General features: G+C 41.0%; 2 protein-coding genes across 2 annotated transcripts; one reads left to right on the top strand and one right to left on the bottom strand.

Moving 5' to 3' along the window:
• Positions 1–15,698: 15,698 nt before the first annotated feature.
• Positions 15,699–49,120, top strand: LOC125686137 (maestro heat-like repeat-containing protein family member 1). Its single transcript, XM_048929827.1, has 5 exons — positions 15,699–15,951; positions 16,207–16,326; positions 34,761–34,827; positions 35,043–35,120; positions 49,049–49,120. The coding sequence occupies exons 1-5, from the start codon at positions 15,790–15,792 to the stop codon at positions 49,057–49,059; spliced, it is 438 nt and encodes a 145-aa protein (XP_048785784.1). The 5' UTR covers positions 15,699–15,789; the 3' UTR covers positions 49,060–49,120.
• A 4,631-nt stretch (positions 49,121–53,751) lies between these two features.
• TASL (TLR adaptor interacting with endolysosomal SLC15A4) lies at positions 53,752–62,970 on the bottom strand. The gene is made up of 2 exons (XM_048929762.1): positions 62,811–62,970; positions 53,752–55,736 (listed from the first exon to the last, which is right to left on the bottom strand). The coding sequence occupies exon 2, from the start codon at positions 55,733–55,735 to the stop codon at positions 54,866–54,868; it is 870 nt and encodes a 289-aa protein (XP_048785719.1). The 5' UTR covers position 55,736; positions 62,811–62,970; the 3' UTR covers positions 53,752–54,865.
• Between the last annotated feature and the right edge of the window lie 7,619 nt (positions 62,971–70,589).

Here is a 70,589-nt window from a genome sequence, read left to right as displayed (position 1 = left end):
ATTTGTGCTCCCAGTTTCATTACATGAACTTGAAAATGTGAACCAGAGGTTTACTAACATATTAGGTAATCAGTGCTTTTAAGGAGTTATTTTCCTCTTTAGAAAACATGATACAAAATCACCTGCCTGTTTACCTTCATTACCCATCCAATCCACATTCATTTGAAGCATCTCAAAATATTTAATGCATTTGTTCTCAGAACGTTCTGTGAGGTGCAGAGTGCTATCCTCTTCATGCTGCAAGAGCCTAAGGTCATACAAGAGGTGTGTTTCAGGGCAAGCCATTCAATGAATCTCCATATTACAGGCTCACATAGTGCCTAAACATTTGTACCTGTATGATTTTCCACTGTCTCTTAGGATGAATAAAAATTGTGAAGCAGAACAAACAAGAAAGTTAGCTGTTTAACACAGTTACATATTGAGCTTTGGTATTTCCATTCGTTTATAGTTAATCTTGTAAGAAGTAGGAAATAATTAAAGCTGAAATGCTTAGCATAAGCAGGAGAATGGGCTGATAATCCATTAACCTTTTACTTCTTACTCACACTTTAAACCAAAGTAAGTGCTATTCTGAAAGGACTGTAAGGTCATAAAATACAAAAGGCATAAAAAGCGGGAAAAAAAAAGAAAAAAAAAAGGCAATCTAACGTGAATGCTATTTTACTTCCAGTACTGAGGCACTATGAAGCTGCTGTTAATCTGCCAAAAGGTGAGGGTGGACAGGCAAACATATACAACTATTGACATGAACACCAGTAGTCTATGTGTACTTCGGTTCAGCTTTCAGAATTGGATCGGAAGATACGGGATTCTGTATCTTCCAAGACACATATAACAAAATCATGTGTAGGATTCATATTATAATAATCAAGACACTAAAGAAACTCACGATCTAAATAGCCAAGTCTCTCCGTTAAAGCTTTTACTCACTGAAACATAAGACAAATACAAGCCACCAAATACGAATCTGGCTTTCAAGATGCAGTCTGGCTGATTTCAGTATGAGATACAGGTCTTCAGATAGCATGAGGCAGCTTTTCTCACCCACAAGCTCCATCCTTCCCAATACTAGTGCTGCATGCATTTCCAGCTGAATGCCTGTTTACATTTGAGTTTTTGGAAAAAATAGGGATTATTTATTATAATAAGAAACAATTTCGATTTTAAATGTACCCATCATTCATGAGTGTTGAGTTGTGGAAGAAGAAAAAAGCTTTAGGTCCATCTCTGCTATATCACTTTAGAAAAAGCGTGTAAAGTGCCAAGCAGAAAAGAAAAAGATAAAACGTAATTCATCACCATTTTTCCATCACCAGAGAAAGGCTGGACACAGTAAAAAAATTAGAAAGAACATTTTGTTATTATCTAACTATACACTTAGCCTCCCACCTGCCTCTACTGGCCTACATGGTAATCAAAGTGACAAAGAAAAAGATAGCACATTACAGTGCGTATCGCAAAGAAAAGAACATACGTCTATGAGGGTATAACAGTGCACCATGACCCGCAGCATGTTATCTCAAAAAAATGCATCCCACTCATCCAGTGACATCATAGGCGTTTTCATCACCTTTTAAAGTGTACACAGATCCTCTGAACTTTGACTTTTTGTGCTGCAAGGGAGAAGATTTAACTTGACAAACAGGCAAGCGTTAAGATGTGTCTGTCTCCTCCTTGGGTTTTCAGGTATTCTCTTGTTGTTGTTGCTGCTGCTGCTGTTGTTGCTGTTGTCACCATCTCTGGTTACACACTGAAGTCAGGGAAGCACTTCAGACACCTCTATCCCAGAATGCTGCAGAAGACCTTTAGATTCAGAACTAAAATAGTCTTTGCATTGAATTACATTAAATGTTTCAGACTATATCATGGCCCAGCATGTCAAATTCCATTGAAAAAAAAAAAAGCTAAAGTCAGAAGACATGCACGGGTACTGTAGTTTAATTCATCTCAATTTCCTAATACTCTACACAAAGTTAGATAAGCTATTTCATTTCTCAGGCACCCAAGAGTGTAAAAGAGCACATTACAATTTCCTAACTTGCCTGAATACCACACTTGCAAGTCCTGGTCCCACAAAACTGAGGTGATGTGAAATCATATACTGTTCCATTCCTTTATCTCCCTGATAGGAAAAGAAGTCATTCCCACCTCCCAGAACCCAATCCTGCTGCCAAAACCTCTCAAGAAATCTTCCCAGGCAAATGACTCCCAACAAAAAACAGAAAAAAAAGTAATAGCAAAATGCCAAAAATGCTTCAAATCAGCAGTGGTAAGAAAAATATTTCTGGGACAGGATGACCCAACTATTACCTTTCTTTATAACCACACAGATTAGGCTAAATTATGATTATTTGCATTGCTTATTGCTAGGCTGTGTAAACACTGAAGACTCCAAAACAATTATCATCCAAAAGAGTTTGCAGCCTAAGACCAAGTAATTTGTTTAAAAAAAAAAACAAAAACTAATGAAAAACACAAGATGGTGATTGGGTCAAATTTACACATCATGCTTCTAATTAATAATCCTCACAGAAAGTGTACCTCTCTTAGTTGTAAGGACTTGAAAGGTTTAAAACATCTTATGCTTAAACAACATATTCATCAAGGCTCTTTGATGTCTTAGAGATCATTTCAATTAAATTCTTCCTCGTTTTCTTGCCTTTATATTTTATTTTTTGGTAATATCACTAAGCAAAACTATTGGGACTGCCTAGAAATATTTTGGCTTTCTGAAAGACACAGATCATAACAAGATAGAAAGACGCAATAATCTTTTTTTTACTGAGGTCTAATTTAAGATTTCTCTTTCGTTTATTTCACAGAAATCTATTTATTTTCAGTAGAGAAAACACTTTATTCAAGATAAAGAGTCAACCACATGCAACAGAGCTATGAATTTACAATCCTAACAGAACGTTAATCCTATCTCTATGAATGATTTGCCTTATTTCCCCCACATTATAGAATCAGAAAAAATGTATTGTTGGATATTTTATCATTATTTATACGCCCAGGAGACCAACACCAAGATGCTAAGCACTTTCCAAATATGTATTCTGAGAAACTCCCTTTCTTGAGAAGCTTACAGATTAAGTAAGCAAGACAGATATGAGAAGGGATTCTGCCAATAAAGACTTCTATGCCCAGAACTTTGCAGAACTACCCATGTATTTAGTTATGGTATTCTTTGGTATGTAATCTAAACAGCAGCACTGACCTAAAGACAGGAATAAACGTGTTTAAACTTTATATTTGTGATTTCACTGGACACTTAATTAAATTTGTGTATGCATGTATGAAGGTGTGAAATCTAAAAAGAAGTATGCTGAAAGTCTTATAAAATAGTACATGTGAGACTTTTTTTTTTCTCTCCCTCTGGAAAGAGATGTCCAGAAATGTCTTTTCTAACAGAATTACAGAATTACTGCTTCTTCAATTCTTGGCCCAGGCATCACATCCTGACCCCTTTGGCTGCTTTGATACCAATCAGAAATTATTTCTTAGAACAATAAAATATGTGGGCCAGGAAAAGAAATACAACATCACTGAGGTTGTTAAATCTCTATCACTGCTGTTACAATTGTCCAATATTTAGAAAAATAAGGATAATAGCTTTGTTTTTAAATAATAATAATAATAATGATAACAAATATGTAATAATAATAATTAAATAATACAAATAGCTTTTTTTTTCTAGGAATCTATACTGGAGAATTTTTTAAATGCACTGCCCTCCAGTGTCATAGACAGTGGTGATTTTTTCTTTGGTTTGGGTTTTGAATTAAGATGTGATGGGAGGTCAGATCTCATCTCAGCCTCCTCATTCATCCTTAATCAGTTTATAAACCCAGAGATTTGGTTATCTCAGTTGAGATCTTATTGGGGTCCACACTGTTATTTGGAGCAGTGATCTTCACTGATAAAGACAAAGCGTGTTCTCTATGTTCAGCTGCAAATAAATCAGTACATTAGTCATCCTTCAAAAACTTTTCAGGGAGAAAACACTATTGTAAAAAACATTTTGCATTCAGAGCCATGTGCTAGGTGCAGAGTAATGGCTGATAAGCATGAACTTCAAATTAAACATCTCATTTTAATAATTTTGCACACTGTGGAATTATCCATTGGAATTCTAGCAGTACGCTCAAAATGCCTACTGGGTAGATGTGCATAATTTCAATAAGCTAGTGATATTGTAGAGGTTGAATTCTAAAGTTATGCATTCCTGGATATCCATACTTTACAACACTGCTGATAAATCAGACATGAAAGAGTCTGTGATTCCAATTAAAACTTGTTTCACAGAAATGTTTTATAGTTGCTGAAACCTGAAGATTGGTTAAGTGTAGCTATAACAAACCAGACAAATTGTGTTGTGAAATGTATGCAATAAGCTTAAAGAGATTGTAAGACCAAGTTGTTTGTTGTTCTATAACAGAAGTGAAGGAGGAAAGCAGGGCAACAGGTAGACATTTAGTATATACCGCCTCCTGCAAAACTGGATGCACACCAACATGCTGCCAAGACAAAAAAGGTTAGAAAACCCTCAAGAATATCTAATCAAGCATCAAAGGAAAACATCTGATACTGAAGAGCTCTTTTTTGTTCCTTCATAACTCTCTGGCAAACAGCTGGGGTGGAGACACGAGAGTGAAATGTCATGAAGATCAGTACACCATCAGGGAGTTTCTAAGATTTGCTGGTAGGTTCCCTGCTTACTTACACCACAAGATAGCAGCCAAAATAGCAGAAAGGCACCCTAATCTCCAGCTGAGTGGCTAGTTTTCACTTAAGTATTATTTTCAAATGAAAAAGTTACATTGATATTACTGTCCTTTTGTCATGCGGACAAAAGGACCAAACGCCTGTATTCAGTAGAATTTTAAGGATGCTAGTCCAGTGTTTTTCATAGAATTGCAGGATCCTGTGGGGTGGAAGGGACTGTTGGAGGCCATCTGGCCCAGCCCCCCACTCAAAGCAGATTTGATTAGAGCAGGTAGCTCAGGGCCATGTCGTTTCAGACTGAGTCTCTCTGATGACAGAGATTTCAGAACCTGCTTGGGTTCCTGATCCACTCTTACAATGAAGAAGCTTTTCCTTGCAGGCAGTTAGAATTCCCCTAGTTCCTGCTGCTTCCCATGCTTTTATTATCCACTTCCGTCTTTTCTGACCAGATAACTGATTACCAACTTCAGGACATTGTTTTTGCTTTTACCGACTTCATGAAGTTCTACAGCATGTCAGAGTTCATCTGAATTAACCTGCCCTTTCCTCTCCCATTGATTTTCCCCCCAGTTAGATGTCACAGAATCACAGAATCACAGAATATCTCATGTTGGAAGAGACCCAATTGAGGATTTTTGAGTCCAACTCCTGGCTCCACACAGGACCAAAAATTAAGACCATGTGTCTCAGAACATTGTCCAGATGCTTCTTGAGCTTTGGCAGCCTCAGTGAATATGCATTCATTTCATGAATACATGTTTCAGATAGTTAATAAAGCCATTGGATGGCATTGTCTCCTTTTTGAACCCCAACTACTAATTCGCTATCGATTGGACTTTGTGCTGCTGATAATTCTTTTTTTCAGCGCAGCAGTCCAGCCAATTTTCTACTCATCTCAACATCTAGTTTATAACTCACTCGTTTAAGTATAAGGATGACCATTTCAAAGGCCTTTGCCAAGACCCAGGAGAAAAACATTCACTTTTTATCCACAGCATCAGTCATTTCATCAAAGAAGGCAATCAGGTGGGTCATGCCCAATCTGCCCTAGTAAATCCATCTGACCCCCATAACCTTTCCTTCATGTAGCTGGAAATTCTGGTAGCTGGAAATGCTGATGAGCATGTTGTTCCATGGATCTTCCTTCCTGCTCACCATCATTCAAAGAGAAGCTTTATACTAAGGGATGCAGAGAGACCAAAAGCTGCTAAGTATCAGCGTCCAAAGTTCAGATCTCCAAAAATCCTCACTTTCATCTTAACTCTGTAAATATCTACCACTACTAGTTTCCATATTAAAAACACAGATGCCACTTCACGGCGAGCTGATAAAACCCCAGATTGCATGGTGCAAAGTAGGAAACAGAAAAGGCACTTCAACAAAAAAAGTCCCCTTTCAGACCCAGCTGAGCCTTTGGAAATTACCGAACAAAACAGTTCACTCCCTTTTACCTGGGAATTTGGACAGACTAGTTTTCGTTTTCTTCCTGAGCAAACCAAAGCTGAGTGTCACTCCTACCAGAGGCTTTTCTAACTTATTCTCAAAAGCCACCAATGACAGAATTCTTTCTAATACTCAGGATAACTTTCCTTCATGCTTCACAGTCACCCACGCTGTCTTTGTACCTTTTTTGCTACAATTTAAGTTTGCGATTTCTTGTCTTTTTCAGAATGGAGAATAATGCACCCACTCACCAATCATCAGCGATCTAAGAGCCACTTTGATCATCCTCTTACTCCAGAGTGCACACTCTGTTTTCAGCACAGTCCTGAGCCAGTACAGCCGCATTCATACTATGCAAAATAAAGAGGAATGATTAGTTGTTGTGCCTTAAAAACAAGAACACTGTTCATGCACCCTGATATATGGTTTGCCTTTGTCTCAAATAGAACAGAGAAAGAACAGAGGTATTTTCTCTCTTCCTGTACTTGTATATTCCTTTTTATTTGGGGGGTGACGGGGGCAGGATGGGCGGTGGGGAGAGGGAGAGAGGGAGGCATCTCATGTGTGTTTGTAGGGGATGGCACAGTGTTTGACTTAAAAGGTTAAGAATATGGTTCTTCAACAGTGATTTCAGCCTGGGGATCATAGCTCTATACTCATAGCCATGAATGACTCACCCAGATCTCTGCAATGGTAGGGCACACCACAATATTACTCTGTTTTGTGAATAAAATCTTCAAAGGGACTGGGAACTCAAAGATGCTGCTGTATTCGGTGCCCTTTATATAGATAAAGATTTCCTGAATAACAGTGACTGCACTCAGTTGCCAGCTCCTGTAGGGATAACACATTGTGGTGAAGTCCCTGTGTGAGATGTTTTAACTGCGTTCACTGAAACTTGACTTGCACAAAAAGAATCGCCAGAGGTGCATTTAAAGGAAAAATGCATAGACAAAATTTCTGGATCCTCTGACAGTCCCCTTTGAAAGAGTCATGTTTGACTCACTACGAATACTAGTAAAAAATGCCTGATTGTAATAAATACTAAGTGTGTTGGTTTTTTTGTTTGTTTGACCTCAAAGTGATACAGATTTTGAAGTGTTAGGAAGCAAGCAGCATTAAACACCATGACAGTTAAACACTTGTCTGCAATGGCCTCAGATGAGTGTCACCCAGCAAGGTTTTGTCAGGAGCGTCAGGATTTTTTGCTACTGTTAAGCTATTCTTGTGCACAATATGCACACAGTTGGAGAACCTTGCTATCCAAAAAAGCAGTATGACAGCACCTTTGTTAGCATTTTACAGTAAGGCTTCTTTTTAAATTGCTAGCTGGAAGAACAATTGTCCTAGCAACAGGCATGCCTGGATGTAGATGTGAACCACTTCAGCATGGCTGACTTTTTACTGAACATGGGGAGAGAAGGGCAGAGGCAGAAGATATGGCCTGACTGGATATGGTGGGAAGGACCACTGGGTACCCACATCAGTTTTGGTCACCACAATGTAAAGCCATAAAAGCATCACACAGCATCCAAAGAAGGTCCACAAAGATGCTGAAGGGTCTCGAGGGAAAGATGTATGGAGAGCAGATTAAGTCCTTTGGTTTGCTCAGCACAGAGCAGAGGAGCTGAGGGGAGGCCTGATGGCGGCTGCAGGCTCCTCACAGGGAGCGGAGGAGGAGTGCTGAGCTCTGCTCTGTGTGACAGTGACAGGGCCTGAGGGAACGGCATGGAGCTGCGTCAGGGGAGGGCAGCTGGGGGAAGGGAAAGGCTCTGCACCACAGGGTGGAGAACATGGAATGGGATGCACAGGGTTGTGGGCACGGCCATCAGTGCCAGAGTTCAAGGAGGAAGCTCTCAGACATAGGATGTGGATTTTCAGTGGTCTCAGGTGGAGTCAGAGGTTGGACTCAAGACCAGGCTGGATGTGGCTCTGGGCAGCCTGGTCTGGTGGTTGGCAACCCTGCACAAGCAGGAGGGGTTGAAGCTAGATTATGATTGTGGTCCTTTTCATCCCAGGCCATTCTATGATTCTATGATCCTTGTGGGTCCCTTGCAACTTGGGATATTCTATGGTTCTGTGATCATCTTCTATCCCTCCGTCTTTGGACTCATTATGTTTTCACACAGTAGAGAAGTGTAAAAGGTGGCATTCGCAGGTGTGGAGTACACTAGTTTGCTTATGGTTTGAAGGTGTTCAAGTGATTTTTTTCATCACTTTAAGTCCTGGCCCTATCTTTGAGCAATCCTGCTCAGAAGCAGGATGGTGGCCCCAGCTGAATAGTCAATGTACAAGCTCTGAACAAAGTGAGCTTTGTCATAGTAATGAGAAGTTCCAAGATTCATCCCATTTTATAGCAGTTTATCAGTGTTGCATAAGACTGCTAACATTTTTCAGGGAATCCTATCTATTTGGTACCTGCAAAGGAATCTTGTGAGTATTCATCTGATCATACTGGCACTGGAAAGAATATGAACAGTAACATTTGCTGCTTGAAAGTTGTTTGGGTCAGAAATGAGATGAAGGGTTTCCATGGTATCCTGTGCTTTTCCATGTATACAATGCAAGAAAAATATAATGTGAGATTTTGCTGTAAATTATGCTATAGTCCCATTAAGTAGGGCTACTACTTCTGTATTACATACCGATACTGTATAGTTAACATATTTTCTGTTTCTCAGATTACTATGACAGTCTAAAAAGTGGCCAGAATTACCAGCCAATTGGCATGCTGCTGATGTAAGTCCTCCAAATGTGCAGCTGCTGCCCTGGCATCCACAGTGATTTTAATAGCAATGGTGGCATGTATTAATTAAATCAGCAGGGAAACAGCAAGTTTATGACATGGCTTAAAGGAAATCTGAATGCACATCGTTAACACAGAGGAGAAAAGGTAGTGTACAGTGATGCTTCCTTTTAAACTGTTATTTAAACTGTTACTCTTGTAATTTGAGCACTCTGGCGTGTGGTGCTGTGAGTGGAAAAGTATTCTCAAGCTAATGCATCAATTTATTACCTTTAAATGGTTTTATTTACCTTCTTTTAAAGACATTTTCTCACGTGTCAGCATGGACAGACAACGTCTGCAAAGTCCTGCTCGCTTGCACCTCTGTTACCCTGTAAGGATGCTTTGCAGACACTCAGCCCCGGCTGCTCCACTGCCACAGGCTCACAGTGACTAAGAGGAGTGCATGAAGCAGGAGGCTGATTAATATTGACCGCAGGTAGCGCTCCCTGCCACGCCACCACCGCGGAGGCCTTGACAGTTCCCTGACCCTCATCCTCGCGCCGCTCCCCTCCCTCCGGCTGCCTCCCACTCTGCTACTTGAACAAAACATCACATCAGCATTGTTTACTGCAGGAACTCAGCCGAGGAAGTCATAACAAGACAATAGACATATAATCTGATAACCTTGTTAGCTCAGTGAAATCAGAGCTCCTAACAAGTAGAAGAGTTCAGTAAAGCAGAATAAAAGTATTACAATATTTGTTGTCAACGGCTTTTCAGCTCTGTCTTTGAAAACGTAGCATTTCTTGTGCTTTCATTTAAGATTAAAGCTAAGCTGAAGGCCACTAAACAAACTAGCATGAACAAGGTCAGACATGACTTAAAAAAAAAAAAGAAAAAAAAAAACACAACACAATGATAATCAGAGCAGGGAGACAGACTCCTTCATTGTGTTCAAATAGCAGCAAGTAAAACTATATAAAAAGGATGAGTTTACCATTCAAAAATCACTGTGTAGGAACAATCTGCAATACACTGTTTCATATTTTCTTAGGACCAAGCTGTGACTGTGCCAGAAGTTTGAAATGAAGGGCAACATGCATAAGTACCATTACATTAGCAGCTAAAGAGCAAATTGGTGACCCCAATCATGTCAGAGCAGCATCACTGCTACTTCTCCAGGCAAGGAGCCAGAATGTCCTAGATGATGTCCCCCTTCCCACAGCAGCATCCTTGCTCTGACCAGTGCCCCAGAGCAAGGGAAGAAGCCAGAAATCAGCACTTCTCACATGCTTGCTGCTCTGGGGCCACTTGTCCTGCTTGAGCATCTCTGTGTATGCGTGTACACTAACTTGTAAGCAACCAACCAGCCATAAGCCTGGCAAATGCTGGTTTTATTCAATATAATGTGATAATTGTTTTTGTTTCTGTTTTGTTTTGTTTTTGTGATGATCAGTAGCCATCATTAATAGAACTCTTTCTATTTTTCATTTTTCCATAACTATTAATTTCCTTTCCATCACCTAGCCAAATGGTGGCACATTTCATTTTAAAGTATCGTGGGTTAAAGTTCAATGAAGACCTGATAAATACTTCAACAGAAAGTTGTGTGCAGTACTAAATAATGTCTGGAATTCTAGAAAGGGAGAACGTATTATCTGTGGTATTGAATTTCTTTGCCTGGAGGAATAATTTATCACATGGGATGGGAGTGTCATTTTGATTGTACCAATTCCTAAATGCTGCAGAAGAATCATAATGTGAGATGCAGTTCATTAAACCAGGGATTTGGGTTTTTTTGTTGTTTGTTTGTTTTAATGAAAAGAAAATCAATGGAATTTGTAGCATTTGGTCTGGCTTTTGCAAGATAAGTAGAAAACAATTACCATATGTAAACAGTTGGAGAAAAGCTTGCAACCAAGATTCATCAGTCTTGCAGCATTTCTGAAAGTGTCAGTAGTGACTGAAAAGTAAGCTGTTTTGAGGAGAATATTTTAAGTGCAGAGCTCTTCTGCATATCAGGTCACTTGTCTATGTGCCAGAAAATAGATTTGAGGATCTAACTTTGGGCGATCACACTTGAAAGTACAATGGAAAATCAATCTTGAAGTAAATTGCTTCTCCATTTGTACAGTTGCATCTAATTTTCAGTGTGGGCACACTTTTCCTTGAATAAGCTGTCTTGTTTATCTGACAGCTCTTGTTTATTGATTTCCATGCCAGAAAAGAGTTGCAACTATACTGGTAGGTCTGTGCATAATTTCTGTCAGGACAATAGCAGAGTAAAGCTATGAATTTGGAATAAAGGAAGCTGTGTTTGTAAAACACAGTTTTGGCAGTGAAAGTGTGATTCTCTGGGAAGTCCTGCTGGCTGGAGTGCACTGGAGACTGCATTTCTTGCCACTTCAAACTCAAAACATAAGCTAGCAAAGAACATTTCTGTGCATAAGCAGAAGGACTGACTCCTCCATAGCTTAGAAAGGGCAGGGCATGAGGAACTCCCAAGGCAATGTCTTCAAACAAACTTATGTTTTACATGGCCTACATAGGTGGGGAAACATCCTGAAGGGTGCTGTAAAGGATGGAATGTTGGGCTTAACCTTCTCCGATCCTTTGGGGAAAGGATAAATACCTTTCTGGGAGCTCATTCAGAAGCATCTGTGACCTGCAGCAGGTGGAGGCCAAGGTTGGCCCCATTCCTTGGTGGCTGCTGGTAGGGGCTGCCCAGGGCTTTGTTCTCAGCTCAACCAGTCAAGGCTTGAGCAACCTGAGTCAATGCCCCAAGCATTCTGCTCTAAGCAGGAGTTCCAGTCAGACAGCCTCCTGGACTAAGATATTTCAGGACTGCGCAGTAAGTCAGTTCCAGAGAAAGAAAAATGGGAATCAGCTGCTTGCCTTCTTCCCCTTACCTCCACTATAAGTGGGCTAAAGTGATGTGCAAGCAATTGCTTAAGGCTCAGGAGATAATCCTGACCTATAAAAAGTGCTTACACAGTAAGTACTTTTCTTCACGTATTTCTTTCTCAGCCTCATAAGCAGGGCCTGAATGCTCTTCGTATCCTTAAAATTCTCAAAAGTTATCAGTAACATTTTAATCTTCTTATTTATGTCCAGTGGAGTACTGAGAATTGTGTATTCTCAGTAGTTGACTGGAGTAAACATCATTGAAGCCATATTTCAAACCTCAGCACTTGGGACTGCCAAGAAAAAAGATCTTAAGGGAGTGTCTTAATTTTATTTTATTTTTTAATGATCACAAAAGACTTTAAAAGCATCTTATAATAAATACCACTGCTACAGGTGTGATACTACTACACCAACTTCCACTTCATCTCATAACTCCAAATAGTGTGTTGCTATTCCAGACACCAGCAGGTTTTGCATTCTGATTTATATTGCTCTCCTTCTGTGTTAACAGCATGGCTGTGGCCCTGAGAGGCACCTAATTGTGCTGCATGGGTTAGATGTTAAGGGCAGCGTAAACAGGAATTGGTGCTGATTCCCATTTGCTGTGGCTTTCCACTGAGATGTGAACTTCTGACTTACTACAGAAGTGATGTTCTGTAGGTTAGTGGCATTGTAGGAGTCACAGTGCTCTAACAGTGTTTCACTGCTAGAGGGATACTGGAAATACACCTTTCCTGGAGGCAGAACTCCTCAGAGGACCTTGTGCTATAGTAAATAACGGGCATACTGCAGACGTCAGGCTTTATAACTGAAATATATGACATCAAGCTTCCGTTTCAAGCAATTCTTATAGCTACAGATGTGTTCTTGACTGTGCCATACCCGCTACGTAAAACTTTAGGTGCGCTGTTCTCCTTAATGATGGCAGCAAAGCACAATTCTTACAGAAAGGGTATTATTTACAAAAAAAAAAAAAAAAAAAACAAAAAAAAAAACAGGAGTTCTATGAATGAAAGCCCACACTATGCTGAAAATACACCTTCTATCTTTAAAATAATAAACATAATCTTACTATCCATTTTCAAATTACCAATTAAAATCAATTGATATTCTCAAGTTTTTGCTGATTTCAGGAAGTTTATCAGAAGACTATAGTTTGTTAATTCTTGTTTTTCTTTTTTTTTTTTTTTTGTTTGTTTTTAAATTTAAGACATCTGACATCTTTCCAGCTGAGGAAATTTTAGATTACTAAGGAAGGATAATGTTGTCCTCTGCTGCTAATCTGTGCAGAAAAGTACTTGATTATTTTATCATTTGTGAGGTTTTCTAAATTTGTAAGTAGAGAGGTTTTGAATGACACATAAAGTGACACTTGCTCTTTCTTGCTCTTTCTTAATCCAAATAACCTGGGTTTGCAATGACAGCGTAGCTCTTCTCTTTCTCATTATTAAACCAAAATTAATTGAGTTGGAGACTATGTACATCTTCCCTTGATTCTTTCACTGCCACATTCATGAAGATATTCCCTCTGCATTCTGCTCTGACTAGGACATACATTCATAGAATGGCACTTTCACCAAGTCTTGCCATCTAAATGTCATAGAATCACAGAATCATAGAATGGCTTGAGTTGAAAAGGACCACGGTGATCATCTAGTTTCAATGCCCCTGCCACAGGCAGGGGCGCCAACCACTAGGCCAGGCTGTCCAGAGCCACATCCAGCCTGGTCTTAAATGCATCCAGGCACAGGGCATCCACAATGTCCTCGGGCAGCCTGTTCCAGCATGTCACCACCCTCTCAATGAAAAACTTACTCCTAATATCTAACCTAAATCTTCATTGTCTTAGTTTAAAACCATCCCCCCTTGTTCCATACTATCAATCCATTACCCCTCCTGTTTATACACTCCCTTCAAGTATTGGAAGGCCACAGTGAGGTCTCCCCAGAGCTTCTCTTCTCTAAGCTAAACAATCCCAGTTCCCTCAACCTTTCTACATAGGAGAGGTGCTCCAGCCCTCTGATCATCTTAGTGGCCCTCCTCTGGACCCAGTCCAAGACCTCAGTGTCTTTCTTCTGCTGAGGTTTGGATGCAGTGCTCCAGATGGGGCTTCACAAGGGCTGAATAGAAAGGGACAATCACCTCTCTCTCCCTCCTGGCCACCCCTTTTTTTAATGCAGCCCAGGATATAGTTGGCCCTCTGGGCTGCAAGCACATACTGCTGGCTCATGTCCAGCTTCTTGTCAGCCCAGACTCCCAAAATATTCATAAACATTTATGTGACCCTTCCCTTAGTCCTCTTTTCCCCAAGCAGACCCAGGTTACTCAGTTTTCACAGAACCATAGAATAACAGAATGGATTTGGTTGGAAGGGACCCAATTTATCAAGTTCCAACCTCCCTGCCCCAAGCAGGGACACCAACCTCTAGATCGGGTACTAGACCAGGCTGCCCAGTGTCAGATCCAACCCTGTCTGGAACTCCAGGGACGAAGCACCCACAGTCTTTCTGGGCAGCCAGCTCCAACGACTCACAACTCTTTCTGTTAAGCACTTCCCCTTGCATCCAACCTAAACCTTCACTTCTCGAGCTTAAAACCATGCTCTCTTGTCTTATCACTGATTACTGGGCCAGGTGAGGAGTGGCCAGACCCTGAGCATTGCTTGTGCTGGCGAGTGCCAGCCCCTCAGCAGGGGGCTTGGGACAGCCCTTGCTCCTTGCCCTGCTGCAGACTCTCAGGGGCGCTCTTTTATCTTGTGGTTTTTTTTTTGTTTGTTTTGTTTTCTCCTTATTTTTATTTTTATTTTTAAATTAATTATACATTTTGTTGTTGTTGTTGTTTTGTTTTTTCAGTTGTGAAACAATGGCTGGAAGGAGTCAAGCTTCACTTGTGCTCTGGAAAGCAATGCCCCTGGCCTGCTATAGAGAAAGAGCAGATTTATGAGAATCTTTTCCAGCTCTTCTGCCCTGTGGTGTGGAACTTGCAGGACTGCAAGGAGGAAAAGGTGAGCACTGCTGCATTCCCAAGCCCAGAATGGCAGCTGGGGCATCCATGCCAGCAGTCCTATCTGTGCCTAGTGGGCTGAGAGCAGAGGGATGACGAGAGGGAGTGGGATGGCTCTGCAAAGGGCCCCAAGCTGGCTCTGTGCTCAGGGCTGGATCTGCCTGCCAGGAAACAGCCACATGTCACAGCACTGTGGCAGGGAGAGCTGGGGATGAGAGTGTGGGGAAAACGCGCCTGCCCTCATCCCCAGAGCAAGCCCATCTCCTGCTGAGGAGGCGGGAAGCCCTTGGAGAAAGAAGGAAGGCCAGTTGTGTGGCAGCCCTGGGTCTGCTCGGCACTCTGGCTTGCTCTGATGGTCAGTACCACGGGTTGGGACTTCCAGGGATTCCTTTTGCCATCTAAATTGTGCCTCCATTCATGCTTCTGTGAATCTGTTGCAGAGCCCGCAATGACAGAGAAGCTGCTGCAGGTTGTGGAGGCTGTGCAGTGTGTGTGCAGTGATCCCAGGACCCAGATGAGCTGATTTGGGAAAGGAAAGAGCTGTTGGGGTGGTAGGGAGACCCTTTCCCTTGGGGCAGAGGCTGGTGAGGCTGTGCGAGCCTGTGCTGTACATGGAAAGTGCACAGCCTGGTGCTAAGGCCTGGCCTCCACCAGGGGCCAAGGCTTCTCCTCTGCTCTTGTTGTCTCTGTGCATGCCAAAAGGGCAAAAAAAAAGATAAAAAATCAAATCCACAATTGACCGCTGGCAGGTGAGGAGGGCCATTCTGCACTTCATCAAGGATGAGAGCTTACAGGACTGTGCACAGTGGGAGCACCGTCTGCTAAAGGTACAGCATTGTTGGGAGGCGTGGTGCAGAGAAGTGCTTGCCTGCCTCAGGGAGTCCCATGCCCATACAAGCCAGGGAGGGAATGCTGGGGGGAACTGGCAGAGGGACTGTTGTTTGAGGCACCTCTCCCCAGAAGGCTGCAGCGACTTGGGAATGTGGGAAGAGGCAAAGGGCAAAGGAACATTGGCTTTTCCTGTTCTCCAACAGTTTGTGAGGGCATCACTGGACATCATGGAGGACGAGGCCTGGACCATGGCCCTGAGCTGCGAGCTGAGCCGGCAGCTGAGCAGCTCTGCCAGCAGCTCTGGAGAAAAGGTAGGTCTCCCCCAGTCTCCCCAACTGGGGCTGGGGCTGAGGCTGTTGCCCTGCCCACACAGACTGCTCACACTGCTTCCACGGCCTGCGTTCCCCAGGGGACCTTTGCCTGCAAACTGCTTGGGGGCTGGCTACAGCTCAGCCCTTCAGCTGCTCTCAGCGACTCCCAGGGAGCGTGGGTCCTTCCCACTTGTCCCTCTGCCAGCAGGTCAGGCTGCTGCCACATCCCAGCTTATTCCTTCCCTTCCCACGCAGACCTTCCTGTACAAGGCTCTGGGGACCGTTCTGGGAGCTTGTAAGGAAGTCCTCCATGTGCAAGAGAAGCTGCTGCAGCACCTGGAGGGGGCAAATGCAGAGGAGCCATCTGAGGCCCAGGTGAGCTCTCCTCCCAGATTCTGCCAGCATCCCCGCTCTGTCCCTGGGGCAGAGGGCTTCTCCTGGCCCTGCTCCAGGCCTTTCCATCTCCTCCCCGCTGCTGCTTCCCTCAAGTGAGGACCAGCCTGGCCACTGTGGCTGGCCGCGCTGATGGGTTCAGGCCTGCGCCAACTGCCCCTCGTTCTTTTGTGCAGGGAATGATCTCTCTTGTCAGCCATGCTGCTGACAGCAACTTCCACACAGTCCTGGACACACTCACCGTGTTTGCGTCCAGGCTGTGCAGAGGCCAGAGAGGGAGGATTTCCAGGTGCAAGAAGGTAAAGTGCTATGGGTTTCCATCTTGGCATTCTTCTGCCTTATTTTCACAGCAGCTCCTGCCCTGGGAGCCCAGGTGCACCGCAGGGCACTGGGGGCTGCTGAGCGAGTGTCTCAAGGCATTTCTCCCCTCACAGATGGAGCTGGACAGCACGAGAGCTCAGGCTACACGCAGCGCTCTCGTCTTTGCCCATGGCATGACCATGAACTGGTCTGCAAGGGGAGCATACTTCCCACAGCAGAACTTGTGTCTGCATGCAGATGGGCATTTCCACAGGATGCCAAAACCCCTGCTGTGGGTATGTTGTGTCTCCTGCAGAATGTCTTCCGAACACATGCCTTGCCAAAGCAGGTTACTTTGTTGTTCACACTCAGAGCTCTTCCTGTGTTTTGACTTAGAGGTACAAGTCTGTTTCTCTCTGAAATCTTGGAGAATTCCCTTCAGCCTAGCCAGGTGGTTTAACATGAGTCCTCTCACTCCCGTTCGCTTATATTTCTACTTCCAACTCTGCTTGTGTCATGTGTATTTCTTTATCTGGCTGCTTACTTATTTTTTGCACCCTCTTTCATGGTATGTTTCCATTTCCTTGCATTTGCAGACGAAGAGCAAGTCCTGCAGCGCCCATCTCTCTCCACATCAGATGACGCATTCTATTCTTGCCTGCCCCCCTGTCATTTCTCTGTGCCTCCTTCTTCCTTGGCCTTTCTGTGTGCAGCAGGTTGAGGCCAGCTGCCTCTCTAGCAGCACCCTTCCAGATCATCTCTGCCTGATGCTCACGCTCTCTTTCACCCCTCTCATTCTCATTCTTTCTCTTTCGCTTCACTCATCCTTGCCCCTGCTGTGTACATGCCTGCATGCCACGCTGGCAGCAGGTGATGGCCAATGCTGAAGGTGCTGATGTTTCACCACTGCACATCACCTCCCCTTCCACAACAGCTGTTTTACTTGTTGTTTGTGACATTTCCAAAGTCCCATATGAATCTTACAGAGATGAGGTAGTGCTGGGTTATGCGGTGAAAGACTGCTGTCTCCCAGACATGGAAGGACCAGAGACCCATGGGCTGGGGAACTCTAGCCCTTCCCTGTGCTGTCACAGGAGGTGACTAGCCTCATAGCTGTGGGCCCCTGCAAGGGGCTGGGGAAAGGCTCTAAAGGCACCTTTGACCACCTTTCTTCACCCCAATCATTGCTTGGGATGTAGAATAGAGCACCTTGAAATCTCAACATGAAGGAGGAACCACAGGTTGGAGAAGAAGGAATAATGGATAGAAGGGGAGTTACCCTTGGTGAAGCCCTATTGGTTACCACCAATCACCTTGTCTTTATTTTCCATGTGCCTTAGTATGGCCTTCAGGAGGATCTGCTCCATGGTCTTGCCAGGCACAGAGACGAGGCTGTCTGGCCTGTGGTTCCCTGGATCTTCTTTTTTTGCTTTCTTGAAAATGGGGGTTATATTTCCCCTTTTCCAGTCAGGGGGAACTTCAATACACTTCCATGACCTCTGAAATACGATGCAGAGCAGCTTGGCAACTTCATCCACCAGTTCTCTGAGGACTTGTTGAGTCTGCAAGGGCTCTGCAGTGGCACCTCAGGCTTGCAGGCAGGCTTCCCCCTCTTGCTAGTCTTTCTCATGGCAATTTTTCATTTCTGGTTACTGCTTATACTACTGGATACATCAGTGGGGGAGTTGGGGCTGTCTGGCTCCAGACTGTGCATTCAATGCAGACTGCACATGAATCTGTCTGACTCTCTCTACCTGATGGCACGCAGCTCTGTTGTCTCGGTGTTTCCCTGGTGGAGGAAGCCACACACCGCCTCCTACCTTGAGATTGCTTGCTCCGGCTCTGGCTGGGCTGGCTCCGAGGCAGCTGCTCTCGGTGAGTGAGTCATGATGGAAACAGAACTGCACGGTAATGCCAGAGGGGAACGGCAGCAGACCTGCGCCAGGACACTGAAACTGTGCAAGGGCCATGGCGCTCTGCGGAGAAGGACTGCCTCTGAGCACAGGGACAACCCACTCTGTCAGAAGGGGCCCTCGGTGCCAGAGAGACGCAATTCGTGAACCAGAGGGAGGGAGATGATACAGCTGGCCACCAGTTACCAGCTTTCATTTCACATCGCGGCTGCTGAAGTGCTTTTGAGGACTGTGGGTGCCTGCAGGCAACGGAAAATGGGGAAATCATGGAAACACAGGGGCTGGAAAAGACCTCGAAACATCACTGAGTCCAATCCCTGTGCTAAGCAGGAACCCTGCAACAGGTGGCACAGCTAGCTGTCCAGATGGGTCTTGAATATCTCCATAGAAGGAGACTCCACAACCTCTCCGGACAGCCTGTTCCAGTGCTCCATCACCCTTACCATAAAGAAGTTCTCCTGTGTGTTAGTATGGAACTTCCTATGTACAAGATTTAGGCCATTACTCCTTGTGCTTTTGCTACACACCATCAAGAAGAGCCTGGCCTCATCCATTTGCCTCCCACCTCCCTCGAGATCAAAGAATCATAGAATGGCCTGGCTTGAAAAGGTCCTCAAAGATCATCTAGTTTCAACCTCCCTGCTATGTGCAGGACTGCCAACCACCAGACCAGGCTGCCCAGAGCCACATCCTGCCTGGCCTTGAATGCCTCCAGGGATGGAGCATCCACAACCTCCTTGGGCAATGTGACTCCTTTGTATTAGTGTGAAACCACCCCCCCTTGTACTACCACTATCAATGCATGTAAACACTCGTTACCCCTCCTGTTTATGTGCTTCAAGTACTGGAAGGCCACAATGAGGCCTCCCCAGAGCCTTCTCCAAGCTAAACAAGCCCAGTTCCCTCAGCCTTTTCTTTATGCACTAATTGTCTGCTGAAGATCAAGAACTCCTGTCATGGTCCCGGTCCATCAAAGAATGTTAAGTACATGCTTAAAGTGAGCATTTTCTTCTTACCTGATTCACTGGAGTGTGGAACAGAAAGAATGAAATTTCCATTTAGTAAGTAGCTCTTTAGACTACTAAGCTGGAGGTCTGTCTGAAACCAAACAAACAATTTCTGCTGCTAGAAGTCTTGCTCTGGGTATGCTACAGCTATGCTTAAAAACCTTGTAGAGTGAATCATAGAATCATAGAATCATAGAATCACCAAGGTTGGAAAAGACCTAAAATATCATCCAGTCCAACCATTCACCTATTCCCAATAGCTCCCACTAAACCATGTCCCTCAACACAACATCCAGCCTGTGTTTCCATGATTTCCCCATTTTCCGTTGCCTGCAGGCACCCACAGTCCTCAAAAGCACTTCAGCAGCTGCGATGTGAAATGAAAGCTGGTAACTGGTGGCCAGCTGTATCATCTCCCTCCCTCTGGTTCACGAATTGCGTCTCTCTGGCACCGAGGGCCCCTTCTGACAGTGGGTTGTCCCTGTGCTCAGAGGCAGTCCTCCGCAGAGCGCCACGGCCCTTGCGCGGCTTCAGTGTCCTGGCACAGGTCTGCTGCCGTTCCCCTCTGGCATTACCGTGCAGTTCTGTTTCCATCATGACTCACTCACCGAGAGCAGCTGCCTCGGAGCCAGCCCAGCCAGAGCCGGAGCAAGCAATCTCAAGGTAGGAGGCAGTGTGTGGCTTCTCCACACATTCTCCAAATTACTGTTATGTCACTAGAATCCATACAAAATATATAGAAGGAAGGTAAGTTGTCTTGAACTTCAAGACACTAAAGGCATTCCTGAAAGATCCCCAAATCTATTGTTTTTCATAGTGCAATTGATTTGGAAAAAAAAAAAAGAACCTATTAAATCCAGCCATACAAAAACACAGTAAACAGGCATTTATAGATGGCAAATACCATGATTTAACCTCACATATACATATTATTTTTGTCAAAAACATGTTAAGGACATGCATGAAGCATTTTAAAGGGGAACAATGATATTAAACATTCATATTTAAGGGAAATTCTTTTTAACAATCAGGCGTGTGAATGTGCTTTTCTTAAAAAAAAATCACTGAGGTTTGTCTGGTGGTGTGATGCTGTGAGAACATGCATTAAGCAATAAGATATGACATAGAGCGCAGTCCTGAAGGCTAAAATATGACTAAAAGTGCAGTATGAGTCACAAGGCTGAAGGAATAGAGATTTCAGTTCGTGGAGTAAGGCAGTCATCTCCTGAAAATGGACTGCCTAAAGTGACTTACGATTATTGTACAAATATGGAAGAAATGTAATGCTACCATTAACTACAGATTCTCATATCTCAAGTCCCTTTATTAGCTAGTTGAAGGTAAGCACACGCAATAGAAGCTATTGCCTGAGCTCTGAAGCTCTGTATGTTGGCCCTGTCTCAGGCCATTATTATAAACAACTTATTTGGCAACTGAATTGCTAGCGCTTCATGGCTGGAGTTTTTCAGAGACATGTCTTACAGTGTAGTAAAGCTCTTCTAGGCTTACTGGAGATACAACTAATTAAGCTCTGAAGCAGAGCAGGAGCTCCATAGCACAACTTAGGTGTCCAGGAGATGCCTGGCAAGGACCAGCACAAATACCTCTACAAGCCAGGGTTCATAGTTTACTTGCAGTTTCCAACTCAGCTGACATAACAGTTTCATCACTGTTGCACTATCAGTAAAGAGGTATAACCAAGACTGTATCTACATATTTACTGAGAAGTATAAATTCCAGTTGTTCAATTGTTTAAAATTCCCTAATATTTGAAATCTAATGGCTTAATTCAGCAGGATTCTCCATATTTTCCACTGTTACATAAACTGTGTTCTTTTGGACACAAAGTCAATGGTAATTAATGTCTAAACTGTAGTTCAAATATGTTATTTATCAGAAAAATCATAAAATCATAAATCAAAAATTCAAATTCGGGCTTAAGATCTGGAACCAGGCCAAAGCTACAGTCTTATTTTTATTTCATTCCAATGACATGAGACTTAATGCAGTTCCTCATTTAAAAAAGAAAAACAACCTGACACCAAACTATAATCAAGAAGATATCAATAAGTGACAGTCAGCTGTAACTCAGAAAATCAGAGGTATTGTTTTTTTTCCTCTTGAATCATGACTTTTCAGAATGTTCAGAATGTTCTTCTATGTTCTAAATTGATATAGAAATCTAATAAGATGGAGTTTCATATTTATTTCAGTATTTTGAATTCCATTTCTTATTCCTGTGTGACAAGTTCACATTTTGGTGTATAGAAAAAGTTAGTTTTTATTTATGAACTTTTCTTAATTTATAGAGTTATCAGTGTGCTGCACTTACCTGCAAGTAACCTGCAGGTTAATTCATAGTTGAAACAGATTCCCTGAGATATACTACTTCAAAAGAACAGAAGTTAACACTTGCCCCACTCATGAATAGTTCTTTTAAAACAACATAAGCAGCTTCCAAGGGGAAACTTCTGTGTATGATTAAGCAGATTATAGAAGCATTCTAAAGCTGAAATATAAAGCAAAGATTTTGCCAAGCCTACAGTTCTGCAAAACCAGTTAATGTAATAACTTCATAAAATCCCAAATATCTAGAAAGACCAGATGGAAGCAAAGATGTGGGCCTTCTCCAGAAGGAAACCAGAGACTCTATCATGAGGAATATGGGAGAAAGCTGAGGTGCTCAGTGACTTCTTTGCCTCAGTCTTCACCGGCTGGGGCTCTAGGCACACCATCCAAGCTACAGAAAGCAAAGGTAAGAACTCAGAGAAGGTAGACCAGCCTACTGTAAGTGAAAATCAGTTTTGAGACCATCTAAAGAAACTGAAGGTGCACAAGTTCATGGGACCCGATGAGATCCATCCCTGGATTCTGAGCGACATGGCAGCCTGGTGAAATTTCCACTGATGGGAGAAGGGAAAACATAACCCTCATTTTTAAGAAAGGCAAAAAGAAGATCCAGGGAATTACAGCTCAGTCAGTCTCTTCTCTGTTCCTGGCAAGATCATGGAGCAGATTCTTTCCTGAAGGCCATACTGAGGTACTGGAAAATAAAGACAAGGTGAATGGTGGTAACCAATGTGGCTTCACCAAGGGCAAGTCATGCCTGACAAACTTGGTGGCCCTTTATGATGGAGTTAAAGCATCAGTGGATAAAGGAAGAGCGACTGACATCATCTACCTGGACTTGTGCAAAGCATTTGACACCGTCTCACGTGACATCCTGGTTGCCAAATTGGAGAAAAATGGACTTGATGGATGGACCACTCACTGGATAAGGAATTGGCCGGATGGTTACATTCATAGAGTTGCAGTCAATGTCTCAGTGTCCAAGCGGAGACAGGTGATGAGTGGCATTCCTCAGGGATTGGTGCTGGGACTGGTGTTATTTAACATCTTTGTAGGTTACATGGACAGTGTGGTCAAATGAACCCTCAGCAAGTTTGCAGATGACACCAAACTTAGTGGTGCAGTTGGCACACAAGAGTGAAGGGATGCTATCCAGAGGGAATTGGATAGGCTTGAGAGGTGGGCCCAGGCCAATCTTCAACTTCCTTGAAGTTCAGCGAGGCCAAGTGCAAGGTCCTGCATCTGGGTCGGGGCAATCCCAAGCACATATATAGTTTGAACAGAGAATGGCTCAAGAGCAGCTCTGAGGAGAAGTATTTGGGGGTGTCTCTTGATGAATGATTCAATGTGAGCCAGAAATGTGCACTTACAACCCAGAAGGCCAACCATACCCTGAGTTGCATCAAGAGAAGGGTGACCAGCAGGTCAAGGGAGGTGATTCTGCCTCTGTACTCTGCTCTCATGAGACACCACCTGGAGTACTGCATCCAGTCTGGGGGCCCCAACACAAAAAGATAATGGAGACTTGAGAAGAGAAGGTTCTGGGGGGATCTTACAACAGCCTTCCAGTACCTGAAGGGGGCTGACAAGAAAGCTGGGGAGGAACTTTTTTATATATGAGCACGTAGCAACAGGACGAGGGGAAATGGTTTTAAACTGAAAGAAGGTATATTTAGACTAGATATTAGGAAGAAACTCATTACCGTGAGGGTAGTGAGACAGTGGAACAGGTTGCCCAGAGAGGTTGTGGATGTGACCATTCTTTTCCTGTAATCTGTTGACTTTAACTGCACTATCATAGCTAACGTCTGCAATGCGCCGTTTCTTAGGCTGCTCTGATGAAAAGACATCAGGCTTCTCTTATTCACATCTCATGTTAGAAGCCTATTTTGCCTTCAAGAACACAATGTAAGGCATTTACAGTTTTACAGACAAAATGGTCTTAATGAAAAGTTAATTACATTTGAAGTGCTTAAGAATCAAAAGAAATAGAAGTGAGAAATAGTAAGAATAATAATTCACAGAAATGTCTTCCATCTCTGCTTGCTTTCACCCTTGTATTTGGTTGTAATGGATAAAATTACATTCAAAACAGCTTATGCTTCAGACTCAACAGCACACTCCCGAGCTCATGCGCAGATTTCCAAGAGCCTGTGCCTTTCCTTCACTGTCTTTATTCTCTTATCCATCTTGTTTCTCCTCTCACTGCTCCTGTTATTACCAGACATTTTGTGCTTAAAGATCTCTATTTTCTACTGTATTTTTCTCTACAAAAGTTTTCAATTTAAAAAGAAGAAAATGTATCTTTTTAAAAAGCAATGTGTAATAGTATAGCAGGCAAGCTTCCTATTCAGCCAGAAGTAGCCATATTTCTAGAATAAGTTAAGCACATTTTTTTCTCTAAATTTTGCTTAATTTACAATCAAACTTGTTTGAGCTTCAGAAATAGATGTAATTTATGTTGTGGATGTGTGTAGTAATGGAAATAAAGATGAAAAATAGGTATGAAAAATGTACTCATAGGTATGAAATATGGTGCTCAGTGGCTACATGAGGAGAGTTATCCCTAAGAAAATAGAGAATTAAAGCTACTGTTTTCCTATAAAAAGGCAAAAATAGAAAGGTGCTTTGTGCTGAACTGAAAGACCAACCATGACGTTGCAATGCCTGAAAACACAAGAAGGAAGTACATCAGGCAATTCCTGCATGTTCAAATACTGTGCTGGAATACAGGGGGGTAGGACTGTCATTGGGTTGGCACTGAATTGGATAAACAGAAAAGCTGAGGAAGTGTTTAGAGAGAGACTATGTTAGTGACTTGAGGTCCATGAAGATATCTGTTGCAGAAAAGAGAATAGTGTGATATTTAATGTGTGATGAACACACTTCTGGAAGCCTGTATTTGCTGTCCCAATGTAATTCACAGAAGGGATCAAGTTCAGAAATGCTTTAACCATCTGCATGTATGAAATTTATAAAAGGCTGTGCATGTGCACTGTAAAGTGTTTGTGTCCACAAACTGGGAAAGGTTGTCTTGAATTAACAGACTCTGTAGTGCTTGTCCATGTGAAAGGAAAGAATAGCTTTTCCTGCTGCAAGGAATCTCTTGCATTAAGGTAGAAAATCAAGTTCAACTGTCAGAGTGATCCACTCCACTCCATTTTTAATCTTTGTTGTCATTTTTTACTCTGTAGGATCAACAGCTATTATTACGATGGCTCTTCAACCATTCGTGGAATGCACTTAGTTTTTATGTGCCTCCAGAAATTACATGCTTGCATTAAGATTTTTTAATTACTCAAATCATTAGAAATGCATTGAGGATCTTCCTGTTTATGTTCCACCCCTGCAGACAGTCAAGGTCAGGCTGGATGGGGCTCTGAGCACTCTCATCTAGCTGTAAGTGCCCAGGTTTGTTGCAGGGAGGTAGGACCAGCCTTTAAAGGTCCATTTCTACTCAAACGATTCTATGATTCCATGGTTTTCACAAACCATCTCTTCATATTGTAATGAAGTACAGACTTGGGATATGTACGCTGTCTTCCTGTATTGTACAAGAAGGCCATCATTCCTGTACAGAGGCCATCATAGGTACTATTTTCTCTTCTTTTAGTATGTCCCCTTTCTTCATCCAAATATACTATTAGTCCTTTTTGCCATTAATTCTTTCACATGTTGTCTCTGTCCAACATAACCTCATAAGCACTGTTCTGCGTTCTTTGTTTTTATGCTCTGGCTTCCTCGGTTATGAGCAACCACACTTCCTTGGTAATGAGCAACATAAGTAACCCAGGCAGCCTTATATGAACAACCTGCCTCTTTTTATTTACTTAAGTACCATTTTCATGTTTGTGACATTGACAGCCAATATCAGCAGGGTTTTCTATTTTCTTCCCATTAAAGCCCTGAATAATGCAAGGACAGTCATCTTGTGTGGGAAGCCTTGAGATGGACTCCTCTTCAGTGGACAAGTGCAGCTAGAGAGCCAGACACTGACCTATACCTGTGTTATGTGACATGATCTCAAATTCTGTCTCTCACTTTGCAAAGATGTTTTCATTCTCTTTCAGAAAATAAGTTAGAGATGCATTAAGCCCTAAGCTTAGTTGGCTTAATACTGAACATAAAATCGAAAAGTAACATAGGACAAAATCATTGTCTTTAAGGTCAAATCACTCAACTCTCTGTATCATCTGAATATATTGCAGCCCCATAACTTCCCAGATCAAATATTACGAAATGAAAGGATTATCTTATTTTTATGATGTCAGGAATCTTTCAACAAGAAGACTTGTCCTAAGGCAATAGCCTTTGCTTTGTTATCTCTGCAGGTATGAATGTGTGTGTTCTCCCACTACCTTGTCTGAATAACATAGACTGCTGTAGTTACTGTAGTTAACAATGTTAACCAATCCAAATGTAACTGAAGGATTAAAATGTATGCTACTTGTGTGAAGGACAATCTGTACCTTAGGATTTTTTAAAGAGCTGGTAGTAGGGAAGGTGTTATAAAAATAAAAAAAATAAAAAAATAAAATTAAATGTGTATTTTTCTCTATTGTGCTGTATCTGTTTTTTGTCAAAATGAATCTTGCTGATCTTGGTTTCAAGGTTTCTATTCTGTGTGCTTTTAAACCAAGGTCAAGCAGTAGGCAGCAGAGGAACCTTGAAGGTGTCATTGACTAGAAATACATAAGCTTTATAGCTACACCACTAATTATTTATCATTCATAAAAAGAAATATAGATGGGCAAAATGATACACACAGATACTTCCGTAGCTGTGTGCACACCAGAATGTCAAAGTACAGATGCTTAAGGGTATTTGGCAGTGCATGTGAGTATAGGTGCATGTTCATGAGTCAGTACAAATGTCTGTATGATTACATGCATTCTTTTTCTGTGTCTAGAATGAAACTGCTTTTGTATGTGCTGCAGTGCTCACACATACAGTCTAATAAGCCTGAGAAATCTGTGAAGGGAAAAAATTATTTAATAAAGCTGTCTGTCTAGTATGATTATAAACTACTACATGTTTTTTCAAGGGTAACCTTGAAGCTCTTTCTCTTCATTAAAAATAAAGCCCTTGAAATGAGGCCTTACACCTGAGAAGGCAGACATCTTTTTTTGAGTGGAAAAAATAGGGTTTATTTTAGTAAATCGGGCAAGGATTCCTTGTTTTGTTCTTCCTTAAATTTGTGATTAACATGAAGAAAAGGGTACAATATTCTTGTACACATGAACAGTAAGTTGTGACTTCTCATACATCGTCTGTTTAATTTGTATTTAAAGCAGAGTGTATGAGAATGCTTAATGTATATTCACATGTAGACAAATAGAGTTTATTTGATGTAAGACTTCTGTGACTTCTGAAAGGCAGAGAGCTTTGTTTTTGCCAGACAGAAACAATGCAGAATTACATGCGGGAATCTCAGGAGAAATATTTTTGCATAAAGACAAACCTTCTTGCCCAAGTGTCACCCTTTGCCCATCCTACCAGCTCAGGGGCTCTGCCCAACCTTCTGGACAGGCAGCCTCAATGGCATAGTATATGCTATAACCTTGTCTCCTAAGTTTTCCAGCCCTGGTCAGTGTTGAAGTACACCATACTTCAACCATCAGCGGTGGGTCCAGATCTCTCTCCCTCCTTCTTTGCGCCCTGGCACAAAGACCAACTGAAGCTACGGTGGGCAACTGGAGCTAGGAAGTGGGAAGTGCACCTTCTAGCCCCATGGCTTGGATATTCCTGCAAGGACTTGCTGCCAGCACATTTTCTAAACTAGCAAGTAACACAAATAGCGGGGCTGAAACAGTTGACACTGAGCACCTGACAAACATACCACTGGCATATTTGAGGAGATTATGCCAGACAGCGTTACTCTGTCTTCATGGATTAAATGACCATTAGTAGCTGAAGGAGCCTTTATACACACCAGGAGAGCATCTGCCATTCACCTTCCTGAAAGAATATATTTCATGTCCTCCAAGACTGTTTGCTGATGTGAGGCGCAGTAATTGGAGATAGAAAAGCAGTCCTGATTCAAACTGAAACAATGAAGTAGACGTGTGGTCATTTCATAGGTGTAGCAAGTTGACACGCTTGATGAAGTATGGAAAAGTACTCAAATTTTGCAGATGCATTTTTCATAAGAAAAACACTGTATTTGAAAGGACAAATGAGTTTGATCCAAAGAGTACATGGCATTTTTAATCAAACTGCTACAAAGCATTGAATTAATACTGACCAAGTCAAGACTCTGGGAGAAATAAATCCATTAATAAATTTCCTTCCTTTCTTTAATGTGTGACTGAAAATATCTGAGTTCATCCAGCAAAGTTGTCCCTGATTTTGGCAAACCCAGAGTTCATGGATGTGCTAGGAAATAATGACTTCCCCTGCTTTCCCTGGAAATAAAAATTAAGACATAACTTCTCTTTAAAAACAATAGATATCCAGATTAGATCACACTGCAGCACGGAACTTTCTTTCTTCGTCCCCTCTAAAGGACTTCAGAAGATAAAGGTTGGCTCCCAAAGTTTTTCCTTTCCACAATATGTATATGCATTTGTCAGCCTTTAGAGCTGTGTCACACTTTAGTACCTTTCTCCAAGTTCTTTCTCTCTGATAAGAATGACACTTCTACCTTTGTTTTCATTACCACTTCCCAGGTTTTTGTTACTTTACCCATTTGCTGCTTGCTCTTCTATCATGTTTCCAGGGCAGAGAGTCTCTGGGATAATGTTCCAGTTGTTGGTATGGACAAGAAAACCTTCATATTTTTAAGACTGATACATGATTTCTGCAGGATGGTGACAAAGGACAGTCTTCTGCAGACTGTCCTTTGCAGGCATGATGTTACTTTGCCCAATTTTTGCTATAAGCCAAAATCTGTATTGTCTGTCACTTTCATACAAGCATCAGTGTGGCAGTGACCCTTCCAGCAGTCAGCCTTCTTAGTTTAAGGACCAGTGGAGCTAGCCAGGTTCTGGACTGCAGAGCAAAATTTTAAAGCAATGTTTCATCAACATGTGTCAACTGCAAAAAAATGTAGATGCTAAAAAGCCCCCTTAGTTCTGTGTTTTTGAGCCCTCAGTGGTGTTTAAAATAGTACCTCACCAGTGTCATTTGGTCTTTCCTTCCATTTTCCATCAGAGTAACAGAAGCAGATCTGATAGAACAGCTTTATTCAACGCGTCCTGACCTAGATTTGGAGGCTGCACAATATAATGAGCTGTCGACATCTTCTGGATCATGGGATTTGCAAATGTGCAGCAGTTTCAGACTAGTTTCAGGAGGAAATGGTTATTTCTTCATAGCAGCTCTACAAAATAAAGGGCTTGTTTTGCTGTTCATGCTGTCCTGTGCCAACCACAGCAAAGCAGACAAAACTCCAGCTTCTGCTTGTCATAGTTTCGTGAAAATGAAAGAATTTTATTCATGAAAAAAAAAAAAAAGGAAGGGAAAAAATATTTTTGAAACCCCCTAAAGAAATATTTTTCAGTGTTCTTCCCAAAGTAAAAACCAGGAAAAATTAAATTTGAGACTATGCATTTTCTTTCCTTTTCAGGGTATTTACTTGTGGTCCATAGTGTATGTAGGGCTGTGAGAGAGGCACACAAGTATCAGTATGTTTATTTAGCCTTTGAGGGGGGGGAACTGATGAAATTTTGCATGCAAGGACTAATTACTTATAGCTGAGTGTATGGTACAAGTAAGGAATTAAATTTCACTGTAATGTTTCCCTGCTTTGGGATACACCTCTTGTTTTGTTTGGTTTGTTATTGTTGTTGTTTGGGGTTTTTTTTTTTGTATCCTTTTATAGACTTCACTTCAACCTTTACTTCAGCTTTTTTTCAAGATGAGTCTGGATTTTCCTAATGAGGATTTTTCCTATCTACTCAGCTCCCCAAAATACTAGATTATAACAAATGAGATTCCCTCAGCACGGCCAATCTTAGATATGCAAACAGATTTAAGTTAATGGTGGGAGATGAACCAGATTAGGTTTAAAAAATTGCAGTTTGATGTATTAATTTGAGAGAAGGAGAGGTTTCGAATGCTAAACTACTTGCAAAATTCAGCACATACTGAATAATTATTTACGTTGATCTACAGATACATTTCAAAACAGTGCTTTCTTAGAGTGGAAAGCTCCACTTACCTCTGTTTGTGATTTTGTTATTTCCTGAGTAGGTCCTATGCTTTAGCCTTTTTCCAGCATTGTTTTATCTTCTCTTAGCACACTACATGTTTGACACTGCAGACTTTGTATCCTGTGAACAAGCTGAAGCATGATTTTGCATAATGATTTGCAAAGGGAAAACTACTCAAATTTTTATCAGAAATGGGTTTTCAGCATCCACAGGGAGCACGTCTAATCCAGTGCTTTCTCTACAGGCCTTCTCCTTTTATGCACCAACAGCATCTGTAATGGAAATGAGACTGCTAACTCCTACATTTAGGTGGAGAAGATGGGAGAGGAGAATGAATCCACAAGACAGTTTCATTAGTCAAAAGGCAACTGGATTTATACAGGCTTTACAAAGCTTTTTAAAGTGATCATTGAGCTTGTTAATATCTTGCACTGCTAACTGGGAGTGGATATATGACATCTGTGCTGCCATGAATACTGTGGGATTTTCTGAGCATCAGTTCTGCCATTGTTAACACTGCAGACAAACTGCAGTTGCAGACACAAGGTCATTCTAATCCTGGGTATAAATGTCAATGCATCAGATTAATGAGATTTGTTGGGCATGCCTCCTCTTGACGTGCCTTTGCTCACAAAAATATCCTTACTTCTCAATGCTTTTTCCTTCCTGCTGACTAACCACATTCCTTTCTTTTATTGTCCTTCATGTCCTCCCATGGAGCAGCAGTACTCCACGCTGCTGCACACTGCCTGAGGAGTGAGGAGCTGCACAGCTCCATCACAAGGGGCCCTGGCAACAGTGGCCTCCTGGCTGAGCCCTCACCCTGCCTCTTCCCTTCTGAGGCTTCCACGCCTCCTGAGCCACTGCAGCATCTTCACATCTGCTCTGCTTGTCTCCAAGAAATTAAATCATGGTAGTTGGATAAGTGTAAAATGAAATGCAATCTGATAGTGGATAATTCTGCTGTCATTAGCCTGTTTGTGGTTGGTTGCTTTTTTTTATTTCCCAGTCATACAGAAATAAACAAAAGTCTTGCTACTGAAATCAGTGAGGGCCACATCTGGCTTTGTGTTTTTATTTCTATTGTGGGAACTGCAATTTCTGTAAAATCTCACTCTATAAAGTATATTGATGGATTTTTCCAGTACAGGAGTACCCATGAATGACAGAACTGTGAAATGATGCAGCGAGGCTGGAATCTGATTCTACATTTGCTGAAAAATTGAGTCAAGCAAAAAAGATCATATGTTTTAATTAATGCAAACTAAATCAATATTTTTCTGATGACAATTTATATACATTGTACTGTAATTCTGGTTCCCTCAGAGTTCCAAGAGGAATTATAGAGGGCCTTGAAAAATCCTTATTAACAGTTTTATTTCTCCAAGGTATTTAATTCAGGCTTTTTAATACTTTCTTTGACTTTTCCTTTTTCTTTTCTGTGTGGATAGTTAATAATGCTCCTAAAACTGATTTTTGGGACACTACACTTTTAACCTTTCTCTTGATCCTAAAAAGCAGCTTAATCTTATTCCGTGTTTACAGAAGCCATCCTGGAGCTCACAGACAACAGCCTCAACTCCCCAGTTTAGTAATGTACATACTTATGCACTACACTGCCACTAGAGAAACGTAGTCAGAGTGAACTAAAACACACAACAGAGATTACCAAGCATTTGACACTGCCTATGCCTGGGGCTTAATCAAGGTCATATGAAATTTAAGTTGCAGAAAAATCTCTGTTCACATATCAAGTAGTCAAAAAACTTACATCTCTCCCAGGTTTATTTCCAGTAAGCTTCGTATTTTTTGTACATTCGAAAAAATTGCAGTTAAGCAACAAACACATGTGCGGTTTATACCATCCAGCATTGGTATTTAGCAGAAAGAATTTTGATCAGCAAATGGGCCTCTATTTTCTCTTATATTATGTAATATTGTGGGGGAAGAAAAAAAAAATAGAAAAGGTTGCTATTTAAATAGATTAAAAAAAACAAAGCCTTGGAGTTCTGGGACATTGACTTGTGTTGTCACTATTTTGTTACCCCAGCTGTATTTCAGTGTAAGTTCTGGCCCTGGACCGCTCTCCCAGCAATGCCCATCTGGACAGCCTCATGCCCAGGGGCAGGTTCCACATCAGGCCAACCAGCACATCACAACATCCAGCCATCCTTTCCTACCTCCTGTGCTGCTTCACTGCTCCCCATCCCCAGAGTGAGCTGCATGCTGTGGTTTTCCTTTGAAGAAGTGCACTCCAGGGAGGCCAACCTGTCCCACTGACATTTTCTGCCTGCTGCCCTGCTGTATCATGCTCTGCAGGCTCTGGGTCCTTGAGGTACAATTATTCTTTCTTAACTCTTCTAGCAGCAAATCTCTAGAATCATCATTACTTGCAAATGCAGACAAGCATCTCTCTGCTTATTTCCTTCTTATCAAACAGTGAGATGTATCCCTTTTATTACAAATAAATGCAAATATTTATTACCGATGTGTGCACCCATTATTATTGTTCTCCTGATTAATGCTGTCTCTGAGGCAATGGCATGTGAAATATTGCTTATAGCATCTCCAAGTAGATGCAAAACTGCTCTTAAAATGTTCTTCGCAGAGTTTAATACAAAGAGCAAAAATAAATAATGTCAGGCCCTTGCCAGGATCTGCCCATTTTAAACTTTTCAATGGCACAAATCATCATTAATGAAGCACTTAACATTACACTCTCGACAGCATAGTATAAAAATTACTGCAGTCATCCGAAGGATGAGAAGAAACATGGCAGATAACTTCTGGAGGGGAAAGATTTATACTCTTTTAACAAAACTTTATGGGTTCAAGTTTACATTACAATAAAGGAAGGGGGTAATGTTTATCTCTTAAAAGCTTTGGGGGGAGAAATTTGGAAGGAAACTGCCATATTTTTTTATTTTTTTTTTCCAAATGAATGGAAGAAAGATCAGGGAGCAAGGTCTCAGCAGTAGTGCAATCTGGTTTGCATCATCAGCTATTCTGATATAAAATACAGTGGTTGGAGTCATAGAACATGAAATTTATATTACAATGCAGAATAAAGTAAATTATATTATGTCAGTCCTCTTGGTACATAGTTTTAGCCATTGTTCATTCCAAAAAATAGCTGATGGTAAGCTAAACAGTTGGTACCTCTTGCTTCTTTCCTGTTTGTTTGTAAAAGCAGAACACCATGCTGTTTGCACTAAATTATGCCTAGAAAATAACCTCAGGATCATATACCAGTGTGATGCAGAGTGGAACAAACCAATCCTGTTTGTGATATAGGCTGTGAGGAGAGCCTGGGTGAGAGCTGCAGAGCCAAGGCCTCACTTGCTGCCACTGAGGCCAGTAGCAGCGATGTGGCCAGGCCTTGAGGCACCATGTCTGGCACCATGATAGAGGTCTGCCCCATCTCCACGGCCCCTTGGTGGCTCCAGAGCCTGCCAAAGGGAGAGAGAAAAAGGTCTATAGGTGGTCATCAGAATTTGTCTTCAGAGGACGGCAAAGACAGAAAGGACTGAGGAACAATTTAGCAAAAACGTGATTAAAAAATTTCAGCGTTGCATTTGCAATCTATTTTTAACAGAATCAGCAGAGGGAAGGGGTCGTGTTTGGCTTCATTTTGTAATGCATGTAGCTAGAAATAAAAGAGTTTTGTCATCCTGATCTTGTAAAGATAACACCTAAGGCCTGAAATTCAACCTGTCAGCTTTTCAGGAAGAACATTTACTCTTGTTATTGAATTCAACATATTGCAATGAATCACTTCTCAACTAATGTTAAATTATTTTCTCAATCTTAATTTACTTCACTGAAAATTTGGGATTTCCCCTTGATATCTGAGGCAAAAATATTTCTAAATTTAATCCTACTTCATTTTCTGTCCAAGAGTCTGATTTATTTAAAGCCTGTTTGTTTTGTTTCGCCCTTTCCCTAAGTCAGCATCATTCACTACCAAATTTATCTTACTGCTTGCAGAGAACAGATTGTCTTTGGGGAATGACCATAAGGATCTTAAAAAATCTTCTCTGCTCCCTGTATTCCATACAACAGTTCTCTAGAGCATCATAGATTCTCCCAAATGTTTCTGTGCAGAAATAACAAATAGCAGCAAGAAAAGTAATAGAAAACTGTATGGTTTTCACATGCTGCTAACCAGGGATGGTATTAAAGAAGGCCTAAACTTGTTCCTAGATCAATGTTTTGCTGTTACTTGTATTATAAATAATATCTAAATATCTGTTGAGTTCTTAATCTTTATGACAGTGCCTCAGTAGGAAAATCTGAATGTTTTTAGCGCAAGATTCTAGGAAATGTGTGGCCAAAATGTCATGCAGAATTGAAATAATTTGTTGCTTTCCTTTTACCCACTCATTTTTCTCACCACACAGAAAGGGTCAATTGTTCCTCCAGTATGCTGGGTTGTTTTTTTTTTCCAAATTAGAATATTTTAGGCAAATTTTTGTGTACAACACAGTTCATCTTAACATCCATGAAGTCACCCTCCAGAAAAAAAGTCTGCTACAAATAAGTCTGCCCACTATTTTGCTATAAAATGCTTTCACGTGACCCATTTTCCTCTAGGATTCCCAATGGTTGCTGTGAGAAAAAAAGACAATCCTGAGCTCCTGTTAAAATGTGTCCATGTGCTTATTACTACTTTTTTTTTTTTTTTTTTAATACAGAGCATGCATTTCTCAGAACAGATGCTGAAGAAGATGTATTTGTTATCACGGAGGAAGATTTTCAAAGGTAAAAATAGGAGTTAAGTGCCTCTGAATATTAGTAAGAGGTTGGTAGACACCATCTACATCTCTTTTGATTAACATAATGACGTGGTGGGAAAGAACAAAAAGTAGTTCGGTCTCTAAGTATCTGCTTTTTAAGTGGTCTTCCAAACCAGCCTCTTTTTATTGAGAATTATTATCCCCAGGGATCTCCTCAATTTTTCTGTATCTTTTCCACAGATTCAAGTCTTCGATTTGACTCACCTGTCCATTTAAGCAATACCGTCTGGTTGGGGCTGGAAAAGCAGGTTAAGTCTGGTGAGTGCAAAGTTTGATAGCCAGGGCAGTCTCCTGGAATACTGTTGTTTTTTTCTCCCACCTGTTGGAAGTTATTTTGCATCCCTCTTGTTCCTGCACCCAGTGCCCAAACAGCTCTTTAGTATTTAATCAAGATAGCAGCAGAATTGGGTACTCTCAGTGCCCTGATATTACCATCATGATGTAATCATATCTCATGCTAGCCCTGACTGTGGTCAGTGGTAATTGTACAAGGATACTTATTTTAAGAGGAAAATCTGACTGAGCACTGAGTGTTGTCACTGCATGCTACCAGAGCCAGCCTATTTAGCTTGGAAGGACTCTGAAAATACAAACAGTACTTTGATATTTGTCCCTTTTTTGATGTATGACAGCTTGACTGTATTCAGCGAATCTACTGAATACCTACTGTGTAAAAAGCAGGCTATACAAAAGAAATACATGATAACACACTGCCTGGAAGGTATTCAGGGACCAAACAGTGCCTGCGTAAGTAGCTCCTGAGCAGCTACTGTAAAATCTGGCAGATGCAGAAAACTTATGAAATTGTCAAACCCTGAAATGAGTATTAGCATTTCTTTGCCTCGCTGCTCTGAACATCAGAAAAATATTTTCAGAGAGGCTGCAGCACACTCTCAGAATGCTCTCCAAAACCTTATCCATCTGCTGCAGGACGTGCAGCCCTGGCAGCGTGGCTGTGTGAGTGCCAGGGGCCCTTCACCTGTCCTCACCTGATCCTCACTGCCATGGCTGTCCAGAGGTGGCTCATCTGTGGCTGAGCATCCATGCTGAGACACGCGGAGGCAAAAGGGAGGGATAAAGCTGTGCATGCTCCAAGGCTGGAAAAGCCAAGCACACAGTGAAAGCTCCCAGTTTGGTGTGTTTTTTTTTTAATGAAAGAGATGTGATTCTTGTAACTATTACTTGACACTTGCAGTTCTTTTGTGGAAGTCAGATTAATCGTTACCACTGATTATTTTCCATTTTGTTTGAAGTTCAACTTATTCACAAAGAAAGCAACTAACCTAATGGGAAATAGTCATGGCTGATCATTTGATCTGGAAAGAGATCATTAACACACATTTGGGGAATCATTAGCAAAGGTGAGAGGCATCTTTGGTAGCCTGGAGAAAAGATTGAACACAGCTCAGCTAAGTCTTACATTAGCTCCTGTCGCAGTGACTTGAGTCATACTCTGTCTGCCTTTATTAGATGTAGCTGTTATTACTATAAACACTGGTTTTGTGAAGACTGATTTTCAGTAATACTTACTAGTATACATATGCTAGTTAATGAAAACTACTGAAAGCATAAATAAAAGTAGAATGAAATAGCCAAGGACACTGAAACCTGCCAGAGAAGATGTGTACATGTGTGGGTTAATAGCAAGAACAGGTGGGATTTCAGGACATAACACAGACGATGCCATACTGCTGGTGCTGCTGTCAGCATGCTCTGTGAGGTGACATCCCCACAGGAAACATCATGCAAAGTTTAGTTTGCCTAGTGCATAAGATCAAAGTGTATGTTTAGCACATTCATTGGTGAAAAAAGAAGAACAGGAAAGAATCTATGTGCTATCTTACTACTTTTAGTATCAATACTGAATTATAGAAAAAATCCTTGATTTTTTTCTTTTTTCAGAGAGCTTTGCTCTCTGACTGCTCAAATATCATATCTATAAGTCACCAGTGATAAAACTTACAAGAAAAGTTGAGGCAATAGAGCCTTTCCTTATGGCAGGCCCAACTGATAATTAGCACACACCCTAACATCTTTCTGTAATCCTGTAAAAACCTTTGGATAAATTCCCTTTTATCAAATACCTGTACGCTCTTCAGAGTGCGTCACTGTCTGTCTACAGAAGATGCAACAACTCAGATCATTACTTTCAACAAGCTTTTTGTATGCTACTCTGTCAGCATTCTTCATTCCAGTTTGAAAGAACATTTCTGATGGCTTTGAAATTTTGATAGGTACACTGAAATTTCCAAGACAGACTGCAAAATGGAGGATCTACTCGCTATCTTTAATATCCATTTTCTGTTGTCAGTGGTACAACCTAATGCAAAAGAGATATTTTTTTTCATTAAGTTGCTACATTCATAATACATGGATATATACAAGTTGGCTGTATCTGGCTTTCATGGCTCAGAACTCAATCATCCTTTGTCTAATGGCAAATGCCCGCATTACGCACCAGGAGGCTCCTGCTAACATAGCAAACTTTCCTACTCAACCATTCAGAGACACATCTGATGTTAAGAAACTCAAGTGTCCTCTCCAAGGACATAAGCACCTGGGCAGAAAATCCCAACAAATACCTGCCCACCCACTGTGCTGCCTCCCATGTGCTATGCCTTACAACTCTCTTGGTGCATCCTTTTTCCCAGGGCTTCTTCCAGCCTTGCAAGTAAATGCCAACTCAGCTTGCTCTCTCCTTTTCCCTCTCTCTTTCATCCCCTAGCTTTTCTGAAGGCTTTTACACAATGAACTCCTTTAGAAATAGTGTTTCTGGCTGCCTTCAGCACAGAAAAAAATAATGCAATGCCTGAGCAGCTTCCTTTGTAGTCCCTATTCAGAGCAGAGGGGAAATCCTGGCTGAGCAGCCAGCTCTCAGCACTGTGCTAGAGAAGCCCTACAGAAATGATGAATACCCCCACAGGCTTTCTCTGATAAATTTAACTATGTTTTGCCAGCTAGGTATCTACCTGGAAAATCTCCCCAAAGGTTTAATAATCACGGAGTCTTATTTGGCTGATGTTCTTGCAGAAAACTGTTTTATTAACACTTGAGCCCATATATTTAATAGTAGCCCTGCTGTATTGTAACAGCACTGTTACCTGTAACAGATCAGTATCCTAGGATCTGCTGTGTTATCAACAGCAGTCCTCATGTCCAGAAGGTAACAGGGCAGCAAAGCAAAAGCAAGCATAACAGCAAGGGGCAGATACAGTGGCAGTGGGTCTGACACACACCTGTGAGGGGCAGCACCTGATCTGCTCCAAATGCCACACCTACTCTTCACAAACAGAAAAAAAATTGATTAAAAAATCCCTTACCACATATCAAAGTACAGGAATCAAATGGCCACGCTGCATGCCTTTATAGAAGGAAGGAGAAAACAAACCAGCCTGAAGACCTTGAAAGCTCGCTGGGATTAATAGGTGTCAAGGAGCACTTTCTGATTTAGTCTTTGACAGGTTGCCATTTTCTACATTCTTCATGCAGCTAGAAACTATATAATTATCCGTGTATGTTTCCCAGTTCTTAAAATGCCAGGCAAATGAATTTTTGCCTATTTTCCCGTAGAGCGGATTTTCCAAGCTGATTTTGGTAAAACATTGACACCTTGTGGCACAGAGCAGCAATCACACCCGGACAGCCTCGCATCTCCAGGAAGGTATTCCCCATAAATACATGGCGTTCCCCAGAACTATTTTGAATTATTGATGAGCTCAGTTTTAGCTACCAGCTTTTTGTTAGATCTTTATCCTAACGTGGTTCTTGATGTTCACAACATTCACAAGAATCTTGCCAATGATAGGCATAGTTATTTATACAATCTTTATTCAAAAAAATAGCAATTCTGCTAGGTCTGTAATTATTATTCACTTATTTAATTTATTAGTTTTCCTAAAAGAGCACACAACACTCTTATTCATCTTTTCGGTCCTCCTGACGTTACTTCTAGGAATCCAGGTGCTTTGAAATATACTGTGTATACATCTATACACTATGCAGAATTGCTAACAAGAAAGATGTGCTGCCTGTTGGTTTTATACAGGTTAACAGGAGGACTCCAGCTGCGTGGAGCTTTCTCAGCAAGGCAGAATTTCTATTATAATTATTTTAAATGGACATAACTGAATGGAACAGATGCACTGCTGTACAGACTTTGGATTAATCTGAAAACACTGACTTTACATCAGCTGCATTGACTGAAAAAGACTGAAGAGCTAACGATTTGAAAACAATTCTTCTTTTAGTTTGTGGACCGTTCAAATCAGAAAGTATTAAAAAGTCAAGTGGATGAGAATTCATAGGAACACGAGAAAAAAACCAAGATTGTACCAGCCACTCATGTAAAATATTTCAAATTTCATACAACTCCCAATTACTGTCCCATTCACTGAGCACCAGCTTTCAGTAGCAGCACTAATTACTGACCTGCCAGCGTCTTTTCTGACCTCCATTTAAACAAGAGATCCTGCAGATGATTGGGATTTTGAGTGAATGATGATCTGATTAACATGACTGGCGAGCTATTCCTGGTATTACATTATGCAATTAAGACGTTATGCCTGCATTCATATATTTTATAACTGTCTAAAAATTAAAATCTTTTCTGTCAGCATAATAACGCTGCTGGGACTGTATGCCTCAGTTCCAAGGGTATTCTGGGGACAGGAATGAAACCCACAGTGTTTTATAAAAAGCACATCACAGTCGAAGTAGTGATATGCAGGAACAAGGTATTTGGTGTCTCTATCATTTGTCATTGAGAAGTTTCAAATCTCGACAGCCTTTTTGCATCAAGATGCATTTTTTTCCAACCTGATGGCAAAAGGTGTGCTCAATCTGTATGTTTTACATTGGCGTGATGAAAATTAAAGAATAAATCTTAAGTAGGATTCACTTGAAACATCAGACAACAAACAGGTCAAATATAGAGGCACTGGCACATGACTAATGGCACACTTGCACAAAATGTGATGCCAAGAAAATAACTCCTCCTCTTGTAAAGGAGCTCGTGATAGCCAATTATTGCAAAATCTAATGATGCATTAAGTGCTTGCTACTGTGGGCAGCGCACATCCACAAAATCACAGAGCTTGTCTAACACACATTAAACCCTAAATATCACCCCTCACTCAGCATCAGGGCTACAATACAGGACCTGGCATGTGCTCGGCCACATCTCCCAACCTTCAGGTTTCACGGCTTGTCATAGAATCACAGAAGTATAATTTAGGGTGGAAAAGACCTTCAACATCATCAAGTCCAACCATCAACAAGACCTACGAAGCCCCATGGCTACAGCGCGTTCCTTAGTCATGGGCAATCCAATATCATCAACACAGATCCAGAAGGTGCGCTGTGGCTGGGAGATTTCTTGTCTGATAAGAGCAGTACTGCCGGCTGGGGAGGCAAAGATGCGACGATTTGCACCTCCCTTATCCAGTATCGGCAAATGTGCTCACCACACAGACTAAACCAGTCCTTGGTTACATTGCTCCTCTGCTAGCTCCTGTTGTGAAGGTGCAGAAAAGCCAAGGGACAAGTTCCTCTCCTCAGCCAAGCCTCTTCTCAACTCCAATTTATGTATGTCTACTCCTGTCCCACCGGCACCCCAACTCACCCAGGTGCTAGGATACCTCTTGCATCTAGCAGTGCTACAGAGCTCACAGGCTTTTCCTGCCTACCTGCTTTACAGCCATTTTGGAGTGCACACAGTTACCCTGGGTCTTTAATCTGGGCATGCTCTGTGAAATCAGGGGCTGTATCATGGCCATTAGGAGAAGCAATCTGATTATCTGTGGGATCCCAACATTTTTTTTGTTCAAATTCACCTGGATTTACACCACTTTACTGCCTTTGTGGAGATTTCTGGATTTGCATTTGCAGTAGAAGCAATGGAGCTCATTTGCCTGCATATCTTTTTTGAAGAGAATATAGTATAATTGAACGACAGCACATAACTGTGTTATTATGCTTACACACAGTAAATTAGCCAGACAACTCCAGAAATAGAGATGTGCAATGTTTCCTTTTTACTACATGGAAAAAAAAAAAAAGGATGTTTATCTCCAATCTGCAGAGCAAAGGTGTTTTAACTTTCTTGCTGTCTCAATGAGTCCTTAGAAAAAGGGAGCTGATAAACATGAATTTCTATCTCAGAAAAAAAACAAACGAGTCTTCCTTTCCTCCTCTGCTCTCACCTTCTGTTTGTTAAGTCCTAGGAAATAATAAAAACTGTCACTTTCACAGCCCACAAATGAGAATCAACTGTCCTTGCTAAGAGCTTGGAGAAGATTAATTCAACTTCCCTTTGCCTCTGCCGTGGACTGTATCTGTTGCAATTTTAGTGTTCTATCACCTTAAAAACAGGGTTAGATAAAGAAATCTTGATTCTGCTAAAATCCTTTACCTATGATTTTTTCTGATTAGTACCCAAAACACTTGCTTCTTCTGACCTATTTTCTTGCCACATTCTTGGGTTCCCACAGTGCTAACGGTAGCACAGGGGGTTTAGAAGGTCTTCCTGCTTTTGGAAACATCTAGAAGCCGAAAGCTTCAGCCATCAGTGAGACTGCATGTCAGCCACTCAGAAAGCCTCCAAAATTTGTTTGCCTAGCAGAAGCTTTTTGAGAAGTAATGGCATTTTAACATAAGAGATGTGTGAACCACACGTCAGAATGATGATGTGCCCTTTTCCAGCCTTGTACAATTCATTTGCTACAGCTCCTGCCAAATGTGGAATCCCAACAAACAAAAATAATGAGATCTTTCCTCTCCATGGGCTGTATCATGCAAATATTTGAACTAGAATTAAGAGCTGCTAAAGCTCAGAAATCCTCACATCAAAATACAGCCACAGGAAAAGCTCAGGAAAATTATCCTGTGTGAAATTTGAATCTGGCTAGTAAGTGGATTGCGCAGTCCCAAATCTTCCAGCTTGAAGTGGGACAGAAAAATTGTTCAAAAATTGATCCGTGTTTTTTTCTCCTCAATTTCCAAGCCCTCGCATGCAATCAGTCATTCCCCTTTGCATTCTTGCCTCAGCTGCCACACCTGAAGGGCCACAGCACATGTGCAAGTAGAGCTGGGGGAAACACCTTTCTGCTGGTGGTGAAATAAACAGTATCACAAGTCACTCTCTCTGCCACTGAGGAGGTAAAACCAGCAAGAAATAAAGGGATTGGGCTTGACTAAATATGACTTACGGACTGGAGCTGTTGGTGGAGCTACTGGCTGAGCCCCAGGGAGAGCCTGCAGCTGAGCTGCCTTCACCGAATTTGAAACAACAGGTGAGATTTCAGTTTGCCAGCCTCTCTCTCACACTTTCTATTCCATCCATCAAAAAAGAATTGATACTGGCTTACATTTGGCATGTGTAATGGTGACTTCTTTTCTCAGAGCCATTGTTTCAGTCTCTCTCCATACCCAGATATTAAGCAAGTACCACATCCAGTTTCAATCTTCCCTTCACAACCATTCTGTATAAAAAAAAATTACTTTTTAGGTTAATGGGCAGTTCTTGCATGATCACATCTTAGGCAAATGTATGTTCCTACATCTTTTGCTCTGTGCTCACTTCAGCCATTCATCATTCACTTCCATGGAGACAAAAGGAAAATATATCTGACAGTACCTGTAATTCTCCAGCTACTTTTGTACAAATAATGAACTCTAAGCCTCTGCACCAGGGCATGCTAAGCCTTTAGTGTCAAGAAGGAAGTCTGCTTTCCAGAACACTGCCTGTGTCAGGACAGACAGCCAGCACCAAGGCTTACAAAAGCAAGTGGGACTGAAAAAGAGGAATTTTAAAAGATGTTCTGGCAGCCTAGAGCTGCACATAGCAGACATCCCACTGCCATGAGTGATGGCCGACAGTGGCTGCTCTTCCTCCTCTACTTTCATCTGCACATGTATCACACCTGGTCTTGCCTTCTCTTTTTTTTTGTTGCCTGCTGACAGGAGCATTAAGTACTTAAAATCAACACCATTTTCAAACATTTATTTTATCCTCAGCCAAACTTTCACATTAATCAATGAATTTGTCCTAACAACATGTCAATTCCTTTATGAGCTTATACATAATGAAAAGATATGTCAGATTCACATGGTTGTTTGGGAGGACAAGAGGTTTGTTTGAAAACTGTGATCCATCTGAGCCTAAGGCACCCAGTAGAAATCGGCTTGAATCAGATCTTACAGTCAGGACACATCTAAGACAAGACATATGCCATCTTTAAAAGCATGTCATGTAGTGTGTTTCAATTACAGGAGCTGTGGACTAACGTTACCACCGCACAGGCCCATTTATTTAACATGTTTCTCAATGCATTACAGCTTAAACCTTATAAAAAGGTTTTAAAGCCAAATTTATTGAAACACAAAAATGAACACATTTCTAGCTATATATTTAGATATATTTTCACTACCCTAAATATAGCCACAACATTCAGTGATGCTGTAAATGTGAGTAACACTGCTCACATATTTCCTGAAAATTAGTCATTTGGCTCTCAAGTTCAATGCAGCTGTTGCCTGTTTAATATTAATGCCCTTTTTCAATATGCTCACTGGATGCGTGAGTTAAATGACCCAATAAAAAATCTCCAAACCTGAGTAAAACCAAATTGTTTAAAATACTCTTATGAAAAGGCTTTTAATCTTGTTCTGCTTGGCCTTCTGTCTTTCATAGACTAAATGTTTGCTAGTTTTCCAGTCACCGTTGAGTCTTTCAAGGAGGACTTTAGTCTGTTTCATTTCTGCAATTAGGCACAAAAACCCTTAATGGTTACTGCCAAGCCACAGTCTTCAACTTCATGTTATTCTTTTTTTAGGCTGTTGTCTCTCCTTTTTTGTAGTAAAGCAAAACTACATTTACAATTGAATTTACAGAAGGGAAGAAAATGGAAGTCACTCAGTTTCAGTGAGTGACCTTGTACACACTAATATACCTTTGAGAAACTTAACAGGCTGAAAGACTGCAAAAACGCCCTCCTCTTCTCATTCTATTTGAAATTTCACTTTCAGGAAGAAACTGATTGATTCATCCACTTTATTACTTTCTATGAAGAATTGTCTATTCCTTTTTTCACAAGGAGATCAAGAATGGAGTTGGACAATTAGGAGAACCATGTAGTGATACAAAGTCTTTCAGACCCCAAGGCACTACGGACCAGTTCCAACTTGTTTCTGTAGAGACTGTAATAGGTCTTCAGTTTCTACAGAGTATTTTTTAACAGTTTATAACACTTTGAAGAAATGAGAAACTTTGCAGCTGATGTTTTACATTCATCAAAGTATTTCATGCCAGATGTAGTAAGGCTTTCTTCTTCTAATTTACAGACAAATTGAATGAAGAGATTAAAAAAGTGATTCAAATGAGTTTTAAGGATGTGCATCAGTGAGACTTCAAAATTCAGCCTTAGGTTGAGACATAGAGAAGAAACACTGCTAAATACGGCTTCAGAATATTGTTTATGCTACACAGCTTTTTTGCAGCTTGTACAAAATTTCATACAAATTTAGATCAGGAAGAAAAGAAGGCTATACTCAGTGACTTCTAGGTGCTTCCTGCTTGTGGTTCTGCGTACCTATTATTTTCCTTCAGAGCTCTTAGTCAGAGGCAAAGGACTATTTTATTTTTCTTCTTCAGTATCTGTACTAGACAAGGTAGGGAGCAACCATAACTTCTAGAGTTACTCAAATGCAGAAGCATTCAGATAAATGTGTTTCCCATACGTTTGCCATGATATCCAAAGATACACAAGCATCAAATTCTGACCCCTCTTTCTGTTGAAGATACTGATCCTTATTTACAAAGTAAGTGTGATGAAATCTTAAAATTAGGTTAACTTAGCACTCAGTCCAAACAATCCCAGAACATTATGCCAAAGAGTCATCAGACTTCTTTACCTTACAATCAAGATCAATTCCTTTTTCTGCAAAAATGGAGCTGGCCTTTAGTTTTCTTTTCTTCAGATTGAATATTAATTAGTGGAGATGAAGACACATCTCAAATGTATGCTTTACATAAACCTGTGCCTTCAAAGTCTAGAAACAGCACGCAGTCACAGTAAGCTTTAAGGATCATGTGCATGCTGGATTGGGACCCATGAAACTGGATACCAAGCCTTCTGCAGAACTGTGCCTTCAGCCAAGTCAATCATTCTTTCTTTCCCCCTGTGTCCCACCCTAATGGCCAGCTCAAATCTACAGGCCTGATTTTCAAAAGCGTTGATATTTCTGGATTCTACCTCAGCATACACAAGCAGCAGTACGTCTGTGTGTGCACACCATATACTATACAGCAGATAGTGGTATATGCCATTATGTGGTACGTGACACAAATAAAAGACATGTATCTGATTGCACATTGTTAAAAATCATTTCCAATGCATTCTGCCTGCAAAAATCTTTTACATCTCCATGACTGTTCTTTCTTAAATGCCAGTAAGGAATGAGACATGACTATATATTTCAGTTCTCTCCTCCATCTCCATTTTTAAGACAAAGAGTTGAGACCCAGGAAAAAAGAGGCTTGCAGGAAAGTTGCCAGCTCTCCATGTTCACAGGGATGTTGGAAGAGTCAGCTATGGGGCTATACACATTTCCATTGTCAACTGCATTTCTTTCTTTTTATTATTGTTTCACTCCATAAATCAAAATGACTTCACATATCTAAGTATGTAGAGAACCTTGGTGTGATATCATGATCTCTTTACCCTGGTTGCTTTGTCTCTCCGAGTCACAGCACAGTGGGAAAATCTCCAGAGGAAGATCTAGAGGAAATACTGAAATGTGGCAATCTTAGACAAAAAGAGGAACCTGGATGTGACTTATGTCAGGCTGCATCAGAACCATTACACCTCATTTCTACTTCCTCTCTTATCATCTGTGGAATGACCACTCCATTTCTCAAAGTTTAGCATGCATTTGGAGTACATGCGTATTTCCTTCTGCTTTAAAATGTGTTAAGGAATTATGTCTTATCAATTGATACTACTCACACAGCTGCCTTTTACTGCAGATTTTCATTGTGTGTTCTGGATCAAAAGGCTTTTAGAGTTTCTTGGGCACAAAAGGGTTTTATTTCAGTCACCCTCTTTTATACATTCCTTCTCCTCTCCTGAGAGCAGCTTTTTAAGGTCTTCTCATACCTCCCAGTTTCTGTGATCTGAACCCATCAGTCTTTTCTTCAATTTTCATCTTAGTTTCACTTTTTTCTCTCCACAGCCTCTTACATACCCGCAGATCCAATGGTAATTATTCACACAACCCCCTAACTGTATATTTATCCACAGTGTTTGCCAGCTCTGGTCAGCTCTGCAGAGTTGTTTTCACTAAATGCTGATCCTTTTCTGATCTATCGTTGTGTTTTTCCAGTCCAGACACCACCTGGGTTTCTTTCCTACCTGCCCCTAACAAACACTAACATGAGTTTCTTAACAGCCACTAGGTCCATCCAGTTTGATAACATTTTTTAATCTTAAACTATCTCCTACTCTCTCCTTCTCTTCTCCTATAACATAGTTATTGATTTTCCCTGTGCTTTGATCAGGTCCTCTCAAGTCTCTGTAGCTAAATGACTCCACTTCTGCAATTCATTGGACTAAAGCTCCAGACATGTTATTTTCCTTGCCATCTTTTTCCTATTTCCCCTATATTTTTTTTCACAGAACCACTATTCATCCCCCCCTAAAATTAGATTTCAACCTTTCAGGTTCCAGGGCAATATACCTTTCCTTGCTGCAATTCTCCTACACGTTCACTTACTTTTTTAATTTAATCTCCTCCTCGTTTCCAAGGCTTTATGTCTCTGGTATCATTTCTTTCGCATTTCCCCTAAAATTCTCTAACTCTTCACTTTCATAATAAAAAATATCTCAGGAAAAAGAAAAGAAAAGAAGAGAAGAGAAGAGAAAAGAAAAGAAAAGAAAAGAAAAGAAAAGAAAAGAAAAGAAAAGAAAAGAAAAGAAAAGAAAAGAAAAGAAAAGAAAAGAAAAGAAAAGAAAAGAAAAGAAAAGAAAAGAAAAAAAAAGAAAAGAAAAAGGAAAAGAAAAGAAAAAGGAAAAGAAAATCAACACTCAATTCCACTTTTTTTTTTTTGCCATTATCACCTGTTTCTCTTCTATGTTTATTCTGCACACCACTTCCAATTTCTGTCCATCAACAGATACACATGGTTCTTAGCCAAGCTCTCAACTTCTGCATTCTCAAGCACTACACATCTTCTCAGCCTTTCACATCTTCTCCCAAACTCCATTTCTAATTCCTTGTTTTGACCACATCATTCTTCTAACTTAATTTCTCCACTGCTATCCTGTCTCCATGTCATGAAACATAAATAAAAATAAATACAGTGTCTCTCCTAAACGGTCTATCCTTATCCCATCTATCAAGAGCAAAATAATAGAATCATGGAATCTTAAAATGGCTTGAGTTGGAAGGGAGCTTAAATATAATCTAATTCCAACACCACTGTCATTGTTAGGGTTGCCATCCATTAGATCTGGTTGCCCAGGGTGTTCAAGCATGGTCTTGAACACCTCCAGGGATGGAGGATCATCATAATAATAAAAATAACGATAATAACAACAGACACACAGATAGATGCTACCAACCAAATCAGCAGACTTGGATGTCTCATATTCGGAAGTTTAAGTAGGAACACCTAAACACACAGCTTCACAAACATGTCACTGAAGTTACTGTTCAATTAAATTAATTTGATCAAATTAGTGGGAAAATTTGCCTTCTTTTCTTTATTAAAGTCTTTCATGTGATGTCATCACTTAAGCCAAATAGCACTGGGTTTCATGACTAAGTCCACTGAGTAGTTTATGACTTGCAAATCAAAGTGCTAGTTAATTGGAACAAAGGTGATAAAACTCACATACCTTGTTTAATTTTTATTTGGAATATCACATATTCTTTTTCATTTTCTTTTGCTCCACTGCAGTTTAAAATATGCCGAGCACAATTCCTAGATAAGGATCAGAGGCTGCATGACTATGGATCATGGATTTTTCCAATACACTGCTAATCATGGCATGAGCAGAATGAAGAAACAGGTCACTGAGGAACTTTATTTCACAGTACGCAGCTGGGATACAAACTGAATGTCACTTTTTATCTAGCTATTTTATCTTCTTACAACTGCTTTTGAACTTTTAGCACAATACACTATTTTGAATACACAAATGGCTCAATAACCTTTACAGTGCATGTAATGACAACTGACATCAAATTAATTGACTTTTACACAGTACTTTAGATCTATGATGAAGTCATTAGGAAATAATCATGTGACTGCCTGGGAAGTAATGTGTTATTTTACAGAAGGATGAATCTATTATTTTAATAGTTTCAGGTTGACTTAGTGAATATTATTCTAGCAACTATCATTCTCCATTTTTTTTCTGGCCCACAGGAATATGTTCTGTGCAAATCTTTAAGGTTTCTGTGTGTCCAAAGGACACCATGGAAATTTTTTTGCAGTAGACCATAGACTAACAGACAAAATGTTAGCAGTTGTGTTCCACAAACTGCATATTGTTCTAATTGTTTCATTTTAATTGGTTTTCCAATGACTAGATCTCTAGCTTCTTTTTCAGGTTCAGTTGGTGAGGCCTAAATTAAAAGGAGAAAGAAAGAACAAAAAGCCAACTTATAACTTCTCAGTATATCACTGATTTAATTGTCTGATATATTTATGGTACCCTTATTTCAAAGAAGAACACACTAAAAGTTTGCAAGGTCAGAGGGGTATAAAAAAATTGTAAAGTAAAAAAATATTTTAAAAAAGTCTACACTGAGAGAAATGAAATTAAATTAAGCGAGTGCTGACAGATCAAGGATACTGAGAAGTTCTTAAAGGAAATGTCTACTAAGAATTGGTAGCCTCACTGGAATTTAAACTATAAACTTACCAATGTGGGTTTTAGAAGATAGTCTGAAGCAAAGCAGAAGTAACTGTGTGAGTTGAAAGCAACCTCCCCTAGTTTTGTTTTTTTTTTTCCTGCTTATAAACACCTTGCAAATTTTCTATCCTAGTCTCAGTTTCATATCTGTCTGCTATGACCTGCACAGCTTTATAAGAAACAGAATGTCTTTGCAGCAATTTCATTTGCATATTTCCAAATAATTTGCATACAGCCTTCAGCATACATTTTTTCTGATTCTTCCTACAGAAGGAAGGTGAGGAGCTTCTGATGCATGCATGCAGTAATGAGGATAAGGGGATCTGCATTGTCTGGCTGTGAACATTAAGAAAGAAGTTGTCCTGACCATGGTTTGTCAAGCATGGAAGTCCCTCCTTGAGTATAGAAGATGCTGGGACTAAGAACCTCAGTCATCCATATTTCTCAGTATGGAGAGAGGCACTTAGGAAGGTGAGCAGCAGTACAACCAGGGCAAGGGATTTCAGTGAGGCACGCAGACATGGAAGGACACTGCACTCCACAAGGCCTCTTTGCTCTGTGTGCTGGGGCAGCACAGCGCCTCAGTACTAAAAATGGCTGTGGTCTGGGAAGAAATGCAAGCTGGTCATAGTGACACAAACAAGGAATATTTGGTGCCTTTTTTAAAGAAGTCAGGAACAGATGTTTCTAGATGCAGTTTGGGTATTTCTCATCTGTGAATCAGCAAAAATCAATCATCCCGAGGCTAAGAACTGTCACTCCCTCCTACAGCTCCTGAGTCACTTCACTCCCCCAGACATGGATGCATGAGCAGCAACCACTTTTTAAACTGCACTATATACACTCTGATACTCAGCACTTAATTCACAGTGATTTGTGATTGCCTGGATCCTCTCAGGGTCAGCTGCTGGCCTCATCAGTGCTGATTTCTGAAAATATGTCTTTTGATAATCTGTCTTCTTCCTACCTGTTAGACTATGCTTTTAACTAATAATAGATTCTAGGTTCATATAATTGAATAATCAAAGCATTGCTTGAACTTTTCAGACCTAAAAGAAACCTGCTATGCTTTTTCAATATGACTTTACTAAAGCAAAACTGACTGCTCCACAGATCAGGTTTTTTTCTCAAATTGTACAGAAGCATTGTGCTTCTGGAATGACACTTCAGCCTGATTTTGCTAAATAGGTCAATAACACCTCGAGATTAATTGGTTTAAAGTGCCAACACAGGCAACCCCTAACCTCTCTTTCTTAAAACAGGTGATCCTACTGTTGCTAAGTTTGCCTTTAATGCTTCATATGCTTCTTTCTTTTGATGAGCAGTGTTTATCTAGAAATGATTAGAAATTTGCTACCTGTGTTAGAGTGGTAGTGTTTAAATATCAACCACTTGATTTGATTGTTGATTTGGTTGGTTGTTTTTTTTTTCTGTTCATCTCCTAGCTTCCAGAGAATATGTAATTTTAGGAAAAGGAGTTTGTGTTCAAACATGAAAAATGTCAATTTGCATCAACAGAAGTTACCTAAGTCCTCCTACTTTCATTGCAGCAACAGGGAAGCGTGGCTGCAGAGCTGCTGTGGGACTATGCCAACCACCACAGACAAGGCTGCACAGTAGGAGGGGGAGGGAAGAGAGGGAGAGAGGCCTCAGAGAACCCCTGGGGGCTCTGGCATGGGGACATGTAGTGTAGGAGGATGCGGTCATCAGCCTTTTGCAAAAGGCAGGAAAGTAATGCTGGAGGCACCACAGAGTGCAGCAGTAATCAGATGCTAATTCAAAATGAGGCACTTCTAATTCTCCTTAAGGGCATTTCCACTTCAGACAAGGTAGTTCACCTGACCTTTTCCCTGGCAGAGATGTAAGAAGGCCTGAAAACAAACACTGGGAGCACAGATTCATTCAGCTCTTGGAAAGCCTGCTTAATATTCTGAAAAGTCACCCTAATCCTGTCAGTATTAACAGCAGGGAGATGGCAAACCAGCTCTTTCTGATACAGCAGAAGCAGTGTTAGAATGCACTGAATAATTCCACTTTGACCTAAAATTCTGGTTTATTACATGCTAGTTATTTTTAGTCAGGCATTTCTATGACAGTGATGCTTTTATCCAGAATAACATGGCCCTCAGTCTGTGTTACTCCCTGAGCTGAAGCCAGCCCCACCTGCTCATGCAAGCAGAGATGCTGTATGCAATTAATTTGGCTGGAGCTGCTCCTGCCTCTCCTGAACACTTCACAGCCACTGTATCAGTCTGTGGGAGATGCTGTGCTCTGAGAGCACAGGTGCAAAGTGGCTGCACAGCAGCTGGCAGAGGCACACAGTGTCTTTTCTTAGCTTCACAAAAGGCACTTAGTGAGGTTCGTGGCAAGCCACTAGCTCCACCAATAAGCAACAGACCTTTCATATCTGGGTATTGGCTTAAAATCTTTAGCCAGTCCATCACTCAAGCACAGTGATCTCCCTAAGTTAGTGATTATCCCTCCCCAAGGAGGACAAGGTGTCCTCTCCCCTGTCCACACTAGAACAAACATTTTACAGCAATTCTGATAGGCATGGTGGCAAAACGTTTAGTCCCTTTACCACTTTGTCCCCAAGCCCAGACTAACATCTAGTGGCACTCTCTGATGGTCCTGTCTCTGAGAGAAAGCCATGTTAGGAAGAGGCTCAGGGAAGGGAAGGCCCTGACTAGCTGTCCCTGCTCTGGCTGTGGATGGTCCGTAGAGTAGGAATGAGCCAGACCTCAGAGTGCCCTCATCTTACCCCAGGCCTGACCCTAGCAGCTTCCCTGGCTCTGAAGCTCCAGCAGCACGCCCAGCTGCTGCAGAACTTCATGTATTCCAGTTTTAGGTGCTTAGCTTTTTCTCTTCTTCTGAACACACCAATCGGAGCGTGAAATGCTTGCTTTCACATTCAGCACAAAGCTCAGCCTGAGCTTTATATCCCATTTCCTTTCCCCGGCCATCACGTCCTGGCACAAGACCAGCAAGCAAGCAGAGCTGGCACAAGGGATAAGCCCGAACACAAACCTGTGACACAAACCTCCCTTTCCCTCTTTTCTCCTCCCCGAGGATTGTGCTGCTCACACTGCACACCCAGCCTTCCAGGAAGCTCCCAGGCCTGTCGGGTGGCCCTGTGGTGGTATCCTAGGACTCCTAGGGGCACAGTTACGCTATATATCAACAATAAAACTTCTAAATGCTAAGAGTCATGTTACCAGCAGTGACTAACATGTTCTGTAAAAAATGCCGGCGGAAGCTGCTAGAATATGCTCAAGGTAGTTATAAACTGTCCATCTGAGATTAGCTTCTTGGCAGTTGGTCAAAACCTATTTACTGAAATCTTTGTTACTTCTTTTTGCCTTCTCAAGTGGCCTCAGTCACTCAGTTCTACTGCTGGGAAGTACCATGAGGACAGACTATATGCTGTCCTTTCAAACCGCACTCCTCAGCTGCTGGGACTCCACCAACACTATCATAAGCCTGTGTCCAGAAATGATGTGCCCCTGGCTAAGAATTGATTATTTAACAGAGCTACTAAAATAATTGGGATCTCTCTCTTTAAGCGTTTGACCCTGAGGCAGAAGAGGGGAGGGAGTGAGGGAGAAGGAGAGAGAAGATGGTAATCGCTTTAGATAACAACCTGAGTCATGGTAATAGCAGCCTAATTGCTATCCAAGGGCTTTTAGCAGGAAACAGGCACACCTAGAGAGGCACTCATGCAGAGAAATATTAGTTTTAAATGGGAGGACAACAGACATTGTAATGAACTTTCATCTGAGCACAATGGAAAGTAAAAAATATTTGTTTGCTTATGCAAAAATCACCTCACGTCCAAGAGCTACTTGCTGCTGTGGATGGTGTATAATTCATGTGAGAAACAGATACGTGCCAGGGCTCAAAGTGAAATGGGGATTAATTCTTAGGCAGAAGAAAAGAAAATAGTCATGTTTTGGGAGGAAGTGGTTGAATGCTCTCTCTCCAGAATAAATCAGTTTCCACAATGATTTTTACCGTTCCATGAATAAAATTCACAAATATCAGTTCAGAAACACGAAGTAGGACCTTTATGTGAAAGCAGGTGTGATCATACTAAGCAATTTGCTTAGGAAAAAGCTCATATGAATGGGATGATATGCCACTGATTGATCAATCCCATGTAAATATCCAACGTGCCCTCTGAATGCAGCAGCACTGCTGTCTTTCTTACACCGCAGATCTGTCTGCACTGCTTTGAAGTGTACGGCAGAAGTAGCTCTTTCCTCATAATACCCAGCTCCAAATCTGACTGCAGCACTGTGAAACAGCAGCTTAAGGGTCAGCCCAGTAAATGAGACCACGTTTCCACAATAGTCTGTGGGCAAGCCGCTCGGCCCCTGTTCCCCAGGTGCTGTTACTATTTCCTAAATCTGTTCTCAGAATGGAGGTTGTGGCAAACAGATGTTTCCTGTAGCTCTCAGTCACAGCCCTGCTAGTTAGAAGAATCAACACCTTCTGAGTCATAGATGATAAAATGCCACTTTGTTCACACAGTATGTTCTGTATGCAGTGAGTCAAGTTGAGCCTGAGAATCAAGTATGGCCTCTGAGGTGTCGGGTGTATATGTGTAACTACACATTACTTTGGACGTTTCCCTTCCAAATATCATTTTCCTATTTGTAACTTGCATTTGATCGATTTCCAGAAATACTGTAAACCAAGAATTATCCATCTTGTATTGCTGAATGATAGTATTGGGGTAGGCTGCTATGGCAACAGACGTATGATCTCCGGATTCACACATGAAATGATCATACGGTAACAGCTTTTCAGATACCCCTTCACTGTACAAGCAAGAAAGTATACTGAGCTATCCCAGTAACCTTGGGAAGAGAGCAGCTATGAAATAAACTGAGATTTTTACTACACTACATTGTTTGGAAATACACATAAATGCATGCTTCACATTTAAAAGAAAAAGGCACAAAACAACAGAGTTGAATCACTAACATAAAAACATCTGATGAATATTTACATTATAAATTAGTATTTACATTATACTTACATTTGGAAATTCAGCCAATCATGGATTGGCATTGCCAGTGTGTTTACATATCAAATCAGGTAATCATCCTTGTCCATGAGGCAGCAAATTACTATTTTCTTCTTCTTAAGAGCTAAAGTTTTACAGAAAAGGACCTTTCTATTAGAAATATATTAGGTTCAGCTGACCTTGACCAAAGGTCAAAGGAATTGTTCACACTAATCACTGAGGCTTTGACTTAGCCTTTATTTTTCAATTTGGAATCTCCTAAAAAGAGGCGAAGATGAAGTAGAATTCATTTTATTATCACCACTATCCCATGTGGCCACTCCACAGATGCAGGCTGTTGACCAATATGGTATCTGTCTGTCATAGGTCACCAGCACCCACCATAGAAGTTCAGTTCATACAGTGCAGCTACACATGCATGCTCCCACTGATGATGTCTGTCTGGAAAGAGTTTTTGCTTGCAGAAATGTTTTAATAGGAAGACACCAATAGAATAATTAGAGTTAGTATAGAATAAACTCTGAAGTGTCTATCACTTGATAACATTAGGAACAAATGATTTATAAAAACACATGAAGGGGTGACATAAGTGAAGCTGTTTGGGGCAGGAGGTGGGCCAGACTAAATTCTCTGTTTCTGTGGCTGTGCAATCCCCGTACTTTCAGTGTTGTAAGTGATAGCTTCTTGCAGGCCCTCAGGTAGTAGGGCAGATTTCAGGGAAGGAAAGTTGAAATGAGATGTCAGGTAAGGGGGAATAAGGAGAACACCTGGAAGAGTGTCATACATTCCTAGTCGTTTTTCTACCAAAATATTTTTAATATCTATGGCTCATTGAAATAAGTCTTTGGGAATACTTTTTTTTTTTTTAACTATATACCATCTGGCACGTGATAGAGGGACATCTGTGCAGTACAGATATTTTTACTTAATATGTGCTGGGAGGTTAAACTGGTAGACAGAAAATAAATTTTTATGAAGCAGAAAGATGCCTTAAAAGAAAAAAACTAAAAATTGAGTTTTCAGAATGTAAGAGCTTTCTAGCTGCAGACATTCTAATACTATGCATTAGTGTTGCTATACTGGGAAATATGCAGACTGGGTGTGCTAATTTCTGAGAATATTTGTTCACTGGCTATTTGCAAGAAGCGGCTGATGACAATGTCCTTGGCCTTGGTGGTCTCCATTTTCCTCTCTCGTGATATCTGTGTGCTGATTTGGTCTACATTAGTCATGATGAGCTCTGAGGCCAGGATCTGTGTGGGGGATGCCCTGTTGGCTGTGCTGTCCATGATGTACTGCTTGTACAGCTCCATCAGCTTCTGCTCCAGGTAGTCGTTGAGGGCTGAGTCAGAGAGGGGCTGCTGGTGTGGCACCAAGCTTGTCACGCGCCAGCATGATGAGAAGCCTTGAGCCTGCTTGCGGCCTGTCTCGCTGGGGGGGACCCGCATGGACTCCATAGGTGGAGGAATCTCTGAGGACTCCAGGAAGGGGCCTATGCCACTGTCACAGGTAAAATCGGTTGCCACCGAGCTAATAGGCACCACGCAGTCCCCAGCTATGTGCAAATCACTGTAGTTCTTGCAAATGCTTTTGCAGGAGGATGGAACCAGGTAGGTGTCTCTTCTTGCCAGCCCTTCACAGACATCCATAGCTGGAGACGCCTGCCCTTCAGGCAGTGGGTGCTGCATGGGCTGTTGGAGTTTGTCTTTCTGCCTTCTGCTATGTTTGCTACCTCTAGAGTGAATTGAAGAAATGCATTTGCCAGCAGATCTGCATCTCTGAAGGAGGCTTTTTCCTTGTGCTTCATCCCTGGAGGAACAATTAATGGCCCTCATTTCATACACCATTTCCTCCACTGCTTGGCTGGTGCAGAGCTCAGAGTCTTCACAGAGGTAGGCAATTCTGTAAAGGTAACCTTCTGACAGCATCCTTCAAGAAAGCAAAGGAACCACCAGCAGACAGAAAAATGACAAGAAATCATTAGTTTATTACCAAGTCATTGAGTGGTAACTATACTCACAGTTCTGTTACTAGCTACAGAGATATCTTTCCAATTTGGGCATTAACAAGCATCTGTCTTTCTGAGAGATGTAGTAAAATAATTGATTTGTTTCCCTATTGTGATGTTAACTCCATCACGTCTAAGTATATTCTGTATAACATAGCATGTGGTATAGAATCATAGAATCACAAGGTTGGAAAGGACCTGCAAGATCATCTAGTACAACTGTCCTCTCATTACCTTGCTACCACAGGCTACTAAACCACCTCTTGTAGCTCCTCATCCAGGCGCCTCTTGAACACTGCCAGGGACGGTGACTCCACCTCCTCCCTGGGCAGCCATTCCAGTGCCTGACCACCCTCTGAGAGAAAAAGTTCTTCCTCGTGTCTAATCTAAACCTCCTCTGGCACAACTTGTGGCCATTTCCTCAGGTGCTATTTGCTGCCTGGGAGAAAAGACCAAACTCCTCCTCACCACAACCTCCCTTCAGGAAGTTGTACAGTGCAATGAGGTCTCCTCTGAGCCTCCTCTTCTCCAGACTGAACAATCCCAGCTCCCTCAGCTGCTCCTCATAAGACTTGTGCTCCAGACCCCTCACCAGTTTTGTTGCCATTCTTTGGGCACATTCCAGAGCCTCAGTGTCTTTCTTTGAGGGGCCTGTATGAATAATCCATCCAAAGACAAGTGAGTTCAGAAGAGAGGAACAGCAAGTTGTTTGTTGCAGTAATAACTGCTGTAATAGTTCATGCTTAAATATGCATATTTTTGCTTGTGATTTCAGTTCAGAAGCCAAGGGTTTTCCCCACCTTTTCCAAATACTCTGAAGCAACTTCTACTGTGTTTGGTTTGTCATCTGTTTCTGAACTAAGTTAATTTTAGATTCATATTTAGAGTGTAACTCTGTCTTTTCTATACTGATCAATGACTGCAAGTGTGGTTCCCCTTTCACAAAAAATTCTCAGATTGTGAAATTAGCATTTACTACTTTTGCATGAGCAACCTGTATAGGCCTGAGCAGTGGGCCCAAGAGAACATCAGGAGGTTCAACAAAGCCAAATAATGTAAGGTCTTGCACCTGGGTTGTGGCAACTTCCACTGTCAGTACAAGCTGGGGGATGAAAGGATGGAGCACAGACCTGTCAGAAAGGACCTGGGGGTCCTGATGGATGGCAAGTTGGACCAGCAGTGTGCCCTCACAGCTCAGAAAGCCAACTGCATTCTGGGCTGCATCAAAAGAAGCAGGTCAGGGAGGTGATCCTGCCCCTCTACTCTGCACTGGTGAGGCTTCACGTGGAGTACTGCGTCCAGATGTGGAGTGCTCAGTACCTGAGAGACACGAACCTGTTAGAGTGCACCCAGAGCAGGGCCACAAAAATGATCCAAGGGATGGAACAACTCTTGTATGATGGAACAACAGGCTGAGAGAGCTGGGGCTGTTCACCCCAGAGATGAGAAGGGGAAGGGAAGGGAAGACCTGATAGTGGCCTTTCATTATCTGACGGGGGGATATAAAAAGGAAGGGGACAGACTATTTATGAGGGTCTGCGGTGATAGACAAGGGGAATAATTTTGAACTAAAAGAGGAAAGATTTAGACTGGATATAAAGAAAAAGTTTGTTGTTGTTTTGTTTTTTTTTTACAGTGAAGGTGGTGAGACATTGAAACAGGTTGCTTAGAGAGGTAGTGGATGCCCCATCCCTGGAGACATTCAAGGCCAGGCTGGAGGCAGCTCTGAACAATCTGATGTAGCTGTAGGTGTCCCTGTTCACTGCAGGAGATTTGGACTAGATGACCTTTATTGATCCCTTCCAACACAAACAATTTCATGATTCCATGATAAGCTGGATATAATTGTCTGTAGTTTTTAGACATTAAAATGTCAGTGGCATAAGCAAGGCATGCATTCATAAGCTCTGAAATCATCTTTTTGGTTCTAGCAGCCACTGATCCTCTCCTGGTAGCTCAGTTTCAAAATCTGTGTAGATGTCAATGACAAATAAGACTCACTAGCAGGAACAGAAATGTCTCTGCATGTCACCAAATGTTCTGCCCAAGTCTAAGCAGTTCCACTGCCATATAATTGTTTTTAAGTCCACCTTTGTGTCTTTTATTTAAACAGATGTCAAGGAAATGATTCATAGGAAAGATGTCATAAAGAAATTGTGTGGTCCAGCAACGAGAACATAAATCTTAGTTACATAGATAGATTTTTCCTTAGTACAAAGTATCTTGTGATAGAGAAGCAAACAGATTGTCTTTGTGTAAACAGTGATTACTTCTTTCACTTACTGTTTAATCCATTCATATCATTTTAATCCTTATGGGTATTGTCTGTGCAGCATTTGAGCATATGTCCCAGTTATTTCTCAAAGCACCTGCTGTGAAGGAGCACTATGCCTCACACTGTGAGTGGGGAGGTGGGATCTCTCTGGCACATGCTGTACTACTCCATGCTGTTGTTGACTGTTAGATTCTTCATTTACAAGATTGAAAAAGAAAATTTGGTAAAATTTTCATTTCTTAGTCAGACTTTTCTTGTGCTACAGTTGCTAGTGCCAAATGCTGTAGTAGTAATAAATGTTGGCTAAATCCTGACTATGGACTTTATGCAGATGTTGGCAAGAAAACAGCTTGATACTTTCTCCAGAAGGGAAATAAATCATTTCCACATTAAGAAGAAGGCAGCTGGAAGAAAAGTAAACTTCCCTCAGAAGGAAATATTTGTGAAAATTAAATGTATCCAAACACTTTGGTGACCCTGGAGCCCCTCTGCTGCTGCAAGTCATGTGGGATTTCGCACCAACAGCATTTAGTAGCATTTAGTGAAATATACTCTATTTACACAAGAGGCAAAAAAACAACATACTTATTTGGGGCCTGGCATTCCTTAAGGTACCTTGCTGTTGCCTTGCTTTAGATTTTAGCTGTGGATGAAGTACCACAAGAGAGATCTTACCCAAGTGCTTGAACTGCTCAGCTTGTAAGCCCACCTCTCTCTCCTCCTTCTCCTTGTGCAATGCAAGAGCTGTTCCCTTCCTTTGCTCACAGTGGGCCAGAGAGATTTAGTGTCAAATTATCACTAACTTAGGCAGTCTTGAACATGAAATTGCTATGCAGTTATTCCCACACATACTTTTAATGTTGATTCTGAGAAATGAGTGAAAATATAACACTTGGCCTGTTCACTTTTTAACCAAAATGCACAAAGCCACGTGTGCTCAGGTAGCATGTGACATGTCTGTCTTTCCTACTGCCCAGATGTATCTTGTTTCTGTCATAAGGTGATGCATTAAGGAAATGAAACTGCTGGTTTCATTTCTTCATGCTGCCTTCTGCAGTACTTGTTTTCAGAGGTTCAGAGCACACAGTCTGAGACTGGAATAATAGCAAATTCAAAAACATTAGGCCCCCATCTTGCTTAGGATTTATATACTTGGCTCTTGGAGTTACAGGACTACCCTTGGAAGGTTGCAAGGGCTGTGGCACTCATCTGACAGCACTCACAGAACTGCTAGGAAATCTAATTGATATTTTGATAGGCAGTGTTCAGAGCTCAGTGTTCAGAGCTGGAATGCTAAGTGAGCTACGTGTGTCTCTCTGATCCTAATAATATATAGCCATGTCACATTATTCCATCACTGCTGATGGCTGGGCACTCAGCTGGGTCACCCTTAATTCCTGTACTTTATATGAGACAGGGATGACAGTTCTCATTAATTCTGCTTTCTTGTGTCCCTTCTCTTAATCCCCCTTTTGTACTGTACACATGTATATACACTAAGATTCTAAGTGCATCGGAGCTGTATCTACTGCCTTTCAATATTTTGAGTTTCATGGTCCTTAAATTTGACATTCGCTTCTCTTGTCCTGAAAATAACTGTGTGACTTTTGTTACACAAGGAAAAACAGTCCTGTTTACAATATTGATCTGATGCACTTTGCATATGAATTGAACAAGCAGATATTTCCTTGTGCAGACACTGCATCAGCAGTGGGAGCTATCTGCATCTTACCTAAGCACAGATTGCAGTGGAAGCACAGGGAGAAGGCTGTCTGACTTACAGTGTTTGCTATGTTATCATAGCCCTTATCACTCTCAGAAGCTCTTGAAAAGTCATATTGTCTTCCCTGGGGCTTTTGTTCAGTTCTTCAGAGGAATAAAAGCCTGAAGGCAGGATGAATGTTTAAAGCTATGTGGAGAATACAGTGATATTGCTACTATTTTCTAAGTGGCAGCAAATTTGCTGGAATATAATGCTTGGAGATGGTGCCACTGTTTGCTTGAAGACCTCATATTAGAGTCTGAAAGCAAGCACATAGAATAGGAGTTCTTGGCTCGGGACAAGCAAAAAGCTTAAGGAAAGCCTGAGAGGTGTACGCAAAGTTATGTGATGAATGGTGACCTATATAAAAACCCTGAGCATGATCAGAAGTTGCTAGGGAGAATGGAAAGAGCATGGTGCCAGCTGGGATCACAGATCATAGGGAAAAGTACATTCTTTTGCAACACAAACGGAGGAAATTGTAAGCTCACAGAAGAGACAAGCCTGTTTTGAAATGGAGTATGTCTGGCTTTCAGCTCTCTGAATGAGTCTCTGAACTGTACTGAAGTTGTGTTGTTCAGTTCAAGTTATAGCACAGTGTAGCTTTAAGCATTGCTTAGTTAAGCTGTCAGTATTGCTTAAGTAAGTTCTCTCTGACTTACTAGATTGGACTGTAATTAAAGTCTCTGTCTCAAGGGAACCCAAACCCTGTGGATCCATCGTTGGTACATTTTTTCTCAATCTTAACAGACACTTGCATAGACTAGGGAGAAACCAATTCCTTCATAGGGGTTTGAGATTCACCTCAAACTTCAGCACATGGATGCAAGAGTTCCCCTGGCAAGCAGGTTAGGCTGGAACAGAGAGCCTGCATATGCTGCAGGACTCAAAGGTCACCTTCTACCAGCTCCTGGGAAGCCAGCATAAGGAAATCAGGTCAGTGAAGAAGGTAGTGAAATTAGCTGTTCATATGGATAAGTGTAGCCTTTTTTTAATGCACAAAACCCAAGGATTTTTAGTGTCTGAACCCTATTTCATGGAGATTATGTCCAGTGTCCAGAGCTGGCTTGGGTAAACACTGGGGCTGTTTTTTGAGGCTGGAGTTGTCCTACTTTGCCCACAGTAGAAGAGGACTAGCAAAGAGGGGTTTCTACACAAGCATTGGAATGCTACCCACTGTGCATGTATCTTCCTCTCCCTGCTGCTACAGAAGATGTGGAACCTACAGGGCTGCCCCACAGGGTTCTGGCAGCAACAGTAGCAGTTATGAGCTAAGCCTTTCATGCTCCCTCCCCACAGCTCTCTAGCTCCAGTGCTTTTGTCTTCTCTCAAAAGAAAATTTGAGCCAAGCCTATCTTTACTCACAACTCCATAGTTCAAGAGATGCAGGAAAGCTTGGAGAGCCTCTCCTGCAAGGGATGTTATGGGAATGTTGTGGGGAACAAAGTTTGAGAGGATTATAATCCTGTGTATTACTTTCCCCAGAGACGCAATACGCTTTGTATGTTTATTGTAATGTTGCATGTTCTTGTTTGACCAATGTCTGCCCAGTGACCTCCAAGAGCAGCTGGCTTCTCTCATTTAAAAATAATCTTTTAATATTTGTTTGATGTTTTGTGTGGAGTTTTGTGGGGCAGGCTTCCATAAAAATACAGCAAAAACTCTATGAGGTAAACAGAGCTTCTTGAGCTCTTAGATCACTTCCCATCTTATTCTGTTTTATTAGCTGAAGTTCCTTGAAGCCTTGTTCAAGGCAAGCCTAATTCATCACTTTTCACTCTTCCCTTCCTTAATCATCTATACCTACACAGAGATATTTAGGACACTGTCTATTTTATTTGATAGCATTTCACATCTAATACAAAAAGCTGTAAGCATTAATACAAAATGAAGCAGGAACAGATCAAGCTCCATATTCATAAGGGCAACCTGACTATAGTGTAGATCTACACTGTGCTTTTCTTCAAGGGGGAAGTCATGTCATGTTTCTAGATTTCTGTTTTTATTTTAATGAGTTGTCGGCTGTTGCTATGACTGAACTATTTGGACTGACATGTTTTGTATCTAAGCAGTTGAAGTACAAGGGACGGATAGAGAAGAGAACACACTTTCTGGAACAGAAGAGAATGAACAGTAAAGCTAGATAGAAAATGCCAGATAGAAAATGCTGAAGGATCTTGCCTGGAAGAAGAGAGAGGAAACAGTGCATTAACAAGCCTTGAAACATTAATCTCATCTGCTGTAGAATGTAAAAAAAGGAGTGCAAAATGTGCATATTGTGTGTGTACATACATGTCATGCTGGGGATTTGTACTGAACCAGAATATTGGCTGTAAATCAGGAAAACACAAGGACAAAATGTCTTTATTTTGGGTGGTTTTTTTTTTTGTTTGTTTGTTTGTTTGTTTTCCCCAAAAGGTCTCAACATTTTTCTGTGAACATATTTTAATACAAATCCCATTTTATCTGTTATGGTGCCTATTTCTATTTCTAGTCTACAAATAGTGTACTCCACTTCTAAGATTATTTGGACAGCATGCTACCATGTAAAGAAAGACCAAGAAAAATACCATAATTATGACAAAAGCAATACATCTGATAAGACTCCCTTTAAAAGTATTCTGAAGTACGTTATTTTGGTATGACTTTCTGAGTCTTTAGAAAGATTGGAAGATCAACCCATATTTTTTTTTACATTCACAGACACAGTCAGTCATGGCTCTGAAGATAGACAGCACTTCTGAAATGCTCTTATCGCTTCCTAAGGCAGCAGAAATTGCGTGTGGATGGTGGCTGGGGCTCTGCAAACACACACATGCACTAAGAACACACAGGAGAAGCGTGTCTTCATTTTACCAGCTACCAGATGTGATACCATACAAACAAAACCAAGCCACCTTGGTAAGCAAGAGCAATTATTTCAGATCATTATGTACAAATGGTATGTTATGTACTTACCTCTGAAGATCAGCAGCAGAGCAGTACAGAATACTGGTTGTCTTGCAGTCAGTTTAAAGCTTTCTATCCTACCCTAAAACACAACCTTCTGTTTTTATTTCCTTTTCAAATTCACTTCTAAGATGACGTGTTTTACTTCTAATCCTCTATAGCAGAAGTATAGAAAGAAAGTCCCTTAGGAGATGAGGGGTTTTTATAACTGACCGAACTTCAATACGCTTGACTTGCTTCCTCTTTTATGTCTAAATGAAACTTTGTTATGAAACTGTGTATAAATAGCTGATTGCAACACATTCAGTCCATGCAACCAGACTTCTCCTTATTAACTGTTATATAAAACAAGCAAACAAACAAAACCAACAAAACCCTAGTGAACTGAACAATGCTAGAAAAAGTACTCATATTTTGGAGATATTTGGCACACCCAATTTTAACCATTATTTATCATTTTAACAGACATACCAAGACATCTAGTTCAAGAATGTCATACCAAATACACCTGTCAAAGCAGAAATGCACTTCACAGCAGCTCTATTTTATTGTCTTCAGATCTCTGACATCTCAGCTTCCACAAAACAGCACAGCTTAGCTGGTTAGTGAGGCTTTGCTTTTGGAGTATCTGCAAACCCTGTCTTGAGGAAGGTTAGACCCAGCATGCACTCAGTACCTCAGTGCCTGCAGTTAGATCCAGGCAGACAGCATCTCTTAGCAAGGGCAGAGTGTTAAAATTCATTGGACAAGTGGAGTTCACTCTCTGAGCTTGAGATGCATGAAAGACAACCAGGTTTTGTGAATGGTGCTGGAGTATTCCTGGAGGGTCAAAGGACATTTACTGTTTGAAGGATGTAATGGCAAGTCCAGTGCATCAGGAATGTATTCCCATCCTCAAAAAAGAGAAATGCTTTAAGTGAGTTGCTCCACCAAAGAAGCTTAGTATAAATCTCTGCTTAGCCTGGGCCTGCTTTGTCAACAGAGGCAGCTAACATCCTGCCAGCTGTAGGTGAAATGTCTGTTCAAGAAATTATAAATGGGGAGTGTTTGAGAGGACCCTTATTCCATTGCCTTTTCTTAAAATCAGTAGTATGAATAAGTGCAGAAAATAAATCAATTTTCCTGTTAGTGTATCCAGGCAGGTATGTATGCACCAAGTGCATGCTCTTTTCTTCTCTCTTACTTTACACAAATTAGAAGACTGCTCTTATCACAGTTCAGAGGTCTTTCCCTCTTTCCCTTCCATCTCAACATGTCTTCATTCCTTTTTTTTTTTTTAACCTTGAGTGGTCAAATTGTTTTACCTATATTTTTTTTCCAAAAGTTATAATATATAAAAATAAATGCACTAGTGCATTCCAAATGAAGTACGTTAGCGTACAAGTGATCCAACGGACAGCAGAGAGTATGTTGTGGTTTCCTTGAACAACTATGCACAGGCACACAAGTATACAAGCCCTGTTATTTAATCTGTAGTGTATGATTCACAAGTGGCTTGTAAAGTGTCAAAGGGCAATGTTCAGGGTTGGATGGCCTCTTCTTATTGACAATGCCTGTGAAAAAGTCGGAGACTTTTTCTTCTTTTTTGAAAGATAATTCAATAACAGATAATTGTGAACAAAAACAAACAACAGCAAAAATCTAAATGTCACCAGCTTTATTTACACCTCTGGCTTCAAAAGAGGATAAAAGGCGATCCACAATGTATAGACAGATTGATAGACAGATACTGACTGAGACTGAAGTACACAGTAAATACTGTCAAACATTGGAGCATTTCAGTCAGCAGCAGAGAGCAGCTTGAAACTGCATTGTGCTGTTCAGAAAGCAAACTGTACCTATTCTTTGAGCAATGGAGCTTATTATTTCCCATCTCAGCAGCCAACTTGACTAAATGGACTATCAGCAGCTATACCTGTTGTGCTTGCACCTTGCAGAGTCCTCCGTGGTCATTTTTTAAGCTTTCTAGGATGCAAAGACATCAGTCAGTTCTGGTCTTTCCATAGAATTTGTGTTGTGGTTGGACTAGTCCATTTTTTAAAAAGTCAGTTTGCACAGAAGAAATTCAGCAGTGCCTTTTATTTTCCTTCATTTTTCCCCAAGATACATTCTTTCTTTGTAAGTCCATGGAGTTTCAAATTACCCAAGTAAAATGTCAAGATTTGCAGGTACTCTTTCTTCAGTTTTGTTTAATGCTTTGCATGCTCTGAAAACTTCTTTAAATGCTCAAAACCATCTAAATATTTCTGGAAACAAGGTGAAAAATATACCTTCATTATCATTCTTTGTTTGTAAATCTCAGTGCATGTAGCAAATGCACTTCTGGCTGTAAATAAATTAAGCAGCTGTTCCAGATCACTACACTTAAATGCTACTGCAGAATAAAAAAAGCTTAAGTCTGTATCTCAATTCCATAATGACAGATAATTTCCTACTGCAGGAACGCCAGCTTCTTGGAACACATTGTATTACAATGCATTCTTTGTTTCACATGTCCAAAATGGTTACTCCTATCTGCTCACTTAATTAAGCAGTTACACCCTATGTATCAGAAAGGCGTCAGAATTAGATCCTTGGTAAGACATATCAGGAACCTCTTTGTCTGCTTGGGGTGTATTTCCACTTTTTATTCAATATATGATGTTTATTTTGTACAGTGCAGTGTCTGAAGTGGAGACTCCTGCAGCCAACAACACAGTCCTAGAAGAGGATGCTGACATTGTTTTGCCAATGTTACCAGAGCAGGGTGCAGCCTGCCATTCTCTCTTCCCCTTGGTTTTCTTCTCCCAAGAACCTTTTTCTGACTTTTTGCCTTTGGGTGAGCTCTTCATTCCCTTCTCAGCAGGTCTCCAAATTTAATAAGCTTAACCTTCAGCAATTCCCATCTGTAGAGAGGAGCAGCTTGTTTCATCTGCTGTGCCTTGAGGACAAAGAATACCATTCATCTCCACAGGACCAGCTCACTGCAGTATCAGCAGGGAGCTGCTGATTTCTTCATGGCTTTCCATTGATCAGATTTCTTCTGTGCCTGGATGGACTCCTTCATAAACCAAGATTAGGTGTGTAATTCCAAAATAAGAATTAGTTAATTATAAAACTTCCATGCTATATCCAATGGCAACAGAAACAGGCTGTAACACTGCCTACCTGTACAAGAGCCTACCACATGATACACATTCTAATTTTGTATTGATTCTTTTAGCTTTATTGAGTTTTTAGGTTTAACAAACTAAATCACATCTTGTGCTGCTAAACTACTTCTTGGTGTACTGACTGTTAATCACTGCTGGTGAGGCTTCAAGATATCAGAGAAAAAGTTTTCATCTAGCAAACGGGATTGTGCAATAGATAGTCTTTTCCCCTCTTTTTGTAGTTTTTTAGAATATGCCAACATAACATAATAAATTTGAAACCACTCGGGCTACTAAGGGATTTTCTGATACTGTAACAAAGTTCCATGAAAAATTGCAGAAATCCGAGGTATTACAGAAGTCTGGTTATTTTAGTTGTACTGGCACATGTCTGTACTTTCCAGGGAGAGCCACCCAGTGGCAGCTGGCTGTATTTACTGTGTATTTTTCTCACGCACTGACTTTTATTTTCACTGATTACCACATCCTTAACTTCTTGCTTTTACATCTTTTCAGCAGCCAAGAAAATACATTTTTTCAGCTCAGATTCCCAAGTAGTAAAATAACATTAAAAATGGTGTCTGAATTGAGGTGCTGTCTTCACAAGGCTTACAACAGTGAAGTTCTTTACTACGAGAGTGGTGAGGTGCTGGCACAGGCTGTCTAAAGAGGTTGTGGATGCCCCATCCCTAGAGGTGTTCAAGACCAGGTTGGATGGGGCCCTGGGCAGCCTGGTCTAGTATTAAATGGGGAGATTGGTGGCCCTGCATATGGCAGGGGGGTTGGAGCTTCATGATTCTTCCAACTCAGGCCATTCTGTGATCAGAGATGACTGGGGAAGTAGGGAATCTGCAACAGAACAAAAAAGAAAAGGAAAAGGAAAAGGAAAAGGAAAAGGAAAAGGAAAAGGAAAAAGGAAAAAGGAAAAAGGAAAAAGGAAAAAGGAAAAAGGAAAAAGGAAAAAGGAAAAAGGAAAAAGGAAAAAGGAAAAAGGAAAAAGGAAAAAGGAAAAAGGAAAAAGGAAAAAGGAAAAAGGAAAAGGAAAATCAATTATATATGCATAATAAACCAAGGAAACTTTTTCAGGTGAAAAATAAAAGAGAGTTTGCAAGGAAAGGTGATAGCAGGATAGCAGTAGAGTTTTAAACTGCATAAATACGAGGAAAGCAATGAAAGAAAAAAGTGGATCCAGGGTGATTTCTGAAAACAACAAACCCATTTGCTTTGAAGTAGGACTCAGTACATTACTGAAAAGTGTACGTTTGATGTTGTGTTGTTTGGAGGGCTTGCAGAAGATATATTCAGGAAGACTGGGATAGCAATAACACAAGAATTTAGGAATAATCTAGAACACGAAAAAAAAAAAAAGTCATCAATGCATCCTTGTAGCAAAGAAGGATAGTAACTTTCTGTGCTGCACTAGACAGAGCATTGCCAGCAGATTGAAGAGAGCTGATCCTTGCCCTCTGCTCAGGCCTGGTGAGATACATCTGGAGTGCTGGCCCAGGTTTGGGATCCCCTGTAGAAGATCCCCTGTGCACACTGGAGCAAGTTCAGCACAGGGCCACAAAGGTAATGAAAGGACTGAAGAATCTGACCCAAGAGGAAAGGCAGAGGCTGCTCAGTTTCAAGAAGAGGAGGCTCAGGTCAGTTCATTCATGTGCATAAATACTTGGCAGGGGAGTTCCTACCCTTGGAGGTGTTTGAAACATCAAAAAGTCTCACTGACCCTGCCCTCCACAGAACCTGTAGTAGAGAAATTTCAGAGGCACTGCCAACCTCAGCTACTGTGGGATTCTACGTTGTAAGGAAGTAGAAAATACAGAACTCAGTACAAAAGACAACAAATACTTCTTTGTAAGTATTTGTTGTTACTGTAACATAAAATAACAGTGATGTTTGAAATCACACCAACACAGTACATGAAAACATGGGACTGTAAGCACAACAATGCAGTAAATAAAAGCTGAGTGCATAATAACATGAAGAAGTAATAGAACAATTACAAAGAAGAAATATGGAGACTAAAGTCAAAGGAAGATTTTTATGATTACAGCAACTTTTGATATTTCACAAGTCAGGCTATTCTGCCTACTTCATGTTTCTACACATCTATGAGCAAGACACATGTGCATTAAAATCAATTAATAGCAACTATTAGCTCATATGAAACTTTCAGGAAAAAAAGTCTTGTGACTTTGGTTACTCAAAAAGGAAACAAATTAAAGTGATTTCAGTTATCACTGAAATCTGGAAGCAAAACTGGAAACTAACAGAAAGCAAACCAAAGGAGAAGCCAAAGGCCACATTTCCATAGAAAAAGATATTATTGGAATAAGTCTGACTGCTGGCCTCAAGGAACCAAAAGGAAAAGTAGGAGTAGTACCTAATAAACTGAGAAGTTTAATTTAAAGTCAGTATTAAATAATGTTTGTATTGCTCTGGGTATTCTAGAAATACTGAAAAAATGTAGGGGCCATGTGTATCAGGTAAAGTTGATTATTTCCTTTTTTTTTTTTTTTTTTCCCCCCTTAATTTGCTGTTTAAGTTTTGTTTGATTGGTAGTTGACATCTTAGTAACTTAGTAGATATTTTCATAAGGAAAGAACTAGATAGGTCATCAGAAATTGGATGTGCTTCAGCATCATCTTAAAAACTGAGCAGCCTTTCATGCAAAGTCAGTCAAGGAAAAGAAAAGACAATAAAATAATTATATACACCCAGATACCAGGCTGAGGAGCATTTTATAGCAGAGTGTAATTGACATTCTGCTATGAATTCACTACTACTACAAATAAGTAGGAAATATTTCACAACAATCCAGACTCACCCAGGTGTGATATGCGATGCAGCGATCACAGTAATTTACAGGTAGCTGTGTACCAGAATTCTGCACTTTGGACTCAATACTGTTATGCCAAAGCAAAACTCACTCCTCTTCTGGATTATAGCTGCTTTCTGCCCATAAAGCAAATTGTATGCTTATTACTTACAGAGTCTGGAGTGTGAGAAAGGTAGACATGTTGTACGTGCTATTGTCCTGTAGGTCTGCAGGTTCTATAGTGAGACTGCTGAGGTCAACTGAGATGACAGGTCCCTGATGACTGCCCAGTTGGACATGCTGTTCGCTTGTGTTTAAGTCAGGTACATCACCCTGAAGAAAAGACTGGCAAGCTGAGAAGTATATCTCCACATCTCCACAGTTATGCCTCACAGCCTCTCCATGATCCCAGGTAAAGCACCAAGCATCAAGCACAAGCTCTTCTAAAAAGCAGAATATGCTTGGTCACTCTCTTGCTGCCTTGCAGCTCTAAGAAGAGGGCTGTAAAGAAATAACTTCAACTGTTCTGTTGCTTTCCTGTCAAGTATGATGACCTCTGGGATGAGCTGAGCAGGTTTTACCAGCTCTTCCTGACAACAGAAAGGCACTACCCATCCAATATGCAGCTCTTATAGCAGCCCAGGAAAGAGAAAAAATTAACAGCACCCTGATTCATAGCACTGAAAGGGACAGATTGATCCAATCTGTACTGGTAAACTGTGGTCAGCAGGAAAGGAGGGGAGCAGATAATCATATATCTAATTTATCTCCTTTGATACGTAAATTGGCCAGCTAAAGTCATGAGGATTAAGAGTTTGGACATACCTTGCAAGCAGTGAGATGTCTGTTAACGTGATCAGCTGAAATGAGGAACAGCAGGTGTATCAGTAGTGAGGGGAGAGGAAACTTTGCTCTGTCTCCTAAAAAAATGACTGCTATGAAGGCATTTCATAATTGAGAAGCTCCTTTTACTTCAGACTGGTAGAAATCATTCTTTTACATTTTCACTTCCCTAGCCCACAAACCCAAAAGGTGCTCAGAATCACCTGCTGCATGAATGTGTGTAAAGGCACTAAGGAGAGAAGGGCAGTTCGGGCCTCATAAGATTTGCAGTGAGGAGGTAAGGCATATTTTGTAAGACTGCCTGAGAAACAGACACTCCACCCTTGAACTGCTTCTTCAGCAGCGTACATTCCAGTTACTCATTCTTTGCCTTCTGCAGTAAGTAAACCGAGTACTGCTCATAAAATTGTAAAATGAACTTTCCCATGATCAGGGAGATTGGTTATATAGTCTCTGAACCTTTGTCAACCAAACAGATGCAGACTAACAGGCACAGTATACATACTGTGAATAGCCTCTCTACCTGCAGAAGAACACAACACATTCAGAAAAAAAACATCATCACAGCGAGTAACTGCATATCAGATTTCTTCCTAAGGCTGGTTGTTAGAGTGTACCTGGTGAGAAGTATTTGCATAGTTCAACAATAGCACAGAGGTTGTTTCTTTCAGGAGAGATTTTCTGTAGAATGCCATAAATCTTATCTTCAAATTTTATGAGACTACCTTGGGAAAAAAAGAAAAAAAAAAGGCTGTAAGCTATAAATATCTTATTTCAAAGAAAACACATCACTCCTTTATTTGCCAAAGTACATAGCTCTAAAATGACTTTAAAGCATCTGAAATGTTCAGTGCTTAATTCTGTTATATAATTCTAAAGTACTTCACAGCAGTGAAGGGTGGGGCTATAAGAGACCTCTGACACCAAGGATAGGACTGTCCAGGGTTCTCTGTTTTCTAGGACCAAAACTCCATCACTGCACAGTCCTGTCAG

This window comes from Lagopus muta, chromosome 1 (genome assembly GCF_023343835.1).
Source record: "Lagopus muta isolate bLagMut1 chromosome 1, bLagMut1 primary, whole genome shotgun sequence".
Classification (NCBI taxonomy): domain Eukaryota; kingdom Metazoa; phylum Chordata; class Aves; order Galliformes; family Phasianidae; genus Lagopus; species Lagopus muta.
This window is presented reverse-complemented; position numbering and strand designations above follow the sequence as displayed.

Bases quoted from the DNA above. Each gene is read 5' to 3' on its own strand.
- LOC125686137 (XM_048929827.1), top strand. From the start codon at position 15,790: ATGTGGGAAGAGGCAAAGGGCAAAGGAACATTGGCTTTTCCTGTTCTC. The intron at 16,327-34,760 runs GTGAGCTCTCCT...TTTTTAATACAG, and splicing joins AGGAGCCATCTGAGGCCCAG to AGCATGCATTTCTCAGAACA. The intron at 34,828-35,042 runs GTAAAAATAGGA...TCTTTTCCACAG, and splicing joins ACGGAGGAAGATTTTCAAAG to ATTCAAGTCTTCGATTTGAC.
- TASL (XM_048929762.1), bottom strand. From the start codon at position 55,735: ATGCTGTCAGAAGGTTACCTTTACAGAATTGCCTACCTCTGTGAAGAC.